This window comes from Punica granatum, chromosome 1 (genome assembly GCF_007655135.1).
Source record: "Punica granatum isolate Tunisia-2019 chromosome 1, ASM765513v2, whole genome shotgun sequence".
Taxonomy (NCBI): domain Eukaryota; kingdom Viridiplantae; phylum Streptophyta; class Magnoliopsida; order Myrtales; family Lythraceae; genus Punica; species Punica granatum.
This window is the reverse complement of record NC_045127.1, coordinates 16,341,117-16,412,898: the sequence shown is the minus strand read 5'-3', so window position 1 is coordinate 16,412,898 and position 71,782 is coordinate 16,341,117. Positions and strand designations below refer to the sequence as shown.

The window sequence follows — 71,782 nt, the reverse complement described above, 5'->3', positions numbered from 1 at the left end:
ACTCTGCTGAAGTTATCACCTCTGCATTACATTGCAAATAAAACACATGAACAAATTCATACAGCTCATTAACAATTCTATCATCTTTGTCACAAATAGCAAAATAAGCAAATAAACCGTAGGTACTTAAAGAGCATTTATCCACTCTGGATGAAAGAGTTATTGTGTTTGAAGGGAAGCAAATTATCTTTTCATAATCTGGCTAAACCTCAGTGTTGGCATTTGGGTGATCCAAGAGAACGATTTAGCAGAATTGACAGGAATAAATCAATACAAAATAATTTGCACTAAAAATGCTGCCCCCTTTTCGAGCAGAGACTCCCACAGATGCTGAAAAATATAGCAACAAATTTCACATTTTAAATTCATCAGGCAGACAATTGCCAGTGTGAAAGGTGAGCTTTACCAGTAAGATCCTCCATGTTAGTAGGCTTCACATCAACAATATTAAAGCTTTGACTGCTAATTTCCAAATTCCAAAGATTGATTCGCAGATCATCAGCTGATATAAATGTCTCCCCATCACTACAGAAACATTAAAGAAGAAAGCGGTCACAATATGACGACATTACATGCAAAAATCAAGGGAGACTGGACGGGTTTCCGGTGTTGGTTTTTGGGGTGGGGGGTGATTTGGGACAAGGATAGTTTCAAGACCACAAAAAGTTTGCCGCCAGGTGCCATCCTTTCATGCAAGAAATCCTTAAAATTATCATTTCCTGGTTCGGAGGCCCTTTCTTGAGGGTATATAAACATCCTCTCATCCATAAAAGGAAAAGCCAACTTCAAGCAGGAGTCAGGCAGCAACTAGACCAAGAAAAAATAGGAAGCAATAGACAATTCAAAGAAAAGCATATGCACAAGATCGAGGCATTCATATCTGTTGAATAAACCTGTTATTTGATATAGAATTGATATGATAGTCATGTGCATGACCATAGATCCTTCGACATCTGGCCTGAAGGCTCGTCTCATGGCTTGTCACCTACATTCACAATTATACTAAGAGAGTTAACTCTCATAGTGATATAGAGAGGGAAAAAAAAAACCATAGCCTCAGTATGCCACTCCCCATGGGTAAGTTATGGCGGCTGAGATTTTCAATTTACATCTTCAGAACTCATGTGTTGCCGCCCCACGATATCATTTATAATAATATATAGAGAAACAACTGAGATATCAAAATTACTAAGTTGAGTACAACTACCGCAGGCAAATGTAGCGAAGAAAAACCCTCAGATGGAAACTGAAAGTCATTTATCGAACAACCAAAGTGCTTCGCATCACATCCTCCATTTTCAAAACAAGGTTTAGATGAAATTGGAATGCTAGTGGAACCCACTGTGCCATTTCCCATAGTGTTTGAAGGGTCAATATTCATGTTGCATACTTTCTTTAATTTCTTCTCTTGAACCTGCTCAAATTAAGAAAAAGAAATATCATAATCCTTCCCACGGATATAAAACCAAAAGTATCTAGCTTTCAAAAATTACAAGCATATCAAGCACAGATCATCTATGTACAACCAAGGCCTGATATCTCCATGTGCTTGCGGACTTTTTTTTTCCTGTGTTCATTCTATATATATATATATATATATATGGATACTGGCAGACTGATATGAATGTCAAAGTTGCCTACAGTGGCAACACAATTCTCTTTTAGGAAGTTAATACTAGATAAAAAGCACAAACATAAGCACTTCAAACATGAGTTTAAGTAGCAATGAGGCAGTGTTGTTAATGAAGAAGGCCAGAAAAGTATGAAAGCCTCAAACAGCTTAGGTCCTGAAACATATCAATCCATAGCATGAAAGTCACCGGTACCTTCCACAATTTGATGGTCTTGTCATTTGTGGAGAGAAGAAACAGCGCACCATTTACTGTCTGGCACCATCTAATTTTGTTGATTTTCTCCTCAATTTCCAAGCTCTTTAAGTAATCAAACTACATTTGAACAAACTAAAATGCAGGTTAATTGATATTCACACAACATTTACTTGACAAACAAAAAAAGAGAGAGATATCCATTGCTTCATAAGATATATAGTGATGTACAGAAAAAACCATAAGTAGTTAATCCAGAAGAAATCCAAAGAAAATACCTCTGGCTCATGGCTTTGAAACTCTGTTTTATAACGGAACTCTGGATGCTTGCTTATTGAATAGTCCATCCTCTCAAGATCTCTCCTACGTGGCCCATTCTACATATTGCCAATGTATGTCAGAAAAGTAAGTGTATATAACCAACAAGAGATAACAGTAAAATGAGATTTCAGAGCAAAGAGATAAACAAATAAGCACATAAATAGCGACTCACATCCCTATTGTCTGTCCTTTCAAATAAAACAACTCGACCCCCACGATCTCCAGTAGCAAGGTAGTTGCCAGTTTTGTCAAATTCAATAGCTGAAATTATATCAACTGCAAGAACCAAATAACAATGCTGCTTTTTAGCATATTTTTACATCCAATAGTTGGTTGTGCACATAATTTCCAAATGCAAGAAAGTAATCCATCAGCACAACACAGGATGCAGGATGATGCTTGATTTACCCTTGCAGATATTGTCTGTGGCATACTTACAATTACCTTACTAGAATGCTTAGAATCAATAGCAATGAATTATGCTGTTCTTGTCAATTTAATGACTGGGAATAGTTGAGAAAATGCTACATATGGCAAGAGGCTTGCAGATTTGCAGATTTGACTACCTAACTATAGAACTAATGGAACAAACATTGCTCATGTTTGAAGTATGCATGGTCTCATTTGGAATTAGACCCTTTAAAGTTCCTCATCTAGTCAAATCATAGCAGAACGGAACCTTTCCCATTACGGTGATCCAATGAACTATGATAGAAATGACCCTCTTCAATGGTGTGCAGCAATCTATTTTGAGTTCTGGAACTTCAAGCCAATATATATGTATATATAATAACTCAGCTAACCTCCCCAACTCAAAAGGAAAAGAAAAGGAGTTTATCAAGTATTCTGATAAGTGCCCTTTGCCAAAATCCTGAAAATGAAGTAACCACAAGTGGTACTCTGCACAAACTTATAGAGGCATAGGCACATTGTCCCCCCACGCATATCGATCACATTTTCACAACATGAGCCTCGTCAGTGACAATTAAGCACAGCATTTCTTAATTAACAGCAACAATCAAACTCGAGCGGCGAAAGACTGAGGATTTTCATGGGAAGTCACCCCCATTAAATCTCATTTCTCTAATCTCAATTGCCCACCGAATGGAGGATATGACGAAACTAAGAGTTGCCCAATTGCTTGAACATTAAGTAGTGAAAAGAGCTAAAAAGGAAAAGCTGAATAGAATGGAAACACCTAATCTAATTTCGGTAAAAGCAAACTGAACAGCAATGCCTCCTTCGGCAAATCTATATGAGTAGAGGCCCTATCAATCAATTCTCAGTGCAATCACAGTGAGTGAAGCTCCAGAAAGAGAAGCGGATACGGATAGGGATAAATTGATTGGAGCTGACACTGATGGAAACCCCAATCAGCTGAACTGAAATGAGGCAAACGCCAAGATTCGTACCTTCCTGGACCTCCTCGCCGGCAGCCGGCTCGCCGAAAACCTGAGCGAATTTCCACTCGAGCGGCTCCGGCACCGCAGCCGTTGACGCGGCGTCCCCGGCACCTCCGTTCATCAAAACAAGGAATCAAGAACACAAGGAGGAGAGAGAAAGAGAGAGTGACGGTCCGACGGGCGAGCAGATGTGAAGGAGGGCGAACTCAATGCACGGGCAACCGATCCGATGATACGATCCGAGCTTCTCCTACATGAATCTGGCAGATTCGGAGGAGGGAGCTGCGAGTGGGGAATGCGGGGGGGCGATTCACGGCTACGTGCATGCAGAGGTTGCGAATCGATGGGATTTCACTGTCTCTCGGCTTTGGCTGTGAAAGACGAAGAAGAAGAAGAAGATGAAGAAGAAGATGATGAAGAAGAAGGAGAAGGACATCACATCTCTCTTCTCCCTCTCGTGCGTGTCCGTAGAGAAGGAAAACAACGGGAATACGAGATTTTCTTTTATTCATCATTTTAATTAATTATTATTATTAATTTATTATTATTTGGAGAAAAACTCTTTAGTTTTTTTAATTAATTTAGCACTTTCTTTATTTATTATATAATAATAATTAATATGACAAAATACGCTAGATATCATATGATTTTACCGTTTTTTCAAATCTATCATGTGCTTTTAAAATTATCAAAAATATCCCATGATTTATATTTTTTTCAAATATATCTCGCTGTTATATTTTCTGTCAATATTTAACGATCTTATTACTGTGGCCCTTTACTTGGGATAGATTTAAGAAAAAAATCAAAATTATGTGATAGATTTGAGAAAAAAATTAAAACAATTGGATAAATTTAGAGCCTAATTACGTTCTTAATGGAAAATATAACGTCGGGATAGATTTGAAAAAAAAAATGTAAACCATGGGATATTTTTGATAATTTTAAAAACATATTATAGATTTGAGAAAAATGTAAAATCATGAGACATAGTAAAAATCCCGAATTAGTAATAGTTGAGACTTATTGGGATTACAAAGTTAGAGTTTTCAAAATTATATTTCTCATTAAATATAGGGTTGAATTTAAAAATCTGAATTTTGTTCTCTTTCATAAATCACAAACATGTATGAAGAGGAAAAAAAAACATGTATACCAATTGAGGGGTGCCATAAGAAAACATCACGATAATTTTTTCTAAGTAAAACTTCACCTTCTTATTAATTGACTCTTTGATTCTCTACTATTAATTTTTTCATTTTTCATATTCTACATTTTTTAATACCTACATTTAACGAATTTTAAATATTCATTGATGTTTTTGTATTTGAGGGTATAATTAAAGAACCTTTTTGAAAAATATAAAACATTCTCCCAATAATTTAGGCTTTGTTTGGGAATGTAGAGTTTAAATCCACTCAATTTCAATTATAAATAATTATATTTATTTGAGATTGTAATAATCATGCGGTTAAATTATGGAAAAAAAGTAATGAATAGTTGAGAGAAAGTAATGATTGTGTTGTTAAATTCTAAAAAAAGTAATGAATAATTAAAAAAATTTAGTATTAAAAATTGAATTGAATGGTAATTAAGGTAAAAAATAATAAAAAAAGGAAAAAAGTAATAATTGTGTTGTTAAATTGAAGATAAGTGGAGTTAAAGTGAAATAGAGTTAAAAAAATTATTCATTTACCAAATAAGGTCTTAAATTTTTTCTTGATATAGGAAATGTTTATTTGACTTTACTATATTAAATGTCCTATAAATAGAATCACAAACATTCATTTTTCTCGCCATATTTTCTCTACTCTTATTCTCCCATATTCAGCCTGTTTGGATATGAAAATATCAAAGATAGCATGGGGAATGAGGTAAATATTTTACCATTTTTCACTTGCAAGAGCTCATTATCTCTCAACCCTGACTTAGGTTTTAATGATAGTGAAAATTTATTAAAAATTTTGAATTTATTTAAAATGACCAAATTATCTTGCTAATAAATCCGTATAGAAGGATAACATAGTTATGTAACTTAAAATTCTTTCCCTTCCTCTCCATTTTCTTCATTAACATGCATCCAAACAAAATCAAAGTTTTTCCTCCCTTCCCTTCCCTTCCCTTCCCTTCGGACCTTCCCCTTGTTAAGCATATCCAAATAAGAGTAGAATTTCCTTCCTTTTTAGGGGTATTCGTGAGTATTCCTAAATGGATGTTGACCCTGCTACGACCCTAATGAATAATAAAAGGATTTTACTCGTTGAGCCATGAGAAAGACTTGAGGATTTTTCGTCAAAATCTATAGGATATGGGAAGGGTCGGGTATTTGGCATCAAAACTCATCCCGAATCCATTAAGCTTGAAATAACTAAAATACCACCATTCATTTGTTAATTTTACAAAGTACCCTTCAATTATGGGTTTACGCATCACTCAGTGTTATCAGAATCGGACTAGACGTCGAACCGGTTAGGGTATGAGTTCATGGGTTTGTGAGTTCAACCGGAGGTTCGATGGGTTGGACCGCAGATTTAATTAATCATAATATTCTATTATTTAACATAATATCTATCTAAATTCATTAACAATGCATAATATTTGGGAACAATACTAATTGATGAAGAAATAAAGCAATAAGTAGTTGTTGTCTTCTTTTTTTTTTTTTTTGCTAACTCGGGATGTTCGGGTTTCGCCCGACTAATCCTCGGGGCTCCATGAACCCCGGCAGCGCACAGAGCCGATAATTACGCCAAAAGCGCTCCGATGGCCCCAAGGAGATTCGAACCCGAATCTCGGTGCAAACTTGGGTGCACATTAACCATTAGGCTGAACCCCTTGGAGTTGTAGTTGTTGTCTAGTTGGTTGTGCACATAAAGGGAGAGGTCAGAGGTTCAAAACCTTTTATTGTCAATAATTTTGTTTATATATTTGTTGGGAAAATAGCCCCATATAGCACAGTTTTTACCTTATTTTTACTTCATAGCACATTTTTAAAAGTTGTCATGATCTAGCACGAATCACCATTTTATTCCTGGATCTAGCACACCAACGCGCTAGGAAGTGAAAATAAAGTAAAAACTATGTTATATGAGGTTATTTTTCCTTTTTTCTATTTGAAGATTCACCGCCCAGAAAAATCTGAAAATTAGTATGGAGTTTTATAATAATATCAGGAACATGGGTTAAGAGTTTAAACTATTTTTGAGATCGGACGGTTTACAAAAACTATCAAAATCAGAATACCGAAAAAATGGGTAAATATTTTTTATGTGAAGATTCACCACCTAGAAGAATCTAAAAATCTGTGTGGAGCTTTATAATAATATCAGGAACATTGGGTAAAAGTTTCATATCGTTTTGAGATTGGGCGATTTACAAAAACTATCAAAATCGGAACACCGAAAAGATAAGTAAATATATTTCATCTGAAAATTCATTGTCTAGAAAAATATGAAAATCTCTGAGGAGCTTTATAATAATGTCAGGAATATGGAAAAAAAAAAGTTTTATCTTGTTTTGAGATAGGACGATTCACAAAAACTATCAAAATCAGAGTACCGAAAATAATGGTAATTATTTTTTATCTGAAGATTCACTGCCCAAAATAATTTGAAATTTTGTACAGAGCTTTATAATAATATCAGGAACGTGGGGTAAAAGTTTCACCTCGTTTTGAGATCGGACAATTCACAAAAGCTATCTAAATCACAACACCGAAAAAAGAAGTAAATATTTTTTATCTGAAAATTCACCACCCAAAAAAATCTAAAAATTAGTGTGGAGCTTTATAATAACATCAGGAACATGGGGTAAAAGTTTCATCTCGTTTTGAAGTCGAGCGATTCACAAAAACTATCAAAATCGGAACATCAAAAAGATGGGTAAACATATTTTATCTGAAGATTCACTGCCCGGAAAATTCTGAAAATCTGTGAGGAGCTTTATAATAATGTTAGGAACATGGGAAAAATTTTCATCTTGTTTTGAGATCGAACAGTTCACAAAAACTATCAAAATCAAAGCTCTGAAAAGAATTGTAATTATTTTTTATCTAAAGATTCGCCGCCCATAAAAATTTAAAATTTTGTGTGGAGCTTTATAATAATATTAAGAATGTGGGGTAAAAGTTTCGTCTCATTTTGAGATCAGACGATTCACAAAAACTATCTAAATCACAACACCAAAAAAAGAGGTAAATATTTTTTATCTAAAAATCAACCACCCAAAAAAATTTGAAAATTTGTGTGAAGTTTTATAATAACATCAAGAACATGGGGTAAAAGTTTCACCTCGTTTTGAGATCATACGATTCACAAAAATTATCAAAATAAGAATACCAAAAAGAGTGATAAATATTTTTTTAAGGAAAAATAATCCCATGTAGCACAGTTTTTACCTTATTTTTACTTCCTAGCACGTTTTTAAAAGTTGTCACGATCTAGCACGAATCACCATTTTATTCTCGGATCTAGCACACCGTTAAACTCCGTCTAACAGTGTTTAACGGTTTTTAGATGAAGTTTAACGGTGTGCTAGATCTATGAATAAAATTGTGATTCGTGCTAGATCGTGACAACTTTTAAAAACGTGTTAGGAAGTGAAAATAAAATACAAATTGTGCTATATGGGGCTATTTTCTCTATATTTGTTCAACTATTGAACCCATGGACCGACCGGTTTAGTGAATTTTTAGATTCAAAGCAACCGGTTCTGTGGGTTCAACGGTTCAATTGTACTTCTCAAGTGAAAAGGTGGAACCGGATTGGTCATGGTGCGGGTTCTCAATTCGATCGGTCGAACCGTCCGGTCCGATTCGGTTCTAATAACAATGGCATCGCTCTTCACCATCATCGTTGCTTCCTATGTCCTTTCCATTTCTCTCCTCTCTATTCCCTCTGCCTCCTTTGTCCTCTTCGCCTTCATGTGTCAAGCTTATCGTTACCCTTATATTCCTTTATTTCCTCATCGGTCAAGCACTAATCTTCTTGAGCTATCACCCTATCACACCGTTACTCTTTTGTTCATGTTCTTTTATAATGAATATGTGTCATGCAGGCGTGGTATCTTGACCTCTGCTGCCGACTTCGGGATGTTTTGTTAAACACGTGTCCTAAGACCCAATCGAGATTGGAGTCGTCACTACACCGTTTTATTTTGCTTATGAGTCACCTAAAGTCACCTATGGGGTTGGGATACTAACTGCCTAAGGATTTAAATTTGACTCAGTCTTTCTAACCAAAGAAACGGGTTAGGGGGCTCTATTACGAGATTAGAGGCTCGCAAGCCAATAACTCGCCGTTTCGGTACCCTCCTGGGCTCCTAATAGTTCTAACACATTTTATTCATTAAAGTCAAGTTATTTAATCCTAGGGTCGGGTCTACACTCACGAATGTGCAAAGAAATTAAATAATAAATTATAGACTCCGCACGATACATGTGCTTATACAATTATACAGTCCGACTCAAAATAACTCACATTCAGACCAAGAAAGAAAGAAAAAGGTCGTGCCTTCAGGCCGATAATACATGTGTCATACATTCATGCCAACATTTACACAGCGGGCCGAGTGGGTCTAGAAATGGGCCTAAGGCCCAAAAGAGGAATATAGGCCTAGGGCACCTAACCTGGAAAAGTTCCAAGTTAATTTCCCATGTCTACTTATTTTATTCACGGTTTTTCGATTTCATTCACATGGTTATGTTTACGTGAATTAGCTGATTAATCCTCAAAATCTATGAAAAAATTATCTTAATCCTCCAATGTTAATTTGATCTTCAATTTGAATCCTAAGACTCAATTAGTTGATTGATTTTCCTTAATCCCCGTGACATGTGTCAATATACATGATTAAACTTTTTTAACTATTTTACAAACAAGAAATCGAATCATTAATCCAATTAGGTCAAGTGATGGACTTTAATCCGGTTTAGGGACCTCGGGGTCCTAATGACTTGTCCTGAAGGTCACGAAGACCTTCCTAGTTTTTAAGACTCCTAATTAAATCACTAATTAACCCAACTCGTGATTTAGGACAAATACACATGATTATTACAAGTTAACATGTAAGTTTCACGGTTTGACCGATTTTGACGCAATTAGACATATACAAGTTCGGCCGACACTCACAAAGGTGATTATCTACATTAATCAAGCCTAGATACTCTCAATTAGACTCAATTGGACTCTAATTCCTAAGGTCGAAACACTAATTAAGTCAATTTCACCTAAATTGGTCTAATTACTCCTAATTAGACTCAAATTAAGCGAAATTAAACTCAAATAGGCCTTAATCCACTCGGCCCTACAGATCATCCATACATTCATGATCTTCATACATCAATTGAAACACAAATTGAAAGAATTGGCCACAATTAGGCCTTATTACACACGAGGAATGAATAATCAATCTAATTAGCACCTAGGTCCAATCAAACCCCAAATGCAATCAATTAGGACTCGGATCAATTGCGCAAAAAATTTTCAGCATGCAAGTCAATTTTGATCTAATTAAAGCTAATTAGACCTAATTAAGCAAGATTTTTTAATCAATGGAAAGCTCATTATACACAATTAAATTCAATCAAGTAACAAATCATCAAAATGACTCATCTAAGCCTATTTTACAAAAAATTCCAGAATGTCACGAAGTTCAATTTCATGCTAATTTCACCTAATTAAGCTAATTCAAGCATAATTACACATAGTCAAATTCGTAATTAGTCCGATTATATACGAATTGGCAAATTGCACCTAATTGATCCCAAATTGGACCTAATTACTACCCGATCAGAATGTCAACACGAGCAATTAAGTAAGATTAAACCCAATTAGAACCTAATTAGCACATATGCAGACTAATTACAACTAATTATGCATAAATTGACTTAATTAGCACCAAGGCAAGTCCAATTAATCATGCAATTGGTCTTTCCCGAGTACAATCAAGACTAATTAACCAAGTTTGATCCTAATTAAGTAAGATACTACTCAATTAATCCTATCCAGACTCTAAATCACACAATTTACAAACTTAGTCATCTAATTTACTCATAGTTATCCTAATTAAGCACAAATTGTCCAAGATGGGAGCTAAAGAGCTCCATCCCGGTCCTACACAAAGGCAAAAAGTCGCCTATCTCACCTTAGCTTGGCACGGTTCGGACTCACGAGCTCGAAATCGGTGGAAATTACACTTAAACTCACTAAATCCTACTAATATGTATGAACTATAGGCATTATTAGAGATTTTGGGGTAATTTTGACAGAGTTTTAGCACATGAATTGCCAAAAGTCCTCTAATAATGAAAATGAACCCATATTTGTAGATATATGGGAGTCGGGGGCTGTTTTGCAAAAACTGATAGTTCATGGACGAAAACGCAATTTAATTTTTGCGATTTGAGAGCTCTGGACATGTTCAGTTGTTCGAACCTATTCGTTGGGACAGCTGATCAGGGGGTGCGATTACCATCCGCGCTTCTGTGCAGGGACGCGGGAACTAACCGCGCCCATGTCTTAAAATTCCACCTCAGTGAGAGTTGACTTGAACCAGTTGAACCGAACTAGTTTGGCCGGGGCAAAAATTACATATGTGCCCTCAAACTTTCAAAAACATTGCATTTTCACCATTTTCGGGATTTTAAAGCATATTTGAGCAAAGAAAAATTATCAGAAAATATCCTCGGTTTAGAAAATATTTTCTAAGTATATACCACCTAAACATGAATATTTTCTCTATGTGAGAATATTGTTTTTCTTCGTCTCGAATCCTTATCCTGTTGGATAAAATATATAAATCGAAGGGTTTGAATAAGAGAAAATTTATCATGCCTTCTTATAAATAATACAAGCAATTGGGTTTTAAAACAAGGTCTCCAGAGATTGAGTTTGACGTTTTGAAATCCGTATTACACGCGTGTCTCCGGAGAAAGAAATATTGTCAATTAACTCGTATAATTTTGAAAATAGGCATTGATAGTTAAAATTAAGCGCTTAGCACTCAAAAACTTACGTGTTTATTCTTGATAGTCCGTCTTCTTACGGGTGCTTCGTCGGTTTTCTAATTTGATGTGCTCTCCAAACAAAGATCCTAGCCCAAGCCGAGATGAAGTGCTGACAATATGAGTGCATAAATGGTAAAGACGAGTTCTCAATGAAAACCCGTTAATTTAATAAGAATGGTTTGAGATTTTTCCTACATATTCTTAACAAGTTTCAGAATGATTTGGAGGCAGACTCTTTTCTAAAGGGTGGATTTGGGAAGGATCCCTGGATTTGTACAGGGATTCCTACTTGTTTTCCCTCCATTCCATTCCCTTCCCTTTCCTACCCCTTATTTCTTTCCTTTCCCCTCTATTCCGTTTAATGAATTATATCCTCTCTCAGTATACTCACATATGTTTTAAATGACAATTATCTCTATATTAATTCAATTATATTATGATTTTTTCGGTTATAAGGAGATTCGTTAACCTAGTAAAATAAAATAGAAATTCTAATAGCTAACAAGCATGGCTAGTCTTATTAGGGATCGAATCTGGAACCTCTTAGTTACAGACTATGACGTCTGCCACTACGTTACACTCTCTTTTGCTTATATTATGATGTTACTTCAATGGATTATCTCTATTTTAAACACACATAAAAGATTATTGAAAGAAAAGTGCAACATGCGAGAGCTCTATTTTACCTATTCTCTGCTTTTTAAATTCTCTCAATACTTTAATTATGTTATTTTTAATGAAATTATGATATCCAGTCACTGTGTTGAAAGTTGCAAATAAATTTTTTAAAATTTTCCAAAAGATTGAAATTTTTATTTCAATTCATGAGAAATATTAAAATTTCCTTAAAAGTTTAAAATAATAAATTAAATAACTTATTAAACATACACAAGCCACGGACCTACATCTAGAATATAACAAAAAATAAGCAGTACGCATCCTTCACTCCCTTGGTGAAAAGGAGAATACATAGAGGAAATTTCCAATAATAGAGGCCGACGCGTACTATCATCACCCAATGGAGCTGACTAGTGTCGTCTAAGACTTCTCGCGAACTAACCTGAGCGGTGGTGGTTGGCATCAAGCACCCCCCAGCCCTTTCTTCCTTTACCTCTCCTTTTTGTTTTTCTAATAATAGTTTTTATTTCTGTAATTGAAAAAATTGAAAAATTTACTTAAAAATGGATGAAAGTTTGAATATCTAATGGAAAACTTAAAATTAAGTATTAACAAAGCAATTACAGTTTCAGACCTAAATTTCCTAAGAACTTTCATTTTTAACTACATTTAGGAAAGAAGTAAAATACGGAATCTTTTTACAAAAGTAACATATTAATATTTTGAAGAGAAAATATGCTCGGATTAATTGTTAATTATATTGTCTAATGTAAAGAAAATAAGACCACATCAACAAAGTGTTAGCGGAGTGATAAACGATCGTAAGGAGGAGAACGCAAGTTCGAATCCCGGAAAACGCAATTATAGGAAGGAGAATAATTTTTAATATTCGATCTCCCCATAATTGTGAAAATAGTGCCTTCAAGATCATGTCACATTCTTTCTTCTCTTCAAAGTACTAGTACAAATAAGCTAAAACTTCAATTTTACTTGATAGTGCCTGGTAATACCTAGGGGAGTGCATGGGTATCAAGTAGACTTGAAATCCGTTGGAACCTTCCTGTTAGGGTAGGGTCTGGGTAGATAAAAAAAATATGGGGTAGGGTCTTATTGATTCTTTCTCGTCACGTCAATGTCGGCTAGGATAATTTAAGATTTTCTCATCTACTCTAACCTCCACTTGCCCAAAATTATTTTGAAAAGAGAGTTTGAAATTTTAGTATAACAATGGTAAGAAAATCATCTTACTCAAAACTCCCAATGCTCCTTTGTCTCGTGCTTCATTTCTCAAAAATGATCTCAGTTAGGGGTGTGCATGGATACCAGACATACCTGGAGCCGGTTAGAACCTACCCACCAGGGTAGGGTCCGGGTAACTCCAATTGAAAATAGGGCAATGTTCAGGTAGTAACTTAAAGAATCGGAGAAAGTAGGTTTTGATTCCAGTTCCAACATACAGGGCCCCCATGAAACCGGTACTCGGAAACTTTTTTTTTGAAAAGATTATTTTATATTTACATAATCCTCCATATGTGATGTAGTAGCTATAAAATCTTAAGGAGAGCTTATTTGCTTAGTCTACTAAAAAGAGCTCCATCATCCTTTTTTTTGCTAAATAGTTACATAATTTTTTGGTAACGTATTTACTTTGTCTATTATATAATCTTAAGGAAAGCTACATAATCCTTAGTTCTGTGGATGGATGTGATCCGATTAATTTATGTTGACATTTATTTGTTTTGCGTTATTGTGAATGAGATTTTTTCAATTTTAGTTATTTATTTCATTCATTGTGAGAAAAAAATAAGTTATAGGTTCCAGCAGGGCACCCAGAACCTGTAGTATAATTCAGGCTCCGGATAGGTTCCGGTTTCATGTTTCAACGGGGTAGGATTCGGTTCCAAAATCTTGGAACCTGTGCCCTACAGGGTAGGGTCCGGGTATTGTGAAAAAAAAGAGTATCCGGACCCACACACCCCTAATCTCAGTGCCAAGAAATAATAATAGAGCCACATTATTAATGATTTAAGATACACAATTTATGGTATTTTTGCTTTGACTGAACTCTTTGTTGTGATGTAAATAGTAAGATTTTTTTTACGTGAATTCTGATATCTGGAAGCCCAATTAGGTCTAGACTAATACAGTTGAGTCGGGTCAGTCTACTAAGGGGTAAAACTCTCCCAACATGAATTTTTTGCATTCACAAGGACTCGAACTCTACACCTTACTTAAGCGGAACGAGTGCCAAACCACTTGAATCAACCCACATTGGTAAATAATATGTTTTTTAATACATTAAAATAAAACTAAATAATAAATTGGGAGCAATATGCTCATAAGTTAAACAAAATATTTGCAGATGATCAAACGAGCAATAAATAATAAAGTGTGTTTAGTGGCACATGATATTTTGTGCCGGTGGCATGGGCTGGAGGATTTGTCGATGCATGGTATATTATATAGAAGAGGTTGCGGTATTATAATCTACTTCTTGATCCTTATCCAAAAAACATAATTTATGCATTTATCGTAGCTTATTTAGAAACGTTGTATTGTGTTCCTATAAATATTTTTTTCGAATATATATATATATATTTCGTGCATCGAGATCTTTAGTGGAAATTTAAACACTAGCTAGAACAAGTTGATTTGAGAATTTTTTGTTAAAATCATGTTTTCCTTATATTATTTTATTTGAAATGATTATATGTAAATGGAATTTTATAGACAAAGGATCTTATAAAGGGGAAAAGTTTTACGAGTCAATCAAAGAAGGAAATATGAGACTTAAGAGTGTTTGGATCCCGTTTGGTTTGGAAAATTTTTTTAACTCTACTTCACTCTACTAAACTTTAACTCTACTTATCTTCAATTTAACAATATAATTATTACTTTTTCCTTTTTATTTAATTTTTTTAATCATTCAATTCAATTTTTAATATTAAATTATCTCAACTATTCATTACTATTTTCACAATTCAACAATCACAATCATTACTTTCTTTCAACTATTTATTACTTTTTCACATTTTTCTCATAATTCAACAAAATAATTATTACAAATTAATTAAAATCAAAAAATCAATTCTACTCAATTTTAAAACCAAACACAACCTTGGGTCCAGCCATGGCTATTTTAGTCCTATCAACAATAAAATTGATGAATTAGTGAATGAGGAGTGGCATAAAAGCTCACCATTTTGATAAATTTATACAAATTAAGTTGCATTTCCTCCGGAGTTAAACTGAAAAGACAAATTCTTCTTCGCTGGAGTTGGAGATTGATTTAGAAAAGAAAATCTGATTAAAAGATGCTAAAAGAAATGAATTGAGATAGTTTCCATCAAGTTTGGCTTAAATTCAGGTCTCCCCTCGGATGAAGATTTAGATTGGCCCACATAAAAAAAATTTCACTAGTAACAATTCTAAGATATAAGAAAGTATTGATGACTATTTTCATCTACACGATTTGATGACCCTTTTCTGTGGCGTAAATCAAATCAATTTTTTTTTCATGTCAGAACACGCCATCTAGGTATCTACATTCCTATTTGACGTGGTAGCTTTTTTTTTTTTGGGAGTTCTATAGAGATAGTAACTTGAAGACTCAAATCAAATTAAATAAAATTATAAAAATTGGGATCAAAGAAGGGGGTTGGAGGCGCCTCGCCAGCCACCCATCCCTAGATCCCGCCGCTGGGGTCTCTTCTCTAATCCCAATCTGATTTTTCTTTTTTCTTTTTTCTTTTTAATTATATATATATATATATATATTGTATTTTATTTAATTTGTTTTGAGTCCCACAAGTTACCATTCATGCAGAACTCCCCTAGAAAAAGCCGTCACATCAATTTTCTGTCCATTTTTTGGTAGAACGTAGACATTGTACTGTGGCGTGAAATTTTTTTTTCTTGTTGTATGGTGAAATTGATTCTAAGTATTGCAACATGAAAAAAATATCATCAAACCTTGTTGTATAGTGTAACTTTCCTTTTCTATAAAAGCGATTCGTAATTTAAAAAAAAAAGAGAAAAAAAGATGAAAGTCTTTTCGAAACTTAAGCATATATATGGAGAAATTTTTTGTTGATCCTACCATGTCATGCAATGTGAGAAAGTATCAACGGAATTGAAATAAATTGCAGAGTCAATTTTGAGTAATTTATATAAATATTAAATTAATTGTAATAATCTAATGGGTTATTTCTCGTTATATCATTGTGAGGTAGAATTGTATAAAACTTTCATGCATATATAGTTACATATCACGTATTTTCATTCTTTTATTTCAAAAAATTCCTATTTATAGTAAATGACCAATAAAGGAAAGGATTCACGCAATATAAGCCCTAAAATTGTAATGAACTTGGCCAACTAGCATGAAAGCGAATATATGCTTTGGTTATATCACAAGACAAAAGGTGAAAGGGGCCAACTAATAAAAGAAAAAATGAATTACATCGATACTCGTCCTCGACTCAATATGAAGAAGTTTCGAGTTTGATTGCCAATTTATTTTTTACTTTTGTTTCCTTTTTTTCCTATCCTTAAACCTATGATATGTCTTATAATTGATAAATAATAAAAAACGGTGCACGTTCAATATATATATAAAAAATAAAGTAACATCAATTTAAAATTTTAAAAAGTTTTTATTTGCTAATTTTTATCTTGTTTTATGATTTTCTTTAGAATTTTTTAAGGGTAAATTTTATTGACACCCCTTATAGTTTTTAAAAATGACAATGGCACCACTATTTTTAAAATTGAACACTTAGGTCGTATTTGATTTTAGAGTTGAGTATAGTTGAATTTTAATTTTAATTGGTTTGTAATGATTGTGTTATTGAAGTATGAGAAAAAGTATGAAAAAGTAATGAATAGTTGACAGAAAATAATTATTGTGTTGTTGAGTTGTGGAAAAAGTAATGAATAGTTGAGAGAAAGTAATGATTGTGTTGTTGAATTATGAAAAAAATAATGAATAATTGAGAGAATTTAGTATTAAAAATTGAATAGAATGATTAAAAAAATTGAAGAAAAAGAGAAATAATAATTGTGTTATTGAATTGAAGATAAATGGAGTTAAATGGAGTAAACTTAAAAAATGTTTGTAAAACCAAACAAGGTTACTAACCATGTCTTTACGAATATGACAGGTTACTAGGTGCCATCTACACACGTATATTGATGTGTCATTTCCTTAGTAATTTATATTTTAGAAAATCGAGGAAAATAATTTTGAAATTAGAAAAAAGACCAATACACTCTCTCTCTCTCGAAACATGAACGGTGAAGGGCCTTCATACTGGTCGCCACACCCTAGGAAGACAACATCACCAGCCTTTGACTGAAAGAGATCTCAGTCATCGATTAGGTATTTTGGACCAAAATATAGTCGATGACTTCTTAGGTTGATTCTCGAAGCACATAATTCTCTCCGGTTGGAAAAGACTTAACCTCGAGTCTTCGTCGATCTTCTCATGGACTTCAAAATAGCACTTAAGTTTATTTGTGCGCTTCTGCTGCTTTTTAGCTTGCCACTTAAACACCATCTCTTTCTTTGCGACCTTTCTCTTATAGTTCTTCATAGACTGACTTCTTTGTGCTTCATCGCCAATAAACTCTTTGGTTGAATTGCTGCTTTCTTGGTGGAGTCATATACACCTTGGTTAATTTTGGCTCGATTGGACATAACACCTTATTTAAATTTTTAATAGCGACTTCTTCTTGAAGTTCCACTTGGGGTGAACTTAAAATGATTTCCTTCAAGATTTTCTGTGGAGAGTTTGAAATTAATGCCTCCGGGACATTCTCTTCAAAGGATAAATCATTTACCATCAAACACATGAATATATTGTGACTTTAGCATTGGCTCGTTCTTCGACTCTATTTCTTCATCCTCTTCTATTTTATTGTCCTTCTTGGAGATTTCTTCTTCGATCCGCATAATTTCATCTTCTATCATAGTATCAATAACCAACATATCTCCAAGATTCGTCTTTCCATTTTCACGAGGATGGCTAGTCTCCGCAAAACTACATGAAGACTCGAACAAGTGTCGCTCATATTCCAATCGCTATAATTTGCCCTTTAGAAATCATTTCATATGCCTCCATATAAATACTAGATTCTTTCCATCTTCAATACAATCTCTTTGTAACCTTTGCCACCAAATAGAAGTTTTGCCTTTTAAACGATAAGCAACATGATTAACTCAGCTTCCATCATCTGAGATGTCATAGTAGTCCAAAAATTATCCACATCAAAAAAATCCACTTCAATAACTCCTCAGCATTCATGCTTCCATTGAAAATAGAGATTTTCTTTGGGCGGTAATCCTCTAGCTCGTCAACAACTTCATCTTCTACTCTAACATTCCGCATTGGATCTGGTCGTGCACAATGTGGAGGAGTTGTCGGTATAGCCAACCTTTCGAGTGCTTGGGTCACTCGATCAAGTCGGGCTAGAATTTATCTTGTCCTTCGTTGGAATCTAAGGACCGGAGCTTCCTCGAGAGTAAGTCCTTTGGGAACTTGATCGGGTTTGCCTTCAACCATTGTCTTTGCATGTTCAGCAAAATTTCACTTCATCACCCTTGTTTACACTCCCTTGCATGTTTCACTCAACCAACAAGAATAAAACTTTTGCTCTTATACTAAATGATATGCTCTCGAATTAGATTTAAGATTTGATATCAAATGATGTGTTCTCTAATCAGAAATATATAAGAAAAAAGGGTGGAATGTAGAACCAACTATACTCACATAATAAGATAAATTGCACCGATGCTCAATGGTGATTAATAAGAATCGGGGTTTCGCTACTAAAAAATTGAGATTGTTTAGATAAGAAAGATAGGACATGCTCAAAACATTAGAGCTTATATAATGCTCTTACACTCACTAGAGTAATGACAACAACTAGAGTTAATGATAAGTAAAGATAACTGGTTTCCAAGAATTAATACTTAAAAAGATGAAAAGAAAGCACAAAAAGTCTTCATACATTAATTGCTAATCTCCATTACTACAATCACTTTTGAAAATTCATCCAAAATGCCGAAGGCATTTTATCGGACACCTACTCAAGTTGGTCAAATGTTTTATCACCTAATTTTAGGGCACTTAAGTGTGATAATGTACTCGGACCAAGCCGCATAAAGTTTCTAGGCCTTTAAATGCATTATTGGATCTGAAACAGATTCCGATACGTCTTGTGATGCATTTTGAAGCACATCAATTACCCCACCTGGTGTGGTTGTGGGCGGGCCTTGTGGGTAGAGTTGTTAGTTGGTGGGGAGGCCCTCCACCCTAATACTAAGAAAAATCGTGCTCATTTTTTATTTAATCTTGTTTTTTTAAAAAATTTTGAAATAAAATTTATTGACAAAACACCATGTAAGCACATAAGTCCAATGCGGCACCTAATAATCTATGGCACTAGAAAAATAAGAGCAGTACGTGTACAAACTTAACATTACAGCGTGACATTATCTTTTTTTGAAACTGTAATAGGTGTAAATAGAATTTATGATTTTCTTTATTTCAAAAAAAAGAAAAAGAAGCGGGGTGATGGAGGGCCAGTCCTTCCCAATGAGGTCAACATCGAACTCCAAGGGCCGCTAGCAACCTTGCTTGGGATGGTGGGTCAAGTGCCCCTCTTTTCCTCTCAATATACTATTCTACTTTTTTAATAAAATAAAAATATTTAAATAGAAATTAACTTTGGCTATAAATAAATATATTTTGGAAAAAGCCATATTTGGTCCTCAACTGCCCATTTTCATTCTAAACCCTTTTTTTTTGTTCAACTTCGTCCTTAATGTTGCACCATTTGTTCACGTCAGTCCTCCCATTAACTTTTTTGTCAAAACTCAAAAGATCTATTCTTCCTCAAAAAATATTTTCAAATAATAATTTTAAAAATAAAAATAAAAATCTTAAAAAGAAAAGAGTAAAAGGAAAAATCGTTGTAGTAGGAAAGGGGCCGAAGCCTCTCCGGGGGCAACCCCTCCCCTGATGAGGTCGTCGGTGACCTCTGCAGTTGCTGACGACCTCGTCAGGAGTGGAGTCGCCTCTAGAGGAGCCCCCTCCCCTAGAATCGAGGGGGTCCTAGTTACGGCTGAGATGCCTCAATTCTTAGGGAGGAGACCCCACCAGCGGCCACTGCTCCCCCACGTGAGGTCGCTGGCAATTGCAAAGGTCACTAGCGACCTTGCCCAAAGGGGGATAATAGCTGGTGAGGCTCTGGCCGCCCTCCTCTCCTCCTTCTCCCTTCCCTTCACTTTTTATTTCAATTTTGTTACTTTTTTAAATATATTTAATAAAATTATAAATTTTATAATATTTTCATATGAAAAAGTGAAATTTGACGTGAGAGTAGATGGTAAGATTGGAGTGAACGAAACGTGCAACATTAAGGAAGAAGTTGAAAAAAAAAAGGTTTAGGACGAAAATTAAAGAGCGATGTAAGGTTGTAAAAAAAAAAAAGAAGATTTTTTCTCAAAATATTTCAAAAACTTTTATTTTCATATTTACTTTTTCGAAATGGCGAGAGGTAAATACATAGTCTTTTCAAAGTTAACACGTACAAAGGGAAATAATAGCGTAGTACTTAATGTCCTCTTTCTTTCCATATAATCAAACACGGTAATTAATGCAATAATTGTCTATTAAATAAGAGTCAATCAAACCATAAATTTGTGGAGGAGGAACTGAAATGGTGGGGTTCGAAAAGTGTAAAAGGAGCAATATAAGATGTCCTATCAGGACACAGGAGAATGGGAACAACGTATATAGATGTAGATGTGTTGCTCCATGTCCTTTCCCTCTCCTTTTCTCTTTTCCAAGCTCCCATTTTTCTTCGCTCATCGCGTACGATCGAATGACACATAACATTGTTTGCACAAAACATAAGATTTCAAGATACCAACTAAGATAACAGATCGGTATGATTTAATTTGCTGTGGTTGTTACTTGGAAGAGATAGAACTAAAGCAATCTCGGTACTTATTTTTCTCTTCTCTTTCGATCGAGTAGGGATTAGACAAAAGTCCAATTTATCATCAGATTGTCGAGATATCACGAAATATAGATTATCTGATAAAAGATTCCAATTTCCACAGAACGCGGATGGAACAGCAAGCTGATGTTGAATAGACCCGAATTGTCATCTCTCATGAAATGATATACAAGATGATGCTGGGATTAACTATAATTTGTTGAAAATGACATTGGAGTTAAAAACGTTCCTCTTTCAACCTTTTCAACTTTATGTAATTAAATTTTTAAAAGGTTAAATTAAAATAATTCTTGTGGGGGGGGGGGGGGGGCGTAGATTACAAGGATGCTGTCCAAAGGGGGTTGTTAAAAAAGCAACATGGGGCATATTATGTTACTTTCTTTTTCTTCACCAAGATCTGACGTGCTTTTTGTCTATTAGGAAAAATTCAGATTCTTCTTTCTCCTCCCAGGAAATTAATAGGGATATGCCCTCAATTAGTACGAGGTGCCGGATATATGACCGATTCTAATTTTCGATGCTATTTTTCACATGATATGTATGATTCAAAAGGATTTTGACTAAAACAATATAGATCGGTTGTTAATGCTGACGTATTATTTACACGAGTTCGTGATTATTCACATGCTATCCATTAATCACGGATAAGTTCAGGTTTCAACATGACCGTGAATTTCAACGTTACTAGTCAAAAACCTCTTTCCATCCTATGATGGAATGAGTACAGGGAATTATTGGGGTTCAGGTTCAATCATGGAGGAGAATTATATGGGAAGAAAATCAGCCTTTGTGGGCCCTTAGTGAGTGTGGGTCAAAGCCCATGACGCGCAGGCAGATCTGTGGGCCCACCTTCCTTATGAGCTTGAAGCCCATCATGAGAGTAATTATCCGCTCGTAGGGATAAATATGCATAAGCTTTAACTAGATGGTATGCAAATGAACTTTGTAACCTGAAACTTGGTCCCGGTCTTATCGTGGTCGGACATCCACGAAAAGCGACTCTCAACCATAGACTCATAAATCCACGTGGAACTAAGTGGCAATAAATATCGAGTCTTATAAGATTATTCTGATTATAAACTAAGTTTATCTTTACAAGAACATTTCATTTATTTTCTGTCAAATAACAAAAACAACTACCAACTCTCCCGTTTTCCTATCATCTCACTTCCCTTATTTTCTCTACACTCTCGCTCCTTTCTCAATTCTCTCTCTTCTTCACGTTAAAGCTTTCTTTAATTTTTTTCTATATATTTAATTACTTATTTTCCATATTTTTTATACGGGAAAAGACTCTAGTGACATAACTTTCAGTTACCTAAAATACCCTCAACAAAATATTTCAAACTAATAACCACTACTAGATTAGGGTTATAATTACAACCGTACTTGATTAACTATTCTATTTTTTTTCTCTACCACCTCCCATATCCCTCCTCTCTGTATTTCTCTCTCTCCCTCCCTCATGTGCTTTACAACCGCACACTTCTCTCTGTTCTTTTTTTTTTTTTTGGAAATGGTGACACACTTCTCTTTTTTGTTTCATTCACAGTTTATTTATTAATTAATTTTAAAAATACCAACATTGATTGATAATCTAATTGGATCTATTTAAATATTTTATTTTACTTAAATCTATATAGTAATTTTGTTGATGTAACTTTCCTTCTCCCTATAATATTCATTACAAAATAATATTTTAATTTGAGAATCATTGGATGTGAAGCGAATTAGGATTAGATCAGTAAATTCACACGCTATTTGTAACTATCACATAACTATCCAAATATTCTCCTATTTATCATCTCTTCACTTTCTCTCTCTCCTTTCAAACCATCACTTTCATATTATTTTTCTTTTTTATTTCTTTTATAATTTTATTATTCTCTATTAAAAAGTGGCCAAAAAATTTATTAAGAAATTATTCATAGTATAGTAAAACATAGGATGCGCAAAAAGGGATTAAAATTACTTTAGAATTATAATTTCTAAAACAACTTTTGCAGATTTAATTTTATACAAAATTTCGATTTAATTTCCTACGTAGCATGGGTCCTCATCTAGTTTATTTTAATTGTTTTGTAAAAGGGTCACATATGAAAGGTGTTGTAGATCCACCCAAAAAAATTCACCCAGAAAGGTATTACGCACACATGTTTTTTTATCGATGATAATTGAATTTGGTTTAAATAAATCAATATTTAAATTTATAAGATTCATGTATTAGATCAATACATTAATAAAAGTATTCTTTACTAAAAACTTTGCATGTAATGTGGGTATACGTCTAGTATACATATATTGGCGTATATCTATACTATGGAGAATGACTCCTTGGGCTAACGTTGAGTTTCCAAAAAAATCTTGATCAAATAATTATAATAAATAACTATTATTAAATTTGGATTAAAATGGTAAATGCACGTGAAAAACTAATTTATTTTCTCTGGACAACACTCCCACATTCCCCTCTATCCCTACTTCTGTCTCCCCTCATAACTCAGTTTCTCCTCATATTACAATTTTGAGGTTGACTATCAAAAAGTTTATTTTGAAACTAAAAAAGCGTCGAATTTTATTAAATTAATTTTACTCATTTGATTTTACCATTCTCATTCGCAAAATGTATTAATTTAGTATTATTTCCATGAAAATAAAATATTTCAGGGGAAAATCTAAAGAATTTAATATTTTATTAGTAAACGAGAAGAGTAAATATTATCTAAGAATGAAATTTACAATCATAAACTAATAACTATTTTTTAGATCAACTTAAATAATAAAATGGACCAGTTTATGTCACGAATAATGATTCCGTGCAACACATGGTAAAAGGGCTAGTAACATATATTACTTCTCATTTACAATTGTGAAACCTCAAATGCGATCATCAATGGAATGGGAAGTCAACACTTTGTGACAGTCACTCGAAACATTTCCATATGATCATTCCACTTTTTATGGCTATTTGTATGTATATTTTCACTGTGGAGGAACTTTGCACTCTCAACCGCCAATTCTCAATAGGCAGAGGGCTCATCAAAATTGCCATTTTCATGTTGGCAGTAACTGATCAGGGCTCTCTTAATTGAGCTCAACAGGACAGCCTCAAGCCCTTCTCCATCACTCCATTCATGGACCTCTGCCTTTATAAGCTTCTGGTTCTTGCAAACGAGCTCCCATACCGGAAAGTCCTTCCTTGGCATCAAAGTATCCTTGGCTCTAAGAGCCAAACCGGCACAGAAATCGGCGGATCCATCCCCGACGTAGATGAACCGGTTCCCTAATTCTTCACCCTTGGTGGAAGACGAGGCCATCAGCTTCTCCATTATCAGACCCTGCGATGTGAGAGATAAAAATGTTGGCTGTTGACGGAGCTGGACAAGAAAAAAATAAATGATTTATGATATCGTGCCTTGGCCCGACATCAAGTCATCTACCCAACTCTTGACTAAATGCTCAAAGAGCACTTAGTTTATGGCTGAAAATCGCATCGGCAATTAATACTGCCATCAAGTTTACTAATTAATTACCTTGCACATGTTCGGAGGGCAGGTGTTGCAGCCATGGATGGACTTATTGAAATCGTGGTAGGGTAAAATTCGGAGCCTCCCACTCTCATTGATAAAGCTCGGGTTCGTGTAGATCATGGAGAAGCAGTCCATCAGCCCATTATGCTCCAATATTGTCTTGATAAAGAACATATTCGCGTCACTCAGTATCCTCAGATCGCACCTGCAAATTGATGTTTGGGCATTGGAAAGTGATTGAAAAATTTTGAAAATAGATAAGACCTATCGAAGAAATATTCCAAAACAACTCTTGGAGATTAAAATTAATTGAAATTCGAAAATGGAGTGCATACGAGACTGCATTACATACCCAGCAGAATGAGCTGACCTAATGGCAGAGGCAATGCGGGGATGCAGAAGAGCCTTTCTTAAGCAGTCAGCAATGTCCCCAATTGATTTACCAAGTGAGTGAATTTCACTCATCATTTGATCCTGAAAAAAATGAGAAAAAGAATTATAAATGATATTCCGAAAATAATATATATATTTCGATGATAATTTATATATAAAGTTAATGTAAGTGGATCTTGTGGTTTATTTCATGCGTGCATTCATACTTTTTCTTTTCTTGAATTGAAGTATCCAGAAGAAAAATAAATATAAATTTCGTTCCATATATATTTTTAATACTTCTATAAACTCGACCCAGTCAAGGCTTTGAATGATGAAATACAGATTATTCAATGATATTTTTGGCCTGTTTGAAATTGATCCGGGAAAATATTACTCTTTAGGGTACTTGAAAAAGAAGTTTTAAATTTTCCGCCGCTATATTACCTCCGTCATGGGTGTCACCGATTGATCCAGTTATCTGTCGGCTTCAAAAGTAGCATCTATCAGATTATTCTTACGCCAAAAAACAACTGAGTTTTCCACTTCCGCGTACCAATAGGTGAGATATGACCAGTGCCATAGTTCGAAGAGAATATAAGAAAAACACAATGATGATATCGTACCATGAGGGTGTTCCAGGGAGTGCCAGTAAGGAGAAGCTGACGGAAGGTATCGGAGAGGCCGAACTGATCGACAACCCAGTTGTCGCTGTCGCAGTCAAGGATCGTCTTGTCAAAGTCGAACACAACCACCACCCTAGTCTCTTCTCCCGATCCAAAACCATCCATCTTTCCAATTGCCTTCCCTTCGCCCCTGCACCAATATCTCTTGCTGGTAATCTGAAGCAGCAGGATTGGCTCTCCGTCCCTATCGATATGTATATAGCAGAAACAATTAACGAGTAGATCGAGAATAGAGATTGATATGCATAAATACATATACATACACACACACACACACACACACACACATATATATATTATAGGGATACCTTCTTTTTAGTGGCTAAAGATATATATGATCTTTGAGTTTTGAGTTTATTAGTAGATGATGTGAGCAATCCGTGATATTGAAATTTAAAAGATAAAAAAGCTTTTCTGATCAGGTACGAGTGGATATCGGTAAAGATAACATCACGTGTGTGGGTTATAAATATTAGACGATTGTCATACGTTAAGAAGGTAGAAATAATTTCTAATCAAACGTTAAGTAAAACATATAAAATAAGTAGATTTTGTCGACTCCATGGAATAATATTTATGGTTGTGAAAGTTGTATAACGCAGCTTGCATGTGTGACAACTATCTAGTATTTTCTTCTCGCTCGTGCCCCGGCTTCTCTAATTTTGGAGAATCCGACCATTATCCAACACAAGATTCTATTAATTAGAGTCAAGATTTGAGGTTGAGATTTCTTTGACTTGTTAGTTTTGAGAGGATCCGGAGATATACATTATACATATATATGATGATTAGGGCCATGTTAATTATATTTAGGGTTTATATTCATATATATAATACCCACCTTTGTGGACAGATGTTGCTATAGATAGAGTATATATACACGGTTCTCATTCAAAATGAAATCGTCCATATCTTTTTCAATTGAAAAACAAATGAACATTCAATTTAGAAAATGAATTATATCGGCATAGATGATTAGGTTTATGGAAATAAAAGAAAACTAAATTTATTGCTAGAAGAAAATAGGTTAACTACTAAGCTAAATAGGGCCCATATTATGATTCAAATTGCACACAAATCCAAATCCTCCATGTGCTCCGAACCTTACCATTGCACAAATTAACGATTTTTTTTCCCTTCAAGATGGGTGGAGGAAAAGAAAACCCGGTGCAAAGAGGGTGTAATGCAGTGGCGCATGCTCTTGCCTGATAATTAAGAGGTTTCAAGTTCGATATTCAGGTAGGATTATCGATGCCCTTATATATTTAGGATTTTCATTTTATTATACAAGATTCGTAACCTTCCCTTGTAACCAGAAAAAAAAAAAGAAGAAGAAAACCTGTTACATATCCCTTATAAGGAAATTAAAATGAGAATTCAACGGGAAAAAAAGCATTCACTATTTTTCCTAAAAATCAATCATAGAAAAATCTTAAATGGTCCTATTTTATTCACAATAAAAAGGATAAGAAGTAACTAATAAATTTGTTTAGGAAAAACTAATTTTCATCCGTGCGTCACACGTACTTACGTGCACATTCATTCATTTCCTCTTAGTAACATGTACGATTAAATCATGATAACTTCCATTAAACAGATCCTTATTTTCGTAGATCAATTGTTTTTCTTAAACACTTAGAGGATTATTAAATTTTCTTCTTTACTATATTGTGACATGCAAGTTTCATATTAAATCATTTTATAATATGATTTTTTGCTAAGAGACTCTATAATGTAGTCCAATTTACCGAATTAAATCATTTTATAATATCATTTTTTTGCTATGAGACTCTATATTGTAGTCCAATTTTATGAAAGGCAACTTCGTTATATCCGTGTTTTGTAGTGATAATACAAAAATATCTTTGATTTTGCCCTAGACAAAATTCTTTTTTAAAATGGAATTCTGTTCAACTATTTGCATTTAAGTGTATAAATCTTTATACTTTTTTTTATTGTTTTCACTTTCAAATAAAGTATTTAATGTAAAAACTAAGGATCTAAAATACAAATAAATGTGTCAAAAATTTATGCAGTGGGAGAACTATTTTTTTAATATATAATATAAATCTTTATTTGATACACTGCATTCGTTTGGTTTTGGAGTTGGAATCCAATTCCATTGCACTCTAGCCATGAGGGACAAAATAGGTAATAGTAAATGATGAAATTTATTATAAAAAATTTGTTGTAATATATATATAAAATACTAATATATAATTATACGTTTGCACTATTAATCTTCCACAATTTCAAATTCATGTTAAAAACTTTTAGAGAGCATTTGGTTTCGGATTATAAATTCTACTCTACTCCGTTCTTCTTTCAATTCAACAACATAGTCATTTTTTTTTCTCTCGTTTAATAAGAAATTCTCACATCTGGTTTTTGCTAACCATTATTACAATCAAATTTTAATAATAAATTCCATAACTACTTTTACAACTATATATACTGACTTTTCTTTTTCTTTTTATCTCATTCAATAATAAATTCTCACATCTATTTTTTTTCCTAATTTTTAAGTTTTAGGCCAATTATACACAGTCACTCTATCACTTCAAAAATAAGTTTTTTTTATGAATAAGCTTTCCTTTGATCAAGCTGGAGTCATCATAACAAAGTTATTCATATTTTAATTTTTAATGAGAAAATTATACCATACAATATGGTTCTTTGTTATCCTTTTCAGGAGATAGCATGATTTATTTTATTTTCACTATAGCATGAAATTTTCCATCACACAGCACACCGTCAATTTTCAGTAAAAAAATTTGACGCAAAAAGTTTACAGGACGCCATTTGTGGATAGCCTTTCACACACAGAACCTGAACAAACTAAACAAAAAAAATAAATGAAATAAAAAAGGTGTGTTCAACCTGATAGGAATCTTTGAAATTTGGTAGAGCCGGGGGAGGCATTCCCACTCGCCACCCACTCTTCAATCTAGGTCACTTACATGTTACAAGTGACGACCTCTATAGTTGATTTGGTGGCCGTTAGGGACGTCTCCAAGCCCCCAAATCGAAAGATCTAGCCAACTAGGATTTCACATAGCTTTTGGTAATGAAATTATGTTTGATTTAATTTGATTTAGTTCGATTTGATGAGATAAAAATAAAAGTAATTGATAAAAATTTGAAGAAAAATATAAAAATAGTAATAATTGTATTGTTGAGAAAAAAGTGTTGAAATCTAAAAATGTGTAGCTCAATTATTGTTTCTCCACATTTCTTAATTCCCATTTTACCCTTCAATTTGTCTTTTCATATTTTTATAATTCCCATTATACCCCTGCTTCAAATTAGCGCTTCTCTTTCGCCCAAAATTAACAGTACCTCTTTGGCAAAATGAAAAACTGCCTTGTACCTGTCACTTTCCAGGAAAACGGAACAAGCGCCGGTCCATATATCTTATTTATTTATTTTATCAATCCTTCTATTTATAAGTTTAATTGGACTCCGACTAATTCAATTAAGTCGAATCGGCTCACTAGGGGATAAAGTTCTTCTAACGTGATTTTTCTACATTCATAAGAGCTCGAACCTGAAATTTTACTAAAGCGGAACAAGCCCTGAACCGCTTGGATTAACTCACTTTGGTGTTCGTAGAGTCTTTTAAAATATTGCTGGTTATTAAAGACAAGATATTATGCCTTTCTCATGCATAGTTTCCTTCTTTTTTTTTTTTTTAATCATCCGAAAAAGTTTCCAATTGTTTTTTCCCTTGTGGTTAGTTTCCATCTTTTCTTCGATTAGTTAACTGATGGGAGAAAACAGGCAACTCATCCGAGCCCTCGCTGTCACCCCATGCCTGCCGGCCTGCCACTCCGTCATCAATCATGCCTATCAGTCTGGCACTTCGTCCTCGATGTCGCTATCAGACTGCCATTGGCGCGGCCTAACCATGGCTGTCGTGGCAGGAATGGAGCCACTATTGGTTGTGGTTTGCATAGAAGAGAGAAAGAGCCAGGAGAGAGATCCCCCCATAAACTAAATATCACTATACTGTGCACTCATATTTATGTACATATATCTGATCGAAAATGGTCGGGTGAGAGAGGTTGTGATATTTTGATCATTTATCACACATCATTTGCATGACAGTTTTTTGCTGGGAGATATATATGTATGAAATTGAGCATCTTTTCGCTGTTGAACCAAGCCACGCTAGTGCTATTGCAGATCTTTTAGTTCTCATGGTTTTGTCGGCCAGATTCTTCAAAGCAAATGGTGCAGACGAGGCACCGGAGCAGCAGCCCATCACTAACGGCGTTGTTGTGGTGGCCGAAATTGAACCGTCGCCGCCCAATGGATCTTTGTCCTTGGCTCCCTCCCCCTCACTCTCTCTCTCTCCCCCCCCTCACTCTCTCTCTCTCTCGCTTCAATTCTCACTTTCCCGGGCTGGGTGGCTTGATTTGGGCCACCGCAGCCACGTAAGAGGTCATGATTGCATTTGAACCTCTGTTGAAATCGACGACGCAGAGCCGGGAGTGTGGACGATCGTGAATTGCTGTTCTTCTGACTTTTCCTTCGGCAATTTTCTTTTACCAATTTTTTTATTAATTATTAATTATTTATTTGTGTTCTTATCATTGTTATCAGAACCGGAAACCGAATCGGCCGGTTCAACAGGTCAGATAAAAAACCGGACCTCTGTTCAATCCGATTAGCTTAAAAATCGAAAATGCACAAAAAACCGATGAACCCAAAAAATCGGCCGGTTTGTAGATAAACTCATGGAACTCATATCGGCTGGTTGCATGGGTTCAGAAATTTTAATGAAATCCGATCCGAAACCCCCAACCCGAAATGGAAAACGAGCGGAAATTGCATGAGTTGAATCGAAAACCCTAGTCTTCTTCCTTCTGTTCTTCATCAATTCATCTTCGCTCTTCTCACCTCAACTTAGTAGTCATTTCATCTTAATCAGTGATCAGTCATCGCTCTTCGCTCTTCTGCTTCGAGCTTGAGCATCGCAAGATTCTTTTTCTCCTTCGAGCGGTAGAGTCAACTCTAGAGTCTCCAAAAGATTCCTCTTCTCCTTCGAGCGGTAGAGTCCAGACCAGAGTCTTTCATCTTCTCCTTCGAGCGACAGAGTCAAGAGTCTCAGAAGATTCCTCTTCTCTTTCGAGCGGCAGCTTCTGTGATTGCAGAGTCCAGAGTCTCCAAACTCTAGCGTCTAGACTCCAGATGATGGAGCGGCAACTCCTGAAACAGTTCGAGATTCCTCTCCCGCTTCTCCTTTGCTTGCAGTGACTGGACCAAATTTAATTTAATTGTGGTAAGCTTTGCTTGCGGTTATGGTGACCAATTGAGGCATTGGTTGGTTGGTTTAGCTGAAAATGAAAATTAAAATACACGGTGACTTGCTGTTGTTGAATGTTGAGGCATTGGTTGGTTGGTTTTGCTGAAAATGAAGTTTGAAATGCACGGTGACTTGCTATTGCTGAATGCTGAGGCATTGGTTGGTTGGTTTTGCTAAAAATGAAAATTGAAATGCACGGTGACTTGCTGTTGCTGAATGTTGAGGCATTGGTGGTTGGTTTTGCTTATGCTGCCCTTTATTGGTCTTTACTCTTTCGAGCTATCGCTTAGTCGCCCTTTATTGGTCTTTATTGCCCTTTTTTTCTTAATGTGGAGTTTGAAATATTTTTTTTTTCATCATTATAGGCTGCTAGCTGGACAATGAATTATGCTTGTGCCATCAACAGCAACACACCCACTCCTCTGCCATCTACTAGAGAATCCACCCCAAATGATGAGGTTGCTGAAAACAATATTTGTGGAAATTATGGTGAAAATTGGAGTGCATGGAATTGCTGATGATATTGACTGATTAGTTAGTCCTTGTTGGATTTTTGAAGCAATAGTGATTTATCTCTTGTGATGTTGAACTGTGATTTACATGTGAGTTGTGTGAATTGTGAAGATTAGACACTTGTGTGCTAAGGCTGCCGTGGTCTTATAAGTTATAAATCATGTTTGTCAACCAAATTCTGCAGCTTTCATGAACCTCCATCCTTGTTGGTTGCTAAGGTCTCCATATAGAATAGTAAAGCTCGCGGTTTTGCCAAATCTGGAGCTACTTCCACTGTTAGAGCGTCTGAAATTTTATTACTATTTTATTTTCTTGTATTTTATATTATTTTCTTAAAATAATAAATATTTATTTATTTTATAATTAAACAAGCGGTCCAACCCACCGAACCCCAAGTTGGACCCATAAACTCATGAACCCATGCCTCGGCCGGTTCGATATTCGGTTTGATTCTGATAACACTAGTTCTTATATGGCAGTTAATTGAGAGGGAACATCCAAGAAAATTGTTCAGGGAGTATGTCAATAAAAAAAGAGACAAAAGAAAATTTTGTTTAGTGAGTAAGTTAAGAGGCTACAACATTATAATAACGGTGTGAAAGATCATCAAGCTATTACCAATGTCCCTAAATATTGTAATAACTAATTTTCTCTTGAAAAAGAGAATATCATAATTTGGCAAGAATGTGTTTGTTTATGCTTCTATCTTGCAAAATATTTGTTCTTCTTCTTTTTTTTTTTAATTTTATTGTTACAATATTGTCTTCTGAAAAGACAATACTTTTACTTTATTTTATATTTTATATTTAATAGGGATTTTTACTCTTCAAGTTCAGGGCCGCATCTCTCTCCTCCTCAAGATGAGATTGAACTCCAACAACATGCAAGGCGGAATCGTTCCTTCGAAATGATAAAAGTTCTATGTGAATGCGGATCGTCAAGTGAAAAAAGAATATATTAAAAAGTAAGCATATATGTTGTAATTATCTATGTAAATTTTTAAAATCATCTATTAATCTGTTAATGTAATTTTAATAACGAGATCCATTTTTTTGTGTCAATCTTAAGGGGTTTTCATTGTCTTCCTTTTTACACTTTTTTACCCGGTATTTGTTTTCCAATGTAGTTTTCTTTGTTTATTCATTACTTAAAAATGATCCTTTATATCTTAATCTTCTCTTTAAGTGTATATTTTTTTTTATAAGTTACCTTCTTTTTGAATTGGGCACTCTTCATCGAGTATCAAGTTAATTTTAAAATACAATGGACCAAGTATTGCATTTCTTAAATAGAATCATCCAGTTATAATTAATCAACTAACTATCTCAAATATTTCCAAAGAGTTTTCCGCTAACAAAAGGGCAAAACAATTTGTCACTTTTGATAAAGCCATTTTTCTTTTGCGATCAATTTATTAGAGGAAAAATAAGCAGTTATGGTACATGCCATACAATATCACCAAATATTCATGGTATGGAATACACATTGCTCAGCGTATGCAGGTACCTTATTCGGAGTTCTCTATTGCATTATTTTTATCTCTTTCAGTTTAATAACTTTGTGATTTTAATTGAAAAGTTATAAAAAATATTTTTAGGTAAACTATTTACATAGTTGATTGTCAAGTAAATAGCACACATTTTTTCAGTAAAAAGTACCACGCATTTTTATTACAACGCTTGCTCCTTTTTTCTTTTTTTTTTTTTTCCCTTCCTACGGCATTTAAATTATCTTTTAATTATGCATGTAATTTTATTTAAGCTCATAAAGTGGGCGTAGCGCCATGTCATGTTCATGGTTACAAGACTCTTTAGTTAGTAATTCATCCTGGAAAATCTTTCTTTATATTTTATTACTATCAATTGTACATAATTATTTGTTTCGGTCTACATTGCAGACTCTGTCAAACTCCCATATGACGAATTTCAAAGTGTTGATTATGATGGAATCATGATAATAGCACATGGCTATTAGGATATTAATTTGTGTAAGGAGAAAATTTTAATAAATCTTCTTCCACCAAATTTCTATTGGGAAAGAATTGTTAGAGTTTTCTTCGAGCTAAATTTACTGTCGCACTTTTGTTTGACATTTATAGGAAAACGAATATAATCTAGTTTTGTATCTAATGGCAATGAAGCAGACATTAACTTGAATGTATGATATACCTTGCATGCGGTACAAAGGGTCCCAGTTTTCCTCATACAAGTTCTATTCATTTGTAAGAATTTCTAGGAACATATTTGTGGTACCCTTTAAATACTTTTAATGTATGGAAGCATATGCTTATATTATATAAAGCATGTTCATTGTAACAGATGGATGTAGCATTGCAACGTTGCTATTGGCAGAGATGCTTAGTTATGTATACCCCAAAATTAAAGGTTAATTACACCGGAGGTACAAAAAGTTTGTAATATGTAACGATGTGGTACAAAATGTTTTTTTCGTAACGATTTGATACAAAATGTTTCAATTTGGTTTCAATCAAGTGCATTCCATCAATTGCCCTCTCACACCGTTCGGCATTGTTTTGACGTGGCGCATCCTATGTGTCACCATTGCCATGTAAACTAATCATAGCTCGCACATCATTAATGGAGGGGTGAAATCTGAAAAATTCAAATAAAAATACCAAAAAATAATAAAAATGTAGAAAAAATTTAAAATGTAAAAAAATAGAAAATTCAAAGAAATAAAATAAAAATTCAATATCCACTATACAGTTTAAAAAAAATTAAAGAAATTAAGAAAAAAGATAGGTCAAGTCTGCAGCTCTGGGTCAGATCCCGTGCTTCCATGGAGGTCGTCAGAACTCTGAGATCTGCATGAGAGAGAGAGCGGAAGCGGGCAAAACAGGGAAATGGGGAAAGCAAAAGAGAGAGGTATCGAAAGACTCAACTTTGTCGTGGAGGCCTTGTTTGAGGGGGGTTGAACACAACTGAGGTAGAGCCGAACTCAAGACCCAAGTAGCAGAAGAGGGGAAGCTCACGATGGCGAGATGGTAGAACCCTGGACCTGCAAGAAGAAGAGAACGGGGACAGAAGGGTGTGGGAAAGGGAAAGAGAGGAGATGGAAGAGCGAACTTGAGCTCGTGGGCTTGGAAGGTAGAGGAGGTGGGGCAATGATGAGTGGTGGACCTCTAGGAATCTGAGCTGAGGGCTCGAGATCGAGGTGGAGGAGGCAGGCTCTTGCAACCATTGATGCCATCGAAGGAGGAGGGAGCCGGAAGGGGATCGAGGCGGAGATGAGGTGCATGTTTGAGCTGGGGCAGGTGTCAAACCATAGGGAAGCCTAAGAACCTGCAACGGCGGAGGATAGAAAACTCTTGGTGGCGCCATGGTCTTGAGCTCGGGTTGCAAGTGGAGAGAGCCAAGATAGAGGAGAGGTCGTGGATTTGATCTCGTGCAATGGGCAGCAAGTATTAGAGATAGGAAGGAGGAGGTACCGGTGCGATGATGCGGCAACGACGAGTTGCTTGTCGATGCGAGGAGACCGCCGGAGCCGGTCTGATGGTGGTAGCCAGGACGGCGGCAGCATCGCTGCTCTCCCTTTTCCTTCTCGATCTTTCTTCTTCAATCCCCATGGGCAGTAGGAAAGGAGAGAGGATGCAAAAAGATATTTAATTTTGAGTTTTCTCTTTTACATTTTGGATAATTTTTCTGCATTTTTATTAACTTTTTATTTTTTTAGCTTTGCAAATTATATTTACATTAATGATGTGGCGAGCTATAATTAGTTTACATGGCAACGGTGACACATAAGATGCGCCACGTGAGGACAATGCTAACGGTATGAAAGGGCAATTGACGGAATGCACTTGATTAAAATCAAATTGAAACATTTTGTATCAAATCGTTACAAAAAAAAAACATTTTGTACCTCATCGTTACATATTACAAACTTTGTGTACCTCCGACGCAGTTAACCCCAAAATTAATTAGGATGGAGAGATGTTATAGATGAGAAGTCAGAGTAAAAGGTTTTAACAGTTCTTAAGTAATATCTAACAAATTTTAACCAAAGGATATTCGATCAAAAAATGGTTCGAAAGTTTTCGGTGGAATTTCTGCAGAAATAGGCTAGAAAATTTTCGTCATAAACTTTTTATATAAATTAAAGCATTTTTCAATGAATTTTCCATTGAAAATGTTATATACATCTAAAAAATAAAATTTCTAACATAATTTTCTATGAAACTTCTATCGAGAAAGATAAAAGTTTGACAGAATTTGGGATGGAAATTCATCATGATTTTTTAAATAAGTATTATAAAAAATAAAAAATAAAATAAAATGATAAGTTTAAAAGATAAAGAAATAACGAAAAGCGTAAAATAAATAATAATATCGTAAGTTTATACAAGAAGTCCTTGAGAATTGGATTACGCATTGGTCTTTCAAAATGGAGGTCATCGATTCAAATTTGGTCTATGCATAAGTAATTTGGTTGGATTTGGACCAAAGCAGCTTGCAATCGGATTGGTCCAGTTCGGCCACTGCCTGTTTGGTTCATTTTATTATTATTTTTAAAATATAAATTCCAAGATAAATTTTGAAATTAGAAAAAAAATCCAAAATTTAAAATAATATTATCTGAAAAAGCATATATTTTCGATTAATTTTTCAGTTAAAAAGTACATTGAAAAAAATTATTGGAAGGATTTCCGATGGAAAAGGTGGGATTGTCAAACAAAAAATGCTTATTTCAACGAGTACTTTCTCAAACATCCAAAATTAATGCTTTTCTATGGAAAATATGTCACTCTTTCCGAAATATTTTTTCCTTGTGTGTTTCACATGATATTCAATTTGTCAATGCTTGCTTTTGATAAAACAACACTTCCATTTCATCTATATTATTTATTTATATAGTCTATACTATGTTTACTGGAGAAGCCTTTAGTGTTGTAGCATTCACCTTCTACAACTAGAGCAGCTATTTCCTCAAATTAATGTGCTGACAAGTCTGCTGAAAGCAGGCACAATGGCACTAACTAATCAGAGAGCAAGAGGCAACCATTACATTAGAGAGTATTCGGAGGCTGTCAGAAGAAAACGTTCGTACGAAGAAAGCATTTTGGTTCCACAAATGCCCAGTCAAAAGTATAATAAAAAAAACTAGATTATGGATGATATTATAAATTCAAATTATAACTATCACTACTTATCAGTCCTTCCCACAATTTTCTCACTAGATCTTTTTTCTCTACTTTCTTTCTCCTTTCAACGACACCACTTCCTATCATTTTGCTTTGTTCTATATCTTTGTTACTTTTATTACTTCATATTGTTCATTAACAAATCTAGGGAAAAGTACAAAAATCCCATTGTGATTTGGAATCGGGATATATTGCACCATGTGCTTTTTTTTAAGGACAATTAGCCCCCTTGTGGTGTATTCCATTAACCACAAGGGGTTACGACATTAGTTTTTTTTTTCATTTTTAGTCCTCGATATTTAGCCTTTTAATCATTTTGATTTCTAAATCTTTTCTTTATTCATTTCTATCCTCAACTTTTTATTTTTTCATTTTAGTCCTAAAAAGAAAATCGAAAGGGAAGGAGGGGTCGGGGCCGCCAATCGGCAACCCCGACCCCTCCATTGAGGTCATCGGCATCCTCCGTGGGTACCAGTGACCTCGGTCGAGGGATCAGGGTTGCCATCGGAATTCCCGATTGATTCGCGGGCTGGGGCCGCCAATTGGTGACCCCAACCCCTCTATCGAGGTCACCAGCAACCTCCATGGGTACCCGCAGCCTCTATGGAGGGGTTGGGGTCATCAATTGGCGGCCCTAGCCCGCTAATCAATCAAGAACTTCGTTTTGGAGTCTTCAGTTGATTCGGGGGTTGGGGCCGCCAATCGGCGACCCCAACCCCTCCACCGAGGTCACCAGTACCCACCAAGGACGTCGGCGACCTCGGCGGCCCCGACACCTCCTTCCTTTTCGATTTTCTATTTAGGATTAAAATAAAAAAATGAAAAGTTGAGGATATAAATGATAAAAGAAAAAAGATTTAGAATCAAAATGATTAAAAAGCTCAATATTGAGGACTAAAAATGAAAATAAACTAATGTCGTAACCCTTTATAGCCAACGAAGTACACCACATGGGGGCTAATTGTTCATAACAAAAGCATATGATATAATTTGTTCCGACTCCAAACCACAAAGGGGAGTTTCTGTACTTTTATCAAAAATCTATATATTCATGTATTAAAAATAATCTACTTACACTATAAATAACATTGGATGTAACATTCCCTTTTTAGAGAAATTAAAATGATTTTTTAGAAGTTTTTACTAAAAACATTGATTTGGCGAGTGTACAATTATTAAAAATATTGACTTAGTACGAGCACAAAATTCAAACATAATTTAAAAGCTTAGTGCCCCACATAGTGTGGATCTTCCTCTAATACTATTTATATTTATAGAGATAACTGGAGAATGATTTATTTCTTCAATAAAAATAGAAAAAAAAATGGTCTGATTTTCAGTGCTTGCTGTTATGTCAATAATTACATAGATTTTTTTATGATTAGATTGAATTTCATTAACTTTTTTACTTTAAGTAAGTACTTCTTTAACTTTCTAAGGAGTTGAAACGCGCTATATATATTTAAGTCAATACATTAGTTAGAACTAACGTTTATTGTACCGTTCTTCTTTGGTTACTCTTGGATGGAGCAAGAGACAGCTTCAGCTAATCAAATATCATATTTTCATTGAATTGAAGTGCATTCATAGTTTTGTTTTTATGTCTTTGTACACGCCACCTTGAGTTTATATCAGTTAATATTAATGCAATTCATGAGCAGTTATTTATTGTATTTACTGAAAAGCATTTATTTAAGAAACACATGCTTACCTACTTAATGAACGTCCTTATCATTTTACAGAAGAAGTACGAAGTCATTCATTTTAAGACAAAGACAAAGCTAATCTTACGCATTTTAACCAATGTTTCTCAAATATTATATTTGTACATAGAATGCAATGCACCTATTATTTCAGTACATAAACATATCTGCACTACGTGCAAACAACAAAATAAGATGATTAAAAATTGAAACATATCAAGAATAACTATGCTATACCACAAAGCATATCAATCAATTCATTTCTCCGAATTATAAATAATGTAGTAATATATAGAAATTAAATAAAATAATTTTCAGCTCTTTATTAGGTTGAATTTGAGTTTTAGCTGAGAGAGGTTTTTATACAATATTTACCGTATGAGGTAATAAGGAAAATATTTGAAAAAAAAGGGGAAAAAGGAGCCTTTGGATGCTTGAATTGAGAGAAAGAGGAAGATAAAGGGAGAAGACGGGTATGAGAGAGTGAAAATAGGGGTAGTGATGGTTATTTGTTACTAATTTACTATTATAATCTTAATTTTGTAGTCTACATTAATTAAAAAAATATAATGCTAAGGCTAATTTGGGAAGGAAAATGTGATACCAGAGCCAAATTTTTGGTTTATAAAATATATAGATATATATATAGTATAGATATTTCGAATAACTAAGAAAATTTCAAAAACAGATATATAACTGCTCTTGGTACAGTAGATAAGAATAGACGACCACATTTTGATTGAAAATATAGATCACACATACATATATATGGATGACTTGACAATTCATTAATTACAGTCACTTGTAATATAAGAGAATAAATTTGAATTCTTATTACACTAATACATGGTGCTCTGCATGCAACGCATGCACTAGCCTACTAGTTGAGGAAAAAATATTGAATAGTTGAGAAAATTTAGTATTAAAAAATTAATTTAAATAATAGATAAGAAAAAAATACGAGAGAAAAGATAAAAAAATAATAATTGTGTTGTTTAATTGAGAAAAAAGTTAAGTTAAGTAAATTAAGCTTCGTTACCAAACATAACACAGATTAGGAGGAGGAGGAGTAAGAGCACTAAGAATAGCAAGCATGAAACTTATGGTGGAGGGTTGGGGGCATCCCCCGGACCACCTATCCCCAACTGGCCACCTATCCCCAATTTGAGACAACGGCGATCTCCATCAGTGGGTGGTGACTATTATGAAAATATTTGAAATGTGGATAATTACAAATAAATATAGTAAAATAAATTTGTCACAAAATATTATAATATTTCGAAATCAACATTACAGGAAATAAACTTGTCTAACATATCAAAAGAAGAGATATAATTTGACGAAAAATCACAAAGAATTGAAAACAATTAGTGGGTAAGGCGTTTCTATGAAACTCTTGAGAATAGATAATTTCCCGCAAAAATTGCAGCGCGGCTTTAAAGGAATTACCCAACCCCGGGATACAGTGCCCACGAAGAGAAATCGTGACTGCAAACACGACACGCCCTCACTAGAACCCAACTAGTATAAAAATCATAAACCGAGTAGAATATTTCTCATACAAAACATACTAGCTATTCATGCTTTTATAAACCAACTGTAAAAGAATAAGAATTAATTCATTTGACAGTGCAATTGATTATGGGATCAACGGCCAAAAGAAACAATTACAATTATAATCACAATTCAATAACAATTAAAGATAGGGACTTTAATTCCCTGCAATAATAAAATATTAAGATAGTCAAAAATCAAAAGCAGATTAAATAGCTAATATAAATTGTTAAATATATTATTAGTAAATATATAAATAAATGCAATTTATACAACAGTGGCTATGGCACCGATTCCATCCTGTTTATTTTTTATTTTATTTAATTTGTTAAGAATTGACAATGTGTGTCTGGTAAAAGAATTGTGTTATATGGTGAAAATAAAATAAATTGTGCCATCTTGTGAAAATGATAAAAAAAAATCATATTGTACGATATAATCTTTCCTTTTGTTAATTTTATGATAAGCAAAATACTAATATAGATATCAAAAGATGATATAGTGTAGTGGCGCAATGCATGATAATCAAAACATTTCAGATTTGATACTTTGTGAGTCTATTCGTGACATTTTATTAGTAATTATGGTTTCTATTTTATCGTACTAGACACATAAGTCACTTTTGTAACCCAAAAAAAGTACTTGTAAAAAAAGGTGAGTTTACAGTGGCCAACTAAAAAAACCACCACTTGATTTTATATTAAATATTGGGATTTCTATTTCATTATATTAGACCCATGAACATTTTTATAAAAAAACATAGTCAACTGTTTGCACCAAAAATTAAACACCGTGATTGTTTTATTCTTGGTCGTCAGATTCCCTGACATAAAATCATGACCGTACAAGTGTCTCATATTTTTTATCTTGAAGATTCACTCTTGATATTTTGATTATCTATAATTTCGGTGACGTATCTTGTCATCGACATTCGATCTCGCCCGTAAAAGACCGTACCGGATCGATATAAAACTGACCGAATTGCACCGGTTCAAGCAAATTAAAAATAATTTATTTACTTAAAAAAAGTAAGCAATCGAACTAAGGGTCTGTAGAAACCTCGTGTTCGTGGCAATGATGCTCAGACTCTGTGAAGCAGAGGATTGAAGAAATCTAAACAATCCAATCCACCAAATCATCCACCGCCGATATGCTTCAAGTGAAGCTCCGATTCAGGCATTCATGCCCATTAGAATTATTACTACCATTAATTGTTATATTCATATTTGATCCATAAATTAGGAATTTGTTTTTAATGATTTTCTTCACCCGACATGGGGGAGTAGTGGTGGTGGCAGCAGCATGCAGCAGCATCATTGACGAAGTACTCCGCTGGTTTCAACTCAACTGCTCCTCCTCCACCTCTGATATTAATAGCTCCCTCCCGATTACTGATCCGCTGAATCCTCGCTCTTCAAGCAATTACTTTGTTCTATTGTGTTTTCTTAGTAATAAAATTATTTTTAATTCGGTTGAACGGATGCAATTCGGTCGGTCTTATATTTATCCGGATTCGATCGTTCCGGGCAAGATTGAATGTCGATGACAAGATACGTGACATAAATTATAGATAAAATATCACAGGGAAATCTTTAAGATAAAAGATATAGAACATTTACGCCATCATAATCTTATATCGGGGAATGTCAAGAATAAAACAACCGTTGCAGTTATTTTTTAATACTAACCGTCGTAGAATCTCCAGTTACACTATTGTTTTCACTAAATTTTATGCTGACTCTACGTAGTAGCTTTTCCAATTACAAATTAGGCCTAACAAAATACAGATGAGAAAAATAAATGTATACCTCATTGAGAAAATAAAATTTCGAACCTCAAATTTCTCTATTTAAAAAAAAAATGCCCAATTGCACTATACTAATTTTTTTCATTAAAGAGTACTTTCGCCAATGATTGAGAGTTTTCATGTTCGACACTCATGTTAGGACTATCCGTACCTTTTATTAAATATTTAAAATTTTATTTTCATTATACTAAATACATGTACCTCTCTGATAATCAATTCTTTTTTTTCAATATTCTAGTTTGGAAGTCGCCAGCTATAGCTCTCTATCTGCGTTAAAATCCAGTCCTCTGCAGGTGGGAACCCATTTCTAGCAATGCCTCTGCCATTTGGGCTGTCTAACAAAGAAATCTTGATTTTAAATAGGGCAGCGAATCTGAGTTAGCAACCCTAGGGAAAAAAAACACGCACACGCGCGCGCGCACCAGATCCTGGAGTGTGTTCGTTATAACACGAGCCATTCTTCCACCTTTCCATCTATCTCGATCTAAAGATGGACTAGAGGTTTCACCAAAGGAGGCAATAGGCCAAACAACGAGGACTTTACACCGATTGTATCAATTATTTCTTCGAACAGCAAAATCTGAGGGACCAGTATATGTACCACCCTCAGCCCCTCGGCGCCTATGCATCCTTACCAAGTCTCCATCATGAAGAAAGTATGAGGCTTAGTAAATTTCTATTTTTTGGGCGAATATGAGGCTTAGTAAAATAAACAAGCAATGGCAGTCGAGTAAAGAAGCAAATTGAAGTCCAAACCATATAATTATACAAACACTACTCTCACAACCAACAAAAATGTAGCGTAAATTTATTTTGGTTCCATCCACATGCGAATACACCGATATGGTTTCCCTTTCATAACTAGCACAGATTCAGTAAACATCTCAATGGTCCGTGCCAGATCTTTTTATCTCGAGCGAAAAACTTCACTGGTGGGCTCATATGGTAATTAATTACAGAGACAAGTTTTTTTTTTTTTTTTGGGTATGTATATACAGTATGATCAACTTTCAACTCTATGAAACCAACGCACCTGAGACTCTGGAGATGCAAGCCCTTGCAAAACTCTCATTGGATTAAGTCGATCAGCATATGTCACAAGACCTCATTGGGATTCACCATCTTGATTATGAACTCACGGTTTCTATAATGTGTTTCTTCGACAGGTTAGCTATCGAGTCTGCAATGACCCTGGCGCTCGATTTCATGTACCCACCTGAAACGCATGAAATACCAAGAATCAAGGTATTTATCTACAAAAAGATGAAAATTAACTTAGTACTCATATAACAGTTGCGAATGATTTTCTCCTATCAAATGAATTCCTCTGTGGCTCAGACTTCCTGACTGTGTGAGAATGGTGTATTTGGCACTGCAAACAAGGAACTGGGTTTGAATAACGAATTATTTGTAATGACGTGGAATTGCCTGTTCTAGGTCAGAAAACGATCCATTAGTAATATTTTGTTTTCCTTCGGTTACAAAGGAGACCATGGGCCTAATAGGGGATAAGGGCAGTGGTAATAAAGGGGTGAGGGGAACTTCATTGGTAAGAATTTAACAGAAAACCCCTTAGTTTCAGGACAAGGGCGGGGGTGGGTGCCACTTCATTAAATCCCTTTCTTACCAGTAGCAATATTTAATTCCACTAGCTCTACTGCAAATGTCTAATCATAAGTTCATCTAAAACGGCATGCCTGACTGAGTAAATCCCAAATAACAAGAAATTTTTTTCAAGAAAAATGGAGAAATACAAAGGCAATGACAAGGTATGATCTGTTGGTACATGATTTAAGTGAAATGTCTGGAAGGGAGCGAGAGGTTAGGTTTACCAAATTAAATGTTTCATGAATTTAAACCTCATAGGACATATGTTCAAGGAGTTAGAACCTGATGTAAGCATGACAATTGGTATATTCCTCTCACGAGCAAATAGGAAGACCTTCTCATCTCTGCTAGCTACTCCACTGGGGCTGATCTGCAGCAGTTGGCATATGAGAATATGTAACAATAACGATATGATCACCATCATCATCATCATCAAAATGAAATAGCTGCAAGATTATCAGATTATAAGCATCTGATATGATAACAGGCGGAATAAATTATTACCTTCAGTAACCCCAGAGGATCTCCCTCTAGAATATCAGTACCAGCATTATAAATTATCAATTCAGGATCAAATGCATGAGCAGCAACCTATAAAACAAAATTCACAAAAAGGAGGGGGGTTGGAAAAAAAAAAGTTAGTAGCGAGACCGAAAGTTATCAAAAATTCCATGTCTAAGCATTCCAATAAACGACTTCAGCCACCAGAAAATGCCCCGAGAGAAGAGTATATCCAATAAAGAGTCCATGAGAGGACACTCTTCACAACTCGTGATTAAAAGCAACAAAATGGGGAATATGACAAGGGGTGGGGAAGGAGTACTTGTAGAGAGTTTCACCAGTTAATGCTGAAATGCCATCAACTTTCAAGAAACAGATGATCCAAAATACAGGAAAAATGAAGAAATAGGAGAAACAAGAACTACATTCACCTCAAGTGCTTCGTCCAGTTTCTTCAGGTAAACTTCGGTGGTGGTCCCAATCTGTTAGTTGGTTCCCATTAAAGCAAATGCAGAGGATCAAAAACACGGAAGCAAGTAGGATCTACGTAATATGATCTTTAACATAAAATTCCTTCCTGAGGAAGAATCTTCACCACTTCCAATGAGACTTTTATATAAGGGACCGATTATTACCTTCACTTCCACCTTCTGATGAATATATCTCCTTGCCTCATAGTCCTAATGATACATAATAGAATTATTAACTGAGCAGCATGACGAAATCATTTCAACTAGGAGTGGATTGACAAGAACACTTACATGGGGATATATTTGGGGGTTGAACATGTCAAGGATGTAAACTCGTCCTGTCAGCAAAGAAGCAGTTACAGGATATTCCACATGAGATGCACAATTCACCATGAGCACATAGTAGTAAGCATACTGTCGTTAGCGAAATCTGTCTCATGCCCATTCCCTTGATGTGCATCTAGATCAATTATCATCACCCTGTAAAAATGGTGTAATTACTAAGAAAGCTTTGTGGAACGAACTCTTCAATACATTCCTCAGCAATTATTTGTACCTTGATATGTTTAAGCGAATATAAGCAAAGTGTATGCAAAGTGATATGTCTGCATAAGCACAAAATCCACCGCCCTTTTCAGCAGAACAATGATGAAATCCTCCTCCTACATTGATGGCCCATCCTCGCTCCTTTGCAAGCTTAGCTGCCAAAATAGTACCTCCCACCTGCACCAAACTACATTAACATTAGAACTGACCAACAACTAACTGGGACCAGGTATGGGTTCATGGATTCTTCAGTCTACCTCAGATTTCAATGGGATAACTGCTCATATAAATTAGGTTTAGGAACAATGTCATGGTCTTAATGTCAAAATTATATAAGATTGGCTTATAATGCCAAAATTATATAAGACTGGCGATTATCAGGTTCAGCACAATTCACAGACAACAGGCTAGTTTGAACCTGTTTTCTGTGTGAATTGGATGGTTCGTTTCATCTTGCAGCAGCATATATTCATTTTGGTCCATTCCAGAAATTGGACCAGAAAAACAGTCAGGTACTAATGTACCGAAGGGAGATTCTCATACTGACAACTATGGTGAACCAAGAGTACGATTTGAAGGATTAATGGTGGTCAGACCTGCTTACGAAATGGATGCAGAACCTTTTGTTGCACAAGGCAATTAGGTATCAATGCCACTGGAGGTACCTGTAAAACAAGTCCGTCTTTAGAGCATACTTTTTCAATGAAAAATTATCAGGTCAATTTCTTAGGCATCAGAAGAGTTGAGAATCCAAGATGCTTTAAATGGGCAGAGGATCCATTGACCTAACATTGGGCCTTCAAAAGGGGCAGGAAACTTGTTCCTTTTTTTGAATTATGTAGAAAACTTTTTATGAGAAGGAAGAGAATCAAAATTTCCCTTTTTCTATCCTCTCCCATGCAAATCGCGAGAGTCACAATCAGTGAAGAAATGAAATGAGAACAGAAAATACTAGTAGACAGATTCAGGAAATAAAAATTACCTCGACTATCATGGCAACTTTTCCACTCCATTTCAGACTATTCAAGTATGACTCTGAATGCACCTATTAACAAATAGAATGAGCTTAGATCCGATTCATACATTCGATAGCAACTTACTCAAAAAAAACTAAAATTGGAGGAGTTTGATATGACAAGTGCATCAATGATCTTTCACTGAATTCAAATGTCCAATGCACAGTACCATTTCATAGATGTGCACTAAAAAATGTGAAATTTGCAAGTTAACTTATAATTAATCAAGAAGAAAAAATGAACTGAGGGGAAGTTGCACAAAAACTGCAATCAAATGCAAGTTGGGGACTATCTTTACTAGAAAAGACAATAATACCAGCGCTACCAGATAAGGGGATAATCTTCTGTTATATATGGTAAAAGGTTGTTACATAAATTGCTTTACCAAACTAGTAGAGTCAACATGCAGCCAGTCGTCGGTTAATACTTGTGCTCATCTGGACAACTTAGCAATATGATATGTAGTAATGACTCCACAATCTAAACACAAGAGAGAAGTTTTTCTAGCCCAGGAGAAGAGGGGGAAAAAGACAGTTAAACACAAGAATTGCTTGAAACCTTCAGTCCACAGCTATAGCAGCAACTTTTAGACATTCAACAGGCACTGGTAAAGGTTTCCTTTAAATCACTTGCAAAAACTAATTAAGCAGAATGTCATACAAAGCTTAGAAATTTGAAACCTATACTCGCACATCTCATCAATGATAAATCAAGCTGCTAGTAGAATCAGATGCAAATAACAATCAGTTCGCATGTAGCTGGGACAGTTTCCGTAGCCTTTCTCTACTTTCAGGCAGTGATGGTACAAGTTCCAATGTACCTCCAATCTAAGTTGGATCTCGTCCTAAACCATTTGGCAATCTCATTTTATGAACAAAAATAGAAGATATGGGTTACTATTCTGTTACCAACTGGCCAAAAGAAACAATGAAAGGGAGGAAGGACAACGGAAGACATCAAAAGGGAAAAGATAACGAGGAAGAGGAGAAATCTCTGAGCAAATCAGAACCAACCACAAGAAGATCATCCTTTGATGCTTCCAGAGGCTCAATGATCCATTTTTTCTCCACAATACCTTCGGATATAAGGAAGTGGCATATCCTACCCCACTTTGAAGAATCAAAAGGGTGCCTGCAGCGATAATAAACATAAAAACTCCCATAAGCAAGGCCGAATTACCTCTAGTCATTTCAACTGATAAAGATATATACCCAGAACTACAAATTACGAACACCAGCTAATAATACCAATACTTGCAAGCCCCAAACATATTTTACTCGACGTGTCAAAAGACTTGAACAAACTAAAAAAGAAGAAGAAATTCTATGATGGCAAATAGCAGCCATTATATCGATAAGTAGTGCCGGCACTTAACGGCCACGGTCATCTTGTTTTCAGTTATATGCTCGTAAAATGGGATCACTATCTTGCTAAATGACAGCGACACTGTGGTAATCAAACCAGATAGTTATATTATCATCTAACGTTTAAGTGGCTTAGGACTCAGCACCCCGCAGTTCTAACTTTAAGTCAAATCTCCGGCTGAATTCGAGCACAATCCACTATTGATTAAGAATTTAATATATACGAAAACTGACTTACACTCGACCTTCAATCAAACGGATTGAACTAATCAGATATAGCTCCCCAAGAAAAACAAAAACTAAATAATTGGCAGAACCCAACTCGAAGTCAGTCCATATGCGTTAAATTACCAACCAGAGAAGAGAGATAGAGAGATTGCCACCCATGAGACTTACAGTTTCTCGATTCCTAAGAAGGCGATGTCATATGCAGGCGAGTAAATCAGCGGGACCTGGCAATGATATATATATATATATATATAATCAGCACTGCATAAGACATAGCTTCAATTCAAGTGCAAATGAGATCAATTCGAAACTGATGGCGAGGGTTACCCCACCTTGTTCGGAGGAACGTCGAAGTAGAGCTTGCTGGATAGAATCCGAGTCCTGCAAAGGGCGTCCGATCCTCCAGAAGAAGAAGAAGAAGAAGAAGAAGAAGAAGAAGTTGGGGCGGTGGGAGTAGGTGAAGTGGACATAGATGAGGAGAGGCGGAGGAGGATCGAGCCGCTGACAGTTGAGAAGAACGTTGGGGAATCGAAGAAGGCGTCGAGGGGAATGGGCAGGAAGAGAGGACGGACGAGTTGAAGTAAAGCAGTTAATAATGGTCGACTCGAAAGACAGCGAGGAGACCGCGAAGAAGAAGAAGAAATAAGATGGAGGGAGGGAGGTAGGAAATGAGTTGCTAAAAACATAGGAGAGCGCCACGTGTCCCCTGATGAAGACAAGGTGGGAGAATTACTGAATCTGATTCGGTTCTGTTCGAGAAAGAACAATTCAGATTCGGCGCGAGCTATGGCACCTGGCAGATTAGCAAGGGTACTAAACCCTGTCTACGTGGACTAATCAAATGGCACGATGTATATTATTTTAATATTTTCCATCGGTTCTCTCGCTAGTTATTTACTTTTATCTTTTAATCCTTTAAGTTTTTAAATTTGCAGGATAATTTGCATAATAGTCCACACAAACATTAAATTTGCAACAACAGTCACACACGTTTTTAGTGTCAATCAATTTTCTCGGAACGTAGCCGCTTCACCTTTCCATCTCAGGTCCACCCCAATTTTACTCTTCCTATCGCGCCATGCGTATCTAAAGTCCGCCCCAATTTTACTTTCCTGTCAGGCCATGCGCATCTCAAGTCCACCCCGATTTTACTTTTCTGTTGCATCTTGTGCAATCTTGAGTCCACCTCGATTTTATTTTTCCTGTCGCGCCATGCTCAACTCGGATCCAGCCCAATCTTACTTTTCTGTCCGCGCTTCTTGCGCCATTTACTGCTTTCGGGTTTCACATCCATTTACTGATTTTTGATTTCACACCAATATACTGCATTTCGAATTTCACACCCACCTACTATATTTTGGTTTTCACACCCATCTACTGCTTTCGGGTTTCACACTCATTTATTGCTTTTGCATTTCACACCTATTTACTACTTTCGAATTTTAACACTCTCATATTGCTATTGGGTTCCAATTTTTGTTCCATACAACTTTCCTTTTCCCCGCACGTGCCTTGCACTACCCTTCTGCATTCCTTCTTGCTTGGTGTCGAGGGCACCCCTGACCAGCAAGAAATAGGTCTGTACACTCGCACGGTCTTCTCCGACATATCCAAAGATGAGGACGGCAAATGGCCATTGGAGGCACCATGGCTATCACCTTGACCAAACCGAGGTCCTTCTCAAGGTCTTTGGTCGCATTCTCTACTCGAGAATCTGGCCAAAGAGGGGCAAGCTGTTAGCATCTAGTTTTAGTCCACTAGCACTCGAGGACCGTCGAGGAGGACCCAACTATGTTATCCATTTATCAAGAAAGTCATCTTTGACTATCGCTCGATGCATTCATGGCTTTTGAAATTGACATTCCTATAATTTAACTCAAATTTTGATCTTTTTCAGAAAGAGAAAAAAAGAAGAAAAGAAAAAAAGCTCCACAAGACATCATTGGGTTTTATGTGCATCAATTCCTTTTTTTCAAAATTCAAAATTATATTCGGGATCAAAATATATTTCTCTGCATAATATTGATCCTTGAATTTTTCTGAAAGTAATAGTGATCTTGGATCATTTTTCAAGTATCCGATTGAAAAAGACGAGAATTTCAGGCCATAAGTGCGTTAATTTCGATTTTCAAATTCAAAACAATATTCAGGACCAAAAAATATTTCTTTACATAACATTGATCCTCGAATTTTTCTGAATACAGCGGTGGTCTTGGATTATTTTTTGGATACCGATTGAAAAGACAAAAATTTTGAAAATAATCAAGCAATTACGACTGACGTGTTGCAAAAGTTCAATGTCGATTTTTATCAAGATTCGATCTCTGTCGATGCAAATTGGAATTCTCATAGAGCCGATTATTTTTCGAATTTCTCAATTTCGATGTATTCATTCCGACAGTATCGATGGATCCCGAGAAATTGAATTATCGATCGATGAACGTCCACCTACAAAAGAAATGAATGAATTAAGCATCAACACATACTTTGAACTTATATTTTTCACTTAAATGCTTAAATATATCTATTACCGGTTGAAGCATTCACAATGGTTATTCAACATAACATCGCACTTGGGGTATGGTCTAAAATGATAATAAGACCATTGTGATGGGTCCTTATCTTGGAGCCACCGCCAAGCCTTTTCATCATCACTCTTGAACACTTTCATGGCTCTAAAGAATTCACCTGGGTAAGTAGCTTTAGCAGCTGTCCAAAAAAGATCTTTAAGCTCTTTCCCTTTTTTGATAGTCTGTATGGTGCATAAATTCTTCCATAGATGACGTATGCAATACCTTTTCTCATCGTCAGGAAAATCCCTAAATAACAGAGGAATAAAAAGCAATTAAGATAACTAACAATATGGCTTAAATAACTATGTATTCATCTACATATAAATGAACTAAGAGTTTTATTGGCTTGTTTGGTTTCACAATGTTATTTGAAAATCAGAACTTTAACCTAGTTCTACCCACAACAAAACAAAATAACTTATACAAAGTCAAAGAGTGGGCCCCATTTATACCACTCTTTTTCAATAACAAAACAAAATAACTCATACAAAGTCAAAGGGTGAGCTCCATTTATATCGCTCTTTTTCAAAATCAAAATCTGATTTTAAAATCTTACTTTGAAACCAAACGCTACATACATTTTCCTTGTCTCCCATGAAGGTTCAAGGTCTAGAATTCTGAATATTGGTCATGAGCTAGATTTCTTAGAAACCATGACCATATTTCTCTGTATTCAATATCCATTACTCCATATGCTATATGATAGATGTAATCGTTTGCATCAATCCCAACTGCTGCAAAAGTTGCCCCCCATATCTGCCTTTCAACCAACAACCATCCAACACAATTACTGGCCTGCAACCACTTAAGAAACCCCTATTGCAAGTATCAAGACATATATACATATTCTGAAAAATCATTTGGTCACACCCAATGACTTGGTTCCAAGATTGGTCTTTGTAAGTTCTCCAGCATAGTCTCTCAACTTAGCATATTGTTTGACATTTGAGGTCCTTAATATATCCAGGGCATGGTTTCTTGCCCTCCACAACTTCACTCTATTGCATTTCGCCTTATAATCATGGTCCAACTTATTATCTCTCAGTTTTTTCTTGCCCCTCCATAGTATTAAAAGCAGAGGTTGCATTGGCATTCACTCTTGCAGAAGATGTAAGTTTATCGATCTCTTCCTAGTTAATATCAACCCAATCAATATTTAAAAACACATCAGTTCCATGAAATGCATCTCCAACAGTATGACCAACATTTCCTAATGCCGCCACTCTGTCTTCCCCACGACTGACTGACCTAACTCCAGGCTCAACTACAGCCCTACCACTGACTGACCAAACATCAGCCAAACCCCTATCATCTGCATGCCAACCAATAAGAAGGGATCTTCTTCTGCTTCTAATATTCTTAAGCATGGTTTTCAGAATCGTAGAATCGTACGATTCTACAATTCAAATGGGGTAATACGATTCCGATTCGGAGTGGTGACTCGGAAAATGTAAAATCGGAAGTGAATCGGGCCGATTCTGCGATTCCTGATTCAGCCCAGATTCGGGAGAAGCCCAGGCCTAATTCGGGCCCTCTAGTGAAGGGCAAGCCAGAGTCGGGCCGAAACCCAGCCCATTGGCCCCGAGCCCGACAGATTCTTTTTTTTTTCCCCTGCTTTTCCCTTTCTCCCCGACAATTTTGTGCCCTAACCCATTACCTAATCTCCGATTCGTTCGACTCTCCGACAGTCCGAGGTGAAGATTAAACCATTTCTTCTTGTTTGGTTGTTCCGAGTGTCCAACGAGCTCTGTGAGTCCGTATTTATGGGTGCTTTTGCTTTTGATGTCGTATGATTAGATAAAAAAATTCATTAGATAACTGCATTAAGGAACAACAATGGGGAAGGGATGAGGAGGAGGACGAGCAGCTCTGCTTTTTGGAGGAGACGACGACCGGAGACAGAGACAAGGGAGCTTTTTCCTCTGTGCTCTATTTTTGCTCTTTTTGCTGTTTTTTGGTCATTTCCTGCAAATAAAAATGTGTCTTGGGGAAGAGGAACAAGAAGATGAAGAGGACAAAATGGGGAGGAGGCAGGAGCAGGGTAGTTTCATGCGTCCTGTGTCAGATGAGCAACACGTATACACTCGAATCACCTGACTGTGAATCGACCGTTGATTGTGTTTCTCAATGCCCAGCTCTTCCCGCCAAAGATAGCCAACCATTTTATTTCTTTTTTTTTTTGCCGGATTAAAAAAAAGAGATAAAATTTCCTACGAAGATTTGAATGATATTTGATATGTTTGTTCATTTTATGTTATGAGTTATGACTTATGTTGTTAACTTTTTATTTCGGGAGTTTGATTTGGAATTTTGGACCTTGAATTTCGATCATTTGTAACGATATTTTGTATTTTTATCATTTTACAACTTATTGTTGATTTGTTGGTTTGTGGTTTTTATTTGAATGAAAAAGGATTGATTTTTTTTCTTCAGGAAAGTATGCTACATATATATATTTTTTATTTTTTTAATTACAGGTAGAATCTTACGATTCACGATTCTACGACCCTCGACCGATTCTAGGTAGAATCGCGATTCTGAAAACCTTGTTCTTAAGCCTTTGCACTAGCATGGGGGATTTTCATCTTCTAACTCCTCGATCCTAACATTACTAGGAACTTTCCTTGCTTGTTCCTCTTTGATATACTCCTCTAGCACCACTTGTGCTAATTTAGTAACAATGTATAAATGCACATAATTCCCTTCCCTTAGAGCTTGATTTGTCATCTTCAATGTATCCTCATCAGTTTGAAGTTTCTCTAGACTATCACCCAACTTCTCTACATTAGTTGTCCAAAAGTAATTTGCAAATCCCCTTATTCCTAACTTCTTAACATCAGCATCAATCTCTAGCAGGAATATGTAGTCAACAGATACAAAATCCACAAAATCTAGTTCACCCCCAACATAAACAATATGTATCCTGCCATGTTCAAACTTGCCCCCATGATAATATTCGATTGTAAAATATTGAGAACCTTCATATGTCAAAAACAAGCATCAAATCATTTATACTGTACAATGTCCTTCAAACATCTCATATGCACTAGCAAGAAAAAAAAAAGATCAGAACTTTTTCCAAAAGAGAAAATGTCTCAAAACTATTTCAAGTAAGATCATTACTCTAGTTTCACTTAAAAAATGTGACAAGGGTTTTGCATGTCCTTTCTAAAGCCAAAGTTTAAACAGGACAAATCATCCACATAGCTCAAAAGTAGATGACTTACCATACAAGGGAGCACCATCCCCTTCATTTCTAAATCGAACTTCATCTTTGGGAACGAACGCCATTGCACTTGACAACCCTCACGATGGTCTTTGATCACCCTCAAACTCTGATCGCACTCAAAATCAGATTTTGATTGCAAAAGAGAGAGCTTAGCCAGAGAGATTATGGGTTTTCTTTCTCCCTCAACACTCTGTCTCAGTTCTCCCTCAACACTTTGTCTCACCTATTGCATTTAATGACCCTCACACTGGTATTTGATTACCCTAAAACCTTCAATTGCACTCAAAATCAGATTTTCAATGGTAAAAGAGAGAGCTTGGACCGAGAGAGACGAACGGTTTCTCCTTTCTCATTCAGCACTTTGTAAGTTCTTTCCTCTCATTCAGCACTTTGTAAGTTCTTTCCTCTCTCTCTCTCCTCTTCTCTTATATTTGAAGTTCTCTCCTTTATTTTTACTTTTATTTTTGTTTAATTCTAGTCCTCTTTGCCACCCATGTTTTCCCGCCCCAAAGAGATAGGTTACTATTTCCGCAACGTCAGAAAGATACTGACACGTAGTGAGCCACGTCGGAGTCAACTTGATGGTGTCAATCGCGAGTTGACGGTATATACTAAACTGAAAACAACTTTGAAAGATTGTGTATCATTAAGTAGCAAAAAAAACTTTTTGTACCATATTATAACATTCGTAAAACTTTTTGAACCACCAGTGCAATTTACCCTAAATTCTATAATGATAGTTGATTAGTTGATTGTCGTAGTAATTCTAGGTGTTCGGGCGTTTCACCTAGTTAAGAATGACATAGCATGCTATTAGTACTTTTAACTAACTAATAAAATGGGAAAAAAAATTTGCTTGTACCAAATTGGTCTGGTTTCCTTCTGATTATTTCAATGGTTCAGAAAGTGATTGCATAGTCCAACGATATTGAATACCTCTTTACTTCTTTTATCTAAATTTTCACGCATTAATCATTTTGTAACATGAACTTCTTGTTCTATAGGTAGAGTCCAATGAATCCATTTGCGATTTTTTAAGGGCAGCTTTTGTGTTTCAAACACGGAAATTGCTTCTCCCTTTTTCCAGGAATTGAATTGAAACACCATAATATAAAATTGATCAAGATTTCAATTAGCTAGTTTCATATTTTTTTTTTCTATTACAAGGGATTCTTATGAACTTAATGTAATAAAATAGAAATCATTATATCTAATAAATGGACGCGGGTAGTCCCATTGGATATCTAATATGAAACATCTTGGTTATGGACAAGTGCCATTGCGTTACACTTTTTTTTTCGGTGTGAACCCTGGTATCCGAAAAGCCAATTAGGTCTCGATTAATCCCAGAAGAGTCGGGTCGGCCCGCTAAGGGTAAATCTCTCCAAACATGAATTTTTTGCATTCACAATAACTCTAGCCCGAGATCTTGCTTAATTGGAAAACCACTTGAACACGGGTAGTCTTATTGGATATTGAATTTGAAACCTCTTGGTTATGGGCAAGTACCAGTGCATTACATTTTTTTTCGGTGCGAAACCTGATATCCGAAAGGCCAATTGAGCTTCGATTAATTCAATAGAGTCAGGTCGGCCCGCTAAGGGTAAATCCCTCCCAATATGAATTTTTTGCATTCACAAGGACTCTAACCCGAGACGTTGCTTAAGTGAAAAACCACTTGAACTAACCTACTTTGGTACAATTAAATTTTTTAGTATGCAACAAATGGATGTATAGACACTAAATGCAATTTAGATACCTCGTCAATGCAAGCCTTTCACTCTCACTGAAATAGTCCGTACCAATTCTAGATTTTTTTAGTCATGTGTACATCGTATGTTCACTCGTCATCGAGCTCAGCGGAAAAGTTGGGCTCCTCGGGCTTCTGTAGCTTGGGCATCTCGGCATTCTTCGCTTTCTGGGTCCCTTTCCGGGTATTCGCCGCGAACCTCGATGCCAGTATCGTCACCCCAAGGTGCTGTTTCGCTTGACAGGATGGCGTATAGCTCGAGCTGCGCTCTTCCTCCTCGTTCTCATCCTGTTTGGTCCCGTTGACAGTTCCCACTTGCTCGGCAGAGTCGAGAGAGTACTCCCACATGCTAAGGCTCTTGGCACACATCCTTCTCTTATACCGACGCCACGCAGCCTGAATGAAGCAAGCTGCCCACGTTCTCCAGTGGTAGGAATAAAACCGGAATGTGTGCTGCAGCTTCTTGCTGTGGAGTCGCCGGAACTGGTTCGCTACAAACTTGAGGTCTTCGGCACGAAGGGCGAAACCCTCGACCTCGTCAAGTGACCGTACAGTCCTCGTGGATGATGGCAGGTTGAGGGTCGACCTTGGGAGCAAGGCCCATGCGAGCAGCTCCTCCCCACAGAAGTCGCCTGGTCTCAATGTGATCGAGTTGAAGAAGCCTGTCCGTCCGCCGTTGGTTGTGGAGCTGTCGAGCCTCCCCCGAATTATGAAGAGCATCTCCGTCACTGGGTCCCCCTCACGGACAATGTACGTGCCTTTGGTGCTCAGAGAGGACACGAGCCGCTCGCATATCGCATCAAGCAGCTGATCGCCATTTGTGAGAAGAAAGGGACCTGCAGATCAATGAGAAGCAGTTTAAGAGAATGGTTTCTATGAAAGCAGTTGAAAAATCTGTGTGTATAGATAAATGATGTCACCGTGATTTACCCGTCGGACAAGGTCCAAGCACAGGTGGCGTTGGATGTCTCTACGGAGATCGGATGGTAAAGCACGCAAGATGGATTCCTCATTGACTCCCCTTGTTGCTAACCACTTGTACTGCACGAACTGCCGGACTCGCTCCCGAAGGTCCTGAGGAAGCTGACGATGTCTCATCCATTCTTCTGTGTCCCGTCTCTTAAGTCTCCACTCCTCGAGCCTCACCGTAATCGATTGCAGATAGGTCTACAAAGGCAGAAAAAATTTAAGCATAAACCAATGACTCAATGTACTATAAAGGATCAAAATGCGTTCCTTCTTTAATTTTCCATACCTGCATATTTCCGATGAGGTGAGCGAATAAAACAAGTCCGAGAATAGCGATCAATATCGAAAAAGCGGTCTCCCCGATGAATGTGCTCGTGCTCAATGTCTGGCCATATGAACTGCAGGACATTGCATTTCAGAGCAAACAATACAGAAAGTTGTTAGCAATAAGCTAACAGCTACAATAACTGCAAAAAATGTGTCGAGTCATACATATATGTACCTCAAGTTCTGTAGACCCCACCAGAGGCAATACAAATACTTCTCGACAAAGTCCGAAGATACGATGCTCTGTGTCACTGCACTAGCGAATATGCCGTACTTGAACGAACTGTCACTTTGGTTGGGATCACAAATACTAAAAACAGTAGTGTTCTCTACCCAAACTTTTCGATCAGCGTCCTCCAAGGTATTGCAGTCCAAATACCGAAGGAAACACTTCATTGGCACGAGTTCGTTATCACATGCCGATTTCAAACAACCTGCATGCCTCTCAATCGAGAGAAGGTACCATGAGGCCCCCAAAACCTACAAGAAATAGAGCTTGAGGCTATAAGATTTGGTCCCAATTCCCAGAAGAGATATAACCCTTCGATCTCTCTAGAATGTGCACGAACTGAACAGCCAAACCGAACTAACTAATGCTCTTGAGAACTGAAAAAAAACCAGATATTCATTTGGACAATGACCATTTTTGAAGCGACAAATATATAATCAAGCATTGATACCAGCGAAGTTCTAGTTCTAGATTTTTACATACATGACTTGCTAACATGTAGAGTAGGAGATTATAAGCAGCTCCAGCCCAAGCCGTCTTCGCAACAACTCCAGTAGCTTTTGTTATATGTGAACTTAACGGGAAGATGAGGTACAATCGGGGAATGTACTGAAACAGAACGATCAGCACGAGAGCATTGTTGGTATGAGCTGCTCGGGAACTTCTTGTTGCTGGTAGAACGAACCATATCACATTCTGCGTGGAAGAGGAACGATATTGGGCCCAAATCAGCTGCTATCACGGTACTTTTCGAGACCAAATCTTATTCTGGGCAGAAATCTGTCGACTATAAAGAATGTCTGATTAACCGAACTAATGGGACAGTGTACCTGGGGAAGAGGCAGGGCAGCTAGCAGATCCACGAAGAAACCTGATCTCAAGTACCTCTTAGCAATCAGCTTCAGGTCCGTAACAAGCTCGCCTCTCCCGAATGCCCGAGAAGTCGGGGACACATAAGCAGTTCGGAACTTGACCATCACCTGCAGAAGGTAGAAAACATCGGCGACTGTTCGGAAAAACGTGACGACGATGCCCAGGTTCAGGTCTGTGGTCATACAGGACGAGCTGCTACTATAAGTACCACCGCCGTTTACTACTACCGATGGGAGGTAAAAGAAGAGCGGGTCCATGAACAGGGCCATGAGACAGGAGAAAAGGAAGATCCTGTTCCATAGGAGGACAAGGCCGCTTCCTGGGTCGAGGATCGGGGTCCCGATCCAGGGCTTCTCTGCTGTCCCAGCTGTTTCAGGTAAGGTAACCTTAAACCCCACGAACTTTGGGAGTTTGCTGCTCGGTACCTTGTATAGGGGCAGCGGCTTTTCCGGTGTTTGCTTCTCATTACCATAAAACCTGCAAAAGAGATTCCAAATCCCGACTTCTGCATCATTAGCATAAAACTGCAGAAACAACTTGAAAGAAGCTAACATATCATCAACATAAATCACCTTTACCTCACATACTTTTCTCTTTTTGGCTCCATTGGGAAGATTATCCGTGGCTTAATTCGCATATATGAGCAGGCATACTTTAGTTCATACAAGGAACCGAAAATTACAAGAACAACGCTGGAAGGAGCAATGAAAGCAGTCATTATGCGAAAAAAATGGACATGTTTTGCTATCAAACTGGCTCACATTGTCCTCATGGGAAGATATTGTAATATCTCAGGTCACACGGGATCATTTACGGATTGATGTCAGCACGAACTTCAGCTGGCACTTTTTTATGGAGATCATTCTCTAATGGACTACGAGAATCGGTTGAGATTGAGTTTCTTCCTTTTCCTTCAAGAAGAAGGGGTTGACTTGCAATATGAAGTAGACCAAGGTGAGGACGACAGGACAGCCTAAGATAGTCAAATCTCATTATTGTTATGCAGGCCATGGAATGTTCGCTCCTCTTACATGAAAGCACTGATCACAAGGAGGAGAGGAAATGATGACGTGAATCCCATTTACTAGAAATCAAATTTCACTCTTAAATAATATTTAAAAAAAAAAAAAGGAAGGGGGTGGGGGGAAATTTGATTTTGCACCATGAAGTTTAAACCGTGCAATTATGGACCCTGCATTTCCGATTTATGTCCTCCTGCAAAATCACCGCGAACTTTCTAAGATTCACCGGAGAACACTGAAGGGCCTCACTGAAGGCACCACTCTTTGATAATAACATAGTAGATTGTCTGTAATTTTGTAGGATTTTTTATGGCTTCTTAACGTTGCAGGGATTGACGGTCTCGGGAGTATGATCCATGTAAGAGTTTTATTAAAACATTCGTGGGATGTAAAAGAAATTTAGTCCTTGTCGACTCCAAGGGGAACGATCAACTGCCCCTCATCACTCCTTGGATCTGACCATGCCTGAGGATCTAGAAGAGCCATCCAGGAAAAATAATCTGAAATCATATCGTGAAAGTCACGAGACTCCCTTAAAGGCTCAAATAAGTTAGAACGTCCGCATCCGCATCGACACTTTTTAACTTTTTTAACGGAGTTAGGCCTGTGGTGTGAGCGAACTTCAGGGAGCATGTCAGGATAGTGTGAAATTTAGGGTGCAAAGTGAACCCGAGATAGAAGTTGAGGGTGCAGAATCGAGTTTCCTGAAGAGCAGAGAAAAGGACAGGGAAAATCATAATTATTATTTAATGAAAATAAATTAAAGTGAGATTCTGGAATCAGGGAGTGCACGTTGTTGGGAAGCTGTTGGAATCAATAATTAGCCTATTGAATAGGCCCTCTTCCTCATTTTCCATATTTAAGGGTTAAAACGGAAAAAAAAGAAATTGGTTTATGTTTCAACTAATGAAGACTCCATTTGACAACTTCCATCTACGTTTTGTCTCATTTTACGTTGGTGTCCCCAGAGGAAGGGGGAAAAAAAAAACAAAAAACAAAAACAAAACAAAGAAACAGCTCCAATATTCTACTTTCTTGAATCAAGAACTCGCAAGGGTTTCCTTCTTTCTCAGTTAATTTCGACTAAATCTGCATCGAGGATTCATCCAAATACATTCCCACAGTTGGAACCCGAGCATTTTTGTAAAGAAACCAATAGCAAAGAATCATCAACTGCCTTCCCCATGAAGCATAACCCCTCTCCGACTCTCGGTGCGTTTGAATTCAAAATTAAAGTAACTTTAATTTTGATTGTGGAAAACAAATGAGTTGAGATTAAAAATTTAACTTGGGAAACATGTGTTTTTATTGTGTAGTGTGTCTAGTTAAAGTTAAAGTTAAAATTTTTAACTTGAAAAATGTGTATTTTTATTATGTAGTGTGTTGAGTTAAAGTAAAAGTTAAAATCAAGTTGATTTTAACTTACAAACCAAACAGGCCTTTAAGTGATTCTCTGTAACTCTCTGGATTTAAAGTCTGCAGCATCTAAGTAAAAGAATGTTACTGGGGGAACTATCTTCGTACAAAATCTTCTCGTTGCGGATCCCAGAAATCAGCAAGGAGAAAATGCTGGGATTGGGTCATTGGTTTCTGAGTCAAGAATTCGAGTACGATTCCCACCCAACCTGCTCCAGCTTCTCTGCTTTTGCCACGACTTCGTCTCTCGTACCTTCTTGGTACTGGCTCATCCTGCACACGGAGCAAATCGAGCACAATCGATTTAGCAGTAACAACCATTTCTTCCCGATTTCAAGTGCTTCCACGTTTAGGCAAAAAGACAATAATGGTCACAATCATACAGAGTCAATGAGAAACATACCGAGCCTGGAGATCTACATCAGCAACCCCAAGCATTCTTACAGCCAATAAGCCTGCATTGGTGGCATTATTTACTGCAACAGTGGCTACAGGGACACCTCTCGGCATCTGAAACAATTATTGCACACATATACATATATATCAGCAAAACTAAGAGAGACTCGTAAACATGTACTTGCACCAATTTTAAGTCGAGACAAACCTGCACAATTGATAAAAGGGAGTCCAGTCCATCCATTACGGAAGCACGGACAGGCACGCCAATAACAGGTAGGGGAGTCAGGGAAGCTATCATACCTGGGAAAAGGAGACAGCTTGAGATGTTCATGTACCAAGAAGTCCTCAAAAATGAAAATTTGTTTTTAATCAACCAATCACGCAGGGAAATAAACTCGCCTGGCAAATGAGCTGCACCACCAGCACCCGCTATAATGATCTGAACACCCCGCTCGCTAGCTGACTTGGCATATTTGAACATCACGTCAGGGGTTCTATGAGCAGAAACTATTCTGACCTGTGAAGTTTTAAGCCATCACAGGTTGAAAGTCAAACGTGCAAGTACACACATATACATATACATATACATATATACATACATACATACATACATACATACATATATAATTATACATGTACAAATCTTAAATCAATAACAAAAGCATGTGTAAGGGACAACCTCGTAAGGCACATTGAACATGTTCAGAATCTTTGCTGCCTCCTTCATCACAGGAAGGTCGGAATCAGAGCCCATTATAATCCCAACACGGGGCTGGACTGCATTTGTTACAGAGTATCACTTTTTGAAAAATCAAGGAAGATGGCATTCATCAACCATCAAAATACGGAATAGAAACTAACCAGCAGTTTGAGATTCCAAACTTTCTTCAGTTAGCATCGCATTCAGTCTTGCTTCAACAATGCCCATAGAAGGGCCGATAATAGTAATATGGCCCATCTTACGTTGTTTCCGCATTTCTACACAATCGACAAGAACGTTGATTTAACTGTTCAAAATTTCCAAAATACAAAAAACTGACTCCCGCCCAACCCATAAGAAGCACCATCTAACCTGGTTTGTCATACCAATGAACAGCAGCCCCAGGTATGCTCAGTGCTCTTCGAATCAATTGATGAGCTAATTGAAAGCCCCGTTCTCCCTACAAGTAAATTTGTAGATTAACACCAAGAATGTTTATATTGAGAAGTAGTAGTAAATGAAGCCTAGATCTGTACATGTGTATCTCATCATCTTAGCTCTGAGCAAGACCAAGATTCTCAAAAGGAACTTGGAAGTCAGTGAATTGGAAATACTTCGGTAATTCTACCTCTTATCATGTAGTGTCAAGAGAAAAATCAAAAGTATCTTTTAGGAAAGAGCTCATGGAAAATTATAATATATCACCACTTCGTAAGCCTAAAAGAAGCTCAGCAGTCCGGTATTAATGAGAATGTCAAAAGCTTTTCTCAGTCAATGCAACACAGAGAGAAATAAAGGCAGAGAAAGCACATACACTATAAGTTCGTATTGTACATATATCATCGCCAAAGCACAAAAATGTAAATGGATACACGGGCAGTAATAGATTGTTAAAGGAAAGAAAGGTATAGAAAATGCAACCTCATCTTCACCCAGCATATTGTACATGATAGCTGCAGGAGTTTTCATCGATGGATCGCCAAGAGGAAGGCCAACAACAGCTCGCAAGTGTTGCTCGAACTGAGAAGTATAGCAAGACTCAATTGTGTGATGACCACTATTATGGGGCCTTGGGGCCACTTCGTTCAGTAAGATCTGTAGAAAAAAGTGCGTGCATGAGAAGGATATATATATATATATATGCAAAAAAAATTTAATGGTTGGCCAATATGCATCTCTAATAGACGTTTGAGATCAGAAGAAGCACAACCTGACCATCCTCAGTAAGGAACAATTCGACCGCAAACACACCAGCACCTTCTAATGAGCTAACAGCTTCGCGTGCAACCTCAGTTGCAAGTTTACGAACCTTCCACGGGACATCAGCAGGTGCCTTAACAATGTGGCATATGTTGTCCCTAAAATTCCAAACCTTTAATTAATGGCAAGGAGAAGCAAAATAAGAAAACTCAGTTAAAATAGGATAATTGTTGTTCTACAACAAGATCCATGGAATTACTTATGTATAGTTTCGACTACGGGATAGCACAGGATAGAACCATCCCTTCCTCTCGCTACAATGACTGCAAGCTCCTGCAACAAATTTTAAAATAGAAGATGCCCATTATCCAATATCAGCATTGCATTAATTCATCATATTAACTAGGCATGTAACATAAGCTGATTTTAGCTAAATAACACAAGATAAGATGATTCATCTAACAGCCTAGCCTTTTCAACTCGGGTCTTACAGAGTTCTGCAAAATTCCAAAATCGAAAATAACTTATTTCCACAGAAAACTAAGGTATGCACAAGCAATTCCATCCCCGATACAAAGAATCATGATAAGCAAGTCCAATCCTTAAGCTACAGGATGTAGGATAAGTAGTTTGTATATCGCTTTCTAGGATTCAACCTAGGACAAGTATAAAGCTCTCTCTCTCTCTCTCTCTTTTAAGTGGATAGATATGCTTTATTCCAGTAAAATATGCAGAGAAATCAACCAACAGAAGTCTACTTTAACTTTAATTTTAACTTGCAACAGACGAAGCTTTGAGCCAAGCCATATCTACAAATCTAGTCAGTAAGGCTTGAGGATCATTATTTTCGCTTCTGAATATCCTACTGTTTCTTACCTTCCAAATCAAGTAGATGATTGCCTAATAATTGTATTGACTCTAGGAATGGATCCCAACATAACTAACCCAATCAAACAATATAAGATACAATGTAGAAAAATCAAGGTGCATACTGACTTCTATTGACATCTCAAGAAACGCAAGTGGTTGAACTAACATGGCATGCTAAGATTGATGCAGGAAGTACATCAGTTGAAGGTCAATTATAATGCCAAGCCTTATACCTTTATGAACGGTGCCCACTTTTCAACATACAGACCACGTTCGTATCCTCCAAGAGCTGCAGAAGACGAAACAAAGGAATCAAAATCAACCATTGGTGACCTCCTTAGCGGCCTTGAGTCAAATCCAATTTACTTCTTTATTTATTATTTATTATATTTACTAAAGCAAAGATAGAACTCTCAATTACCAGTTACCGCAGAAGAAAGCACTTCAGGGCTTTTTGCCACAGCATTTCCACGCCCATCATAAGCTAGCCTTTTGCTCTTTATCATAAGTGGATACCCAAATAGCTCACCAGCTCTATTGGCACTTTCAAGATCATCTATCTGTGCAATTCCCCATCCTCTATGTCACAACCCCAATATTTTAAAGGTACAGAACAAAACATAAGTCATTAGCTAGTTCTTCAGTTGTAAACAACATGACTAACCTGCATAAATTCAGGAAGGGGAATCCCATGCCGAGAAAAATGAACTTTTTGCGAATATTTATCCTGCGACATAGATTTAGTTCCCATCCATTAATTTCAATATACAACAAGAAGTATTTTCTGCTTCATCAACATGACATATTTCAATTATAAAACTTAACAGCTAAAACCATTATCCCAAATGGAAGAGGAAAAGAATTTGAGGCGAAAGAAATTTGTTGAAACCATTATTGTTTAACAATGACACAAGAAGCAATGGCCAAGAGAGTAGCCAACAAGAGAAATGCTATATCACGTTATCATGTATCACCTCATTCTTCAGAAAACCAAAATATTTGATAACGTAAGATTCCTCTCACTGATGAATTTCTTAGGAGTTGCATAATGCACTACATGTGAATGAGCCAGTTGCAAGTATTTAAAAATTCCAAATCATATGATTATCATGCACTGACCCACTTTCAATTCTCTATACATCCATATATGCAAGTCATTATGCTATATAAATATAATCTCATATATAGGTGAGAGATTAAGGTCCACACTCTGCATAAAAATAATAATCATTATAACCTGGATAATTCGTATAGTGGAAGCTTTAGGTTCACAGTCCACTCCTCTTTGCTCAAGCTTCTCCAAGGTGTCAGCATCAACATGTTCAATCTCAACAGTCAATATTCCGCACCTAACTACCAAGCAAAATATGAGTGACTATGGTTAAATCTTCAAATGCAGGGACAAAGAAAGTATCAATGTGAATGAGCCGACAAAGCACCTTTTTGCAAACTCCTCAATTGCAACATTATCCGAGAAGCTTCCAACCACATGATTGTGTGCGATTGCACTGGCAGGACAGTGCTCAAGAGGGTCTAAAGTGATGACTTTGATGGCCATTTGAGAAGCTGCTTGACACAACATGCGGCCGAGTTGTCCCCCTCCCAGGACACCTACGACCGTCTCAGATAAACCATGCACAGGCCATTCATCCTTCCTGAAGCGTATAGGAGCATATAGTCAAATTCCTCAGAAAGAACCTACATGCATATTTTTAACTTCAAGCAGTAAACTCCAAAGATAGAACTAAAAGCCAGGTGAAAAGCTACTATTCGGTTCTCTTCTTTCTCATTCATTTTTCCTGAATAACCACTATAAAATTAAGCACACTGAGATCTTGCTTTGCTCAACTCACAATCCAAAATCTTTCAAGCAAATAATCAAGTAAGGAATTTAAAGAACAATGACCTGGGCGAAACCTCCTGGGCACCAAGCGATGACTGACAAACCAATGATGAAGAAGCTTTAGCAGAATGTGAAGCAAATAACTTCTTTACACCATCAACAGGTTGTTCCATCTTGAGAACCAATGACCTGGCAATAGATATTCTCGTCCCACTCGAGGATGTAGAATGGGAAGGAGCAAAGTAACTGGACAATCGGTGCCCACTTGAAAGAGCACTTGGGTGTATCTGAACCATGACAGATATTCGAGTGCTTCACTGAAGACACCAGATCCGCGTTTTCTCAAAAAGACCTTTTAAATGAAATGCTGCATAATGAAATGATAAAAGGGGTGTTACTTGATCTGAGACGATCGTTACAAAATGAATGAATCGATAATAGACCGACAAAACAGTTTGTTTACCTCATCATAGACCCCAATCCAATCCATACAGAAAGAAGTGCACATTAAAGCAACAAACCAGAAGAAGAACAGAATAGGATCCAATTACACTAATCAAGCTAATGGACAGACATATCTAAAACATGCATACCATAATGGCAGTAGTACACTAACATAAATAATATATCGAAAGAAACCAACTTTCACCAGAGATTTCATGTGGGTTTTGTCTACGTTGATTGCTCTTGCAGTATCATACGAAAGCATCAAGAATTTGGGGAGAAATTTGTTCCTTTCATCAGCAGGCGGCCAGAAAAATATACAAATTCACGAAACCTTATCAGAGGAAGGAAGCTGTTACCTCTTGCAGTTCGGCAGTTCCGTTCACAGCTGCTGCAGAGTGAGGGGAGGAGATGCAGTTGCAGAGCCGCCGAGGTTGTTGTATGGGGTGGGGGGGAGGGTTGGTGGTAGTGGCGGCCAGAGAGATCGAGCTAGGGCTGAGTGGGCTCGGTGGAGATGCTGCGACCGGCCGCGGCGAACCGACTAGAAGGAGCACAGCTGGGGGTCGGAGAGACAGAGAGACCAAGAAACGAGAGACGATATGCGAGACAGAGTACGAGAGACTGGAGAGACGAGGGAAGACTGAAAATTAGGGATTGTTTTGTTATTATCGTTATAATTTTTTTTTCCCGGTTACATGATGAGAATTTAAAAATGAAACCGTGGGGAATAAATAAAAGGAATTTTTATCCATATAGCTCATAATTTACCCGTCAAATTTATCATATACTTTTTAAAGTATAATATATATCTCATGGTTTGCATTTTTTCTCCAAATTCATCCCGCCGTTATATCTCTGTTAACGTTTAACGGTCTTGTCACTACAGTCATTTTTATCTGGGATAAATTTGAGAAAAAATTAAAATCATTGGATAAATTTGGAGCCTGCTAATGTTTCATTAACGAAATATATATCGTCGGGATAGATTTGGAGCAAAATATAAACCATGAGATATATTTGACAATTTTAAAAGCATATGATAGATTTGACAAAACGGGTAAATTATGAGCTATATAAGGTAAAAACCCCTAAATAAAACTAGTGAAACGGCCTCGCGCTTCTTTGCAGGGTCCGTTTTGTGTTTTTTTAAAAAAATAAATTTCGATAATTAAATTATTAATAAAATTTATAAATTAAAGTTTACAAATCGTTATGTAAGATATTGTATATTTTAATTTTCCTAAATCATGAAGAGGTATGATGTTAAAGTAGTCTTTAAATCCGAAAGTTTGTGCAAGTCACGTTTCAATTAATATTTTGTAAACAATTGATAAGAAAATTTGACAGAGCCAAGCTCGACAACAACTAGAAAGGCAACAATTGAAGAAATAACTCCAGCAACGCTTTATAAGGCAAATTCGAAATCAATTGTCTGTGCTTTTTAAACATTTTATCACTTTTTATTTTATGAAAATATCAATTTATTATTTGCCTAGGTTACATTCCTTACAATTCAAGTTTACTATATATAACAATCTCATATTTCAAATCTTTTTATTTATTAACTGGTTAACATCTTTATATCATTGTAAAGTGAAAAATTTATAATTCAGTTGCTGGATGGCAATTTTGAGTCCACATGATTAACCCAATCCACCACTATTAGACAATTTTATTGTCATGTAAAAAAAAAGAAAGGAAAAATGAGTAAATTCACGTAATTAGTTAATGGCGAAAAACAATCTCTTAATTGCAGTGATAATTCAAACTACACTGCCACAATACTATACATGAAAGCTGAAAGAACCAAAGAATGGGAAAAACAACGACATGGAAAGGACTCAATCAACGTTGTCGGCGTGGTCGCACTTCAACTCAAGGGAGGCCTTCTTTTAGAGGAGCATGTTGTGGATATTTGTCAGAACGCATCTTTTGCAATCGTCATCTCGCTGCTCCTCACAACCGACCAAATGTGCCTCGGCATGATCTACGTCTTCATGTTACCCTTGCCATGTTCCCCGCAAACTTCCGGACCTTGCGGCCGCTGCTGCCACATCCACCTCGATTCGAGAACATCAATCAAATCATCAATCTTGAATTGAAATCCACGCAAAAAGGTTGAAATTAAATTATCAACATTTCTTTTAAACCCAAAGCGGTTTTCTAAATTTATTTTACTATATATATATACCTGATGAATTTGAAACGAAATTGAACGTTCTATGGGTGAAAATGTTACGTTCAAAAATAGAATGACTAAAACAAACATAAATCAGCGTTTCATCTAGGGCCGACAGTATTTGACATGACACGATAACATGATATAGATATAGTACGGAGTTAAGCAGGTTTGGGTTAAGGCTAAATGTGTTTCATGTCTAAATCGATCAAACTCGTTTAGACATGATAAATAATCGTGTATAAACGGGTTTAATCCTTATAACTCGTTTAGATACGGTTAGACCAGTTAATATTATGCGCTATTGTACTAATAAATTTGTTTAACATATTGTATCAATTTATAGAAGAAGTACACCAAAATCATCTAAATTTGTTTATATAAATCACCTGTTTGTGATCCTTTTATCATGTCAATCGTGTAGTAATGTGTAATTAAAGTTAATAGTGTCATATCACGTAAGTATAATATGTACCTAACGGTAATAGTGTCATATCGTGTAGGTAAGTATACAAACACATTTAGACACATTTAGTTAAACAGGTTAGACGAGTCGTGTCCATGTCAACCCGCAATTAAACGTATCGTGTTCGTGTTTGAAAATCTTGACACGTTTATTGAACGTATCTTGTTCAAATTTAAAACTTTTTGACACGAACCTATCTAGACACAACCCGTTTAAATATATTGCCACCCCAAGATCCATCCTAGAATTTATCGTAGAAAAAGAAGGAAGTGTGGAGAAGAGAGAAAAAAGTACTTCATAAATAATTGAGTTAAATGCAATTTGCTTCCCAATCTATTAGGTGAGTTTGGGCGTTTGTCTCATAACCTTCAAATTTTTGTGAAGTATCCCGACCATAACAGTAAATAAGTAATGTGCCCCTTCAATCAAATTCCAGTCAAAAGAGGCGCATGTCAACCACATGTCATGTTGAAAATGGCAAAATTGCCACTCCAACATATTTGAATTGAGCCACTCAGAATGTCTCTCATCCATGCTATTGCCCCTCAATGAGAACGGTAGAGCCCACCTCCAGGATATATTGCCTCGAATGATTGGGGAAGATGAAGACGAAGAGGATGGAATCGCCTGCATAATCTACAATCGAAAGAGAAGATGCTGAGGCAGAGGAGCTTATGGCGACCGAGGAAGGGAAGATGGTGAGGCAGAGGACAATTTTGCCCTTTTCAATATGCCATGTAAGTGATATATGCTCTCTTTTGGCCGAAATTGTGATTAAAATTTGGTTGAGAGGGCATCTTACTTATTTTTCGCTAAGGTCGAGAGGTACTCCACATAAATTTAAAAGTCATAGGACAAATCCAAACTCCTCCAATAAATAGAAGGAAAAGTACATTTAACTATAAATAATTTATTTTACCCATTATTGTCTTGTGTATAATTTCTTCTATATTCTTAAGCCATCCAATCAAGGGCATGGTAATTCACCAAGTTATTCGCTAACGCAAGATACCAAGTTCTCTTAATTATATTGTAGGATAGAAGTATAGATAACAATAGAGATATGATAGAAAAACTAAATATTAAGACTTTGTGAAAAAAGAAAAAAAGAAGAAGATATATTATATCATATGACCTAACGTTGACAGATGTTCTTAAATCTATCACAATGTCGATTTTTTACATGAGTTATCCTCACGTTACTAATTTCATGTCACCATATAGCCCCCAGGGGATAGTTGGTGAAACAAAAATAGCAACGTTGGGATATCCCAGTAAAAAAAATGACGTTGAGATAGATTTAAAAATATATGTTAACGTTAAGTTACATGATGAATAAATCCAGAAAAAAAAAAAGACTTATAAACACATCGGATTTGGACCCTAGGACTTAGGAGCCTGGACCAGCTCTCTTTCTGGCTCGTGTGGTAGCCCCCGATGTTGGGGCTTGCCAGCATATCACAAGCCCATGGTGGGCGTCCCCTGATTTCGCGACCTCTGGCCAAACCTTGCGATGATTTTATATATATATATATCTCCTTAAAAAAATATGAGTTGTTTCCAATACTTTTTAATTCCAAAATTGCCCTTGCCCTTCATCTCTCATCATGTTGTCACGGTAGCTCCTCGCTCTCCTCACACTGAACGGTTGCTTCCTTTCCCACCGTTTAACGTTCCCGCCGCTCCGACCGCGGCTGGGAATAGTGCTTTGCCCTCAAGCTAGAACAGCCCTCACTGTTCTTGCACTCTCGAACTTCTTAAGTCTGCTGGCTTTCGGCCCTCTCAGCCTCTTTTTGGTCGCTCTTCCCTCCTCGGCCTCTCCCGACTCTGATCGCACCATTCTTACCTGCTCCTGCTCATCCGTCCGATGCTTCCTTTTAGGGCCTTCTCTCCAATCTTCTGGATCTGTATCTGTATTGTTTTCATTCTTTTTAATGTGCTTATCATATACTTCTTCCGAAAATATCCGAGTCTTTGTTGGGAGTATTATACTTGGATGCAAACAATTTGAGTTTTCCCTTAAGTGAACTGGTTCTGATTCTTGATCGGATCATCTTCTTCTTAGCATGGTTTTTATTTTGTGCCACTCAACATTGGACTGAATTGGACCTCGAACGTTGCTGCACGGGAATCTCTTGTGAGTTCCCGTTACATAACTTTCTCTTGCCTAAAACACAGTACTTCCTGCATCATAACATGGGGATCATATAATGATTTATAAAGGCATTGAGTAATTTTTGAATATGTGATGCCTTTCATCTCTGAATCTTTCATATTTGGGGAGATTATTTCTAATTGGATTCTCTAAATTCCCTATGAAATGGGAAATTTTGAAACTCAACTAATATAATTTAGTATTAGTTAATAATGCATGTATATTGAGACTCTTATCAGTATGTCACGCTTCAAGTGGATTCCATGTTGCTTACTTTGGAGAAGCAATTCTTCTTCCAGAGCCTACACTTGATCCAGTATGTAATGATAAGAACATCTAATTTATTTTTGTTGCATAAAAAGCACCAAATGGTTGTAATCCACTTCCGGAATATTTCGCACCCTGCCCAGTAGGATCGGGCAATTCTAGGACTTCAGATTGCCCAAAGTACCAGTGAGGAGTCACAATGTTGAGTATCATTGAAATCTTGCTGAATAAATTGTCCAAGTTTACAGGTTTCGGTGCTTGTAGTACTTCAAACAGAGACCTCATGGCTTCTATTACTCGTTCTACTGTATCACCCCAACCTTTCGCAAAGCCCTACTCATTGAACCTGTTAATCAGGAAAGAAAAAGGAGATTTATGATTATAAGTGTCGGCACCCAATTTTGGTCCACCGGCTCCAGAGATGCAAAATCGTCATTTTACCACATGTGAGGGAAGTATTTCTGAATAATTACTCGAGCATTCACGAAATTTTGGAAATAGCAAATTTTCCTAATTTAACACCAATTTTATGATTTTTTTTCAAAAATAATACAATTTGGGACGTTTTCGAATTTCGCATACATCGACGTCAATTTTCAAAAATTCGGGGCAAAATTCGAGATTGAAAATAATTTCATAGCATAATATCGATCAACGAATTTTTCTGAGCACGATGGCGGTCTCGAATTATTTTTTCAACGTTCGATCAAGAAGACATAATTTTCAATTTTGTACGCGCGTCGAATTAAAAAAAAAGGGTCAATTTTTTCTTTTTTCTTCTTCTGCCAGGGACGCGAGCCCGTGACCCCGGCGCCGATTGAACCCGAGCCTGACCTCCCTCTGCACACGCCAACGTCTTCCCCTGCACATGCCAACGGAATCGTGCACGCGATCTCTCTCTCTCTCTCTGCTCTTTTGGAGAAAAACCCGCGGCTCGGGATTTAAAAAGAGGAAAAATGAAAAAATCCCGGAGCTCGGATTCTCTCGAACGAATCCCTCAGCTCGCCCCCGAACTTGAAGGGATCCCTGAGCTTACTCTGGATTTTCTCGATTCCCCTAGCTCACTCTCAAACACTCGGTTCCCCGGCTCAGTTCTTCGGGCTCATCCCGGTCCTCACGCCTTCCCTCACCTCACTCTCCCTCAGCTCGGATTCTCTCGAACGAATCCCTCAGCTCTCCCCCAAACTCGAAGGGATCCTTGAGCTTACTCTGGATTTTCTCGACTCCCCCAGCTCACTCTCAAACACTCGGTTCCCCGGCTTGGTTTTTCGGGCTCATCCCGGTCCTCACGCCTTCCCTCACCT

General features: G+C 36.5%; 5 protein-coding genes across 9 annotated transcripts in view; all 5 read right to left on the bottom strand.

The window, feature by feature from the left end:
• Positions 1–4,025, bottom strand: part of LOC116188527 (serine/threonine protein phosphatase 2A 55 kDa regulatory subunit B beta isoform-like) — a 6,572-nt gene extending 2,547 nt beyond the window's left edge. The window contains exons 1-8 of one of the 4 annotated variants that reach the window (XM_031517952.1): positions 3,560–4,025; positions 2,320–2,423; positions 2,105–2,203; positions 1,827–1,946; positions 1,205–1,414; positions 894–985; positions 407–525; positions 1–21 (exon numbers count right to left, since the gene is read on the bottom strand). The exon at positions 1–21 is cut by the window's left edge and continues 103 nt beyond it. In XM_031517952.1, the coding sequence (XP_031373812.1) occupies positions 1–21; positions 407–525; positions 894–985; positions 1,205–1,414; positions 1,827–1,946; positions 2,105–2,203; positions 2,320–2,423; positions 3,560–3,671 (877 nt within the window). In that variant the 5' untranslated portion in view covers positions 3,672–4,025. The remainder of the gene's footprint in view (positions 22–406; positions 526–893; positions 986–1,204; positions 1,415–1,826; positions 1,947–2,104; positions 2,204–2,319; positions 2,424–3,559) is intronic. The other 3 variants (XM_031517960.1, XM_031517977.1, XM_031517969.1) reach the window with 3 other exon arrangements.
• A 20,015-nt stretch (positions 4,026–24,040) lies between these two features.
• On the bottom strand, positions 24,041–26,108 carry LOC116192490 (thiamine phosphate phosphatase-like protein). Its single transcript, XM_031521048.1, has 4 exons — positions 25,729–26,108; positions 25,083–25,204; positions 24,734–24,935; positions 24,041–24,538 (listed from the first exon to the last, which is right to left on the bottom strand). Exons 1-4 carry the CDS (start codon positions 26,047–26,049, stop codon positions 24,221–24,223), a joined length of 963 nt encoding a protein of 320 aa, XP_031376908.1. The 5' UTR covers positions 26,050–26,108; the 3' UTR covers positions 24,041–24,220.
• Positions 26,109–42,569: 16,461 nt separating this feature from the next.
• On the bottom strand, positions 42,570–48,308 carry LOC116192333 (histone deacetylase 2). Its single transcript, XM_031520863.1, has 13 exons — positions 47,900–48,308; positions 47,736–47,791; positions 46,989–47,106; positions 45,942–46,004; positions 45,556–45,624; positions 44,970–45,136; positions 44,829–44,893; positions 44,705–44,751; positions 44,579–44,623; positions 44,375–44,425; positions 43,947–44,033; positions 43,725–43,812; positions 42,570–43,050 (listed from the first exon to the last, which is right to left on the bottom strand). The coding sequence occupies exons 1-13, from the start codon at positions 48,251–48,253 to the stop codon at positions 42,962–42,964; spliced, it is 1,299 nt and encodes a 432-aa protein (XP_031376723.1). The 5' UTR covers positions 48,254–48,308; the 3' UTR covers positions 42,570–42,961.
• Positions 48,309–55,034: 6,726 nt separating this feature from the next.
• On the bottom strand, positions 55,035–58,587 carry LOC116196247 (probable cyclic nucleotide-gated ion channel 14). Its single transcript, XM_031525883.1, is given in 8 exon segments — positions 55,035–55,934; positions 55,937–55,955; positions 56,050–56,286; positions 56,375–56,486; positions 56,591–56,895; positions 57,128–57,340; positions 57,475–57,994; positions 58,096–58,587. Coding segments are annotated over 8 exon segments (2,271 nt in total). The 5' UTR covers positions 58,236–58,587; the 3' UTR covers positions 55,035–55,209.
• A 1,295-nt stretch (positions 58,588–59,882) lies between these two features.
• Positions 59,883–66,057, bottom strand: LOC116192767 (phosphoribosylaminoimidazole carboxylase, chloroplastic). Of its 2 annotated transcripts, XM_031521404.1 has the most exons (17): positions 65,771–66,057; positions 65,031–65,334; positions 64,564–64,779; positions 64,362–64,473; positions 63,789–63,851; positions 63,546–63,684; positions 63,358–63,413; positions 62,514–62,587; positions 62,265–62,412; positions 61,976–62,149; positions 61,427–61,514; positions 61,216–61,332; positions 61,034–61,131; positions 60,754–60,871; positions 60,560–60,654; positions 60,359–60,465; positions 59,883–60,228 (listed from the first exon to the last, which is right to left on the bottom strand). In XM_031521404.1, exons 2-17 carry the CDS (start codon positions 65,261–65,263, stop codon positions 60,135–60,137), a joined length of 1,932 nt encoding a protein of 643 aa, XP_031377264.1. In that variant the 5' UTR covers positions 65,264–65,334; positions 65,771–66,057; the 3' UTR covers positions 59,883–60,134. The 2 variants fall into 2 exon arrangements, with proteins under 2 accessions (XP_031377264.1, XP_031377265.1); XM_031521405.1 differs by lacking the exon at positions 65,771–66,057 and having other exon boundaries at positions 64,362–64,477; positions 65,031–65,295.
• Positions 66,058–71,782: the final 5,725 nt, after the last annotated feature.

Excerpts from the sequence above, each read along its gene's own strand:
- LOC116192333 (XM_031520863.1), bottom strand. The coding sequence starts at position 48,253 with ATGTTTTTAGCAACTCATTTCCTACCTCCCTCCCTCCATCTTATTTCT. Across the intron at positions 45,625-45,941 it reads AAGTTGCCATGATAGTCGAG|GTACCTCCAGTGGCATTGAT; the intron begins GTAATTTTTATT and ends CTTGTTTTACAG. Across the intron at positions 44,624-44,704 it reads ACCCCCAAATATATCCCCAT|GACTATGAGGCAAGGAGATA; the intron begins GTAAGTGTTCTT and ends ATGTATCATTAG.
- LOC116192767 (XM_031521404.1), bottom strand. The coding sequence starts at position 65,263 with ATGGTTCAGATACACCCAAGTGCTCTTTCAAGTGGGCACCGATTGTCC. Across the intron at positions 62,413-62,513 it reads GTAGTCGAAACTATACATAA|GGACAACATATGCCACATTG; the intron begins GTAATTCCATGG and ends TTGGAATTTTAG. Across the intron at positions 60,655-60,753 it reads TGGTGCAGCTCATTTGCCAG|GTATGATAGCTTCCCTGACT; the intron begins GCGAGTTTATTT and ends TCCTTTTCCCAG.
- LOC116192490 (XM_031521048.1), bottom strand. The coding sequence starts at position 26,049 with ATGTATATGTATTTATGCATATCAATCTCTATTCTCGATCTACTCGTT. Across the intron at positions 25,205-25,728 it reads CTCCCTGGAACACCCTCATG|GATCAAATGATGAGTGAAAT; the intron begins GTACGATATCAT and ends CATTTTTTTCAG. Across the intron at positions 24,936-25,082 it reads AGGTCAGCTCATTCTGCTGG|GTGCGATCTGAGGATACTGA; the intron begins GTATGTAATGCA and ends ATCAATTTGCAG.